The following is a 60,948-nucleotide window of genomic DNA, read 5'->3' as shown; positions in this document are numbered from 1 at the left end:
ACTGTAAATGTGAAGGTTTTTTTTTTTTTTTACTATGTTTGCCGTGAATCTTTTAATATAGTGGCTGCTCCAAATATTACTGTAAACAGTGGATTAGAATTTTTGAAGCTCATATATTTTCACTCTAGAAAGTAACTACCAACTGCAGCTATTATAAACATAGTGCAGTAAGGAAGAGACAGATTCAAAACTGTACTTCATTACAGTATTTGTTGTTTAATAAACTTGAACTATTACAAATGCTGCAGCTTTGCAAGTTGCCAGTGTTGACAGATTTGTGCTTGACCATGTTTGATTATTCATTAATGTAATGTAAACAGGATGTCTAATCACGTGGTTTCAGGGAATTCAAGAGTTAGAGTTGTGTTACTTTCAGTTTTGTTTTTGTTGTACTGATGTGCATAGAGAACCAGGAAACTCAGGCTGCATTTAGAAAAAGTTACTCCACCACTGCTCACATCTTTTGACTGAAATCTCAGCTGAACTGTGCTCTTTTGAGAACAAAACACCTCTTGCTCCTTTTTTTTTTTTTTTGTCTGTCTTTGTTTAATTTTTTTTTCTCACCATTCACGGAATACAAAGAACCACACCAAAGGGTGAAAAACATCTCTGCAGCTACCAAGTCTACAGCTATTATGGAACCATCACAGAAGAACACAGAGTCTACTGATCTTCCCACCTCTGGTTGTGAAGGTACAGCTGAGAACAACAGCAACTACCAGCTCAGACAATTTGTCATCGTGCTGACGGTGAGAGTGATGAAGGACAGCCTGAAGGTCCCCAGCCAGAAGAAAAGCATCGCCCACATCAAATATCTGGTGAACCAGACAATGGAGGGACTCACTGTCCCTGAAGGCTTCTGCCCCAACATGAAGGACACCAAGCGAATCTCCAAGGCCAAGGTGAAAGACCTCAAGAAGAAGTTTGACGGGAGGCCCCTGAAGGACTTGATAATATTACAGCATCCAGCTGTGGACGCTGCCATTGTGGGGTGTTTGCAAGATCATATCAAGAAGCATACAAACAAGACAAAGTCATCCCCAAGTTTGTGGAAGGACACCATCAAGCTCTTGGGTTTTGGTGCAGCTATAATCGCCTCCGTGTTTCTCCTCCTTTTAATCTAAAAACAAGAACTCATCATCACCTGCAGCTACTGACACCTGGCAGGCGAAGGTTTTATGAACTGGTTATATGAACTTCTGGCAGAGAAAAAAAAAACAAAACAAAAAAAAAAAAAAAAAAACTTATCCGGTTTCCTCCCACACTCCAAATTTGGACAATATAAATCAAATTATATTTTTGATGTCTGAAAGGACTTTTTCTTAAATTAGAGGTTTAAGGGCCTCGATATCCAACAAGTGATGAGGGAGCATTGAGAAGAACCTGTAAAGTACTCCCTCTCTATTTATGTGTACATTTAGCAAAACTTCTTTGTTTAATCTTTTTTTGTTTGTTTGGTTTTGGTTTTGGGTTTTTTTTAAATTGATTACAGCAAGATATTTCATACAGCCTGCAGGTATACACTCTGGTAAAAAAAAAATGCTGAAAGCTGGTTTAAAATGCAACTAGTCTGTATAGAATCAAATACAAGATGACTGTGATTCCGAAGCATCCTCTTTAACCTCTTACCACACGTGTGTGATCACTGTTAACTGGGCCTCAGCAGGTGTGGAACATCCTGTTAGAGCTGTAAAGCAGCAGTTGCAGTATGCAAGTTCAGAATCCAGTGTTATCCAATCACCTCTGAGCATTATGTTTTTACCATATATGGAGGATAGCAGGATTTTCTCTTGTAGTCCACTCCTATAAATCGGAGGCACAGAAGGAAGTAGAGTTTCTTCTGCTTGCTTTTTCTCTTTGTTGCATGTTGCTGTTTGACCATTGTTGTTTAGGATTCTTGGTTGAGGGAGGGGGGGTTATTTGAAGAGAGGAAGACTTTTTGGTTGCACACCAGCAAGTGTCAGAAACAGATTGTTCATTCTTCAATCAAATCAAAGTTCCCGAGGTTTGGTCTCTTCTCTGAACACTGTCTGCAACAGCTGTGCTGTTACAAGTAGGAACTTCCTGGAGGACAGACTGACACTAGTGTAAGCATGAGACACTGTTAAATTTAAGTCTGACTGCTCTATTTAACATCTTTATGCTTTTAACAATTTAGTGCTAAAGTGTAAATTGATTTGTCCTGAATTAAATTGCAGTTGTTGCTAAATTGTTGACTTCAGCACATATGGTGTGATCTTGAGCTAGCAAGTAATGTTCACAAATAGTTCCAATATTTTGTAGCTGGAAATTAGCCTTTTTAAAACAGTAAAATAAACATGCAGGAGAAGATTTGCATTAGTTGCATTTGCAACTAATCAGTTTTGCCAAATACAACTTGAAATAAACACTTTTCTTACAATGCCATTAATCAAGTATCTCACCATTGATATTTTTTTACTAGGTTTTCACTGGAAGTGAGAGATGAAGACTGCAGACCCTCCAGCATTTGTTCCAATATTAGTGTGTGGTCACTGGTGATGTTCTAAATAGGTATGCGAACTGTCTGTAAAAATGTTTTATCACTAATTAAAAAGACAAAGTTACAGAGAAACCGATTTCTGTTTTTGACTTGAAGACTTTCTTCACTCACCAAAAACAAAAGCATGAGTTTTGTGGAGTTGAGGGCATTTAAACCTCTGTGGCTCCTTCACACCTTGCTTAATACAGAGTGTGAATTATATCATGAGTAGAATTATATATAAGCTGTAAAGGAGACATGACAGTCATGACAATTTTCAGAGGCACAATGTAAATAGCATCAGTTGTGTCCTCTGTTCGGGGATGTTTTTCCAGTATAAAATGGATAAGCCTCCTTTGTTCCTGTTCAAACCTTCTCCTCTGTGCAGCACGCACACCGTTGTTGTTCCTGTCCATAAAAATGACCTGCTTCCTATAAGGAACCCTAAGTTTGAGAAACCTTTAACTGGTGATCCTCCAGAGTTTCTCTAAAACTTTAAATGAACTGCAGAATTAAATGAATTTAAAATGACTGTGTCATTCTCTCAGCCAGTTGAAAAAAACCAAGAGTAGAGAAGTGTATATACTTTGCACAACAGAAACAAAACTGTCTTTTAAGTTGACAGTGTTCTCTGACGTTTTCCAGGGAACAACAATGTCACAGGAGGATATCTTGAAAATTCTCGACGACTTGACAGAAGAGGAATTTAAGCGCTTCAAATTCTTTCTGCGGGACCGTGGGACTCTCAAAGGGAAACAAAGCATCTCAAGAGTTCAGTTGGAAAAGGCGGACAGGGTGGACACTGCGTCTCTGTTGGTGCAGACCTATCAACATGCTGAAGTTAAGGAGTTAATAACTGAGGTTTTAGTGAAGATCAACAGAAATGATCTGGCGCAGAGCTGCTGCTCCGGACCGAAAGGTCAGTCACAAGAAACACTGTATTAATTAGACCTGCAAGCTGGTATTACCAGGGTCCAAGTGACTCCCCCACAATTCACAGCTGGCAGCCGACTGAAGCAATGCGAGTCAGACCTGCAGGCCCACAGGCGCAATGCAGGTCTCCGATTGAGAACAGCACAGAGACAGAAAAACACTTCACCAAGATGGGATTGTTTCTTAGGGGTATTCCAGTAGGGTATCTGAGCAAATTCTGAGGAAGACCCTACTTAACAATTAAAAGGATATATTTTTGCATATTTCATGAGTGTGCAGCAAAGGCACCACCTAGCGGCCGATTGGTGCCAAATTCTGCACCGAGTCTCAGAGGAGCGTGGAAAAGTACTGAGCTAAGTGTCAGGTTAATAAATGACTGAGGCAATGACATCACTTGGGATACTTTTGTATGTTTATCCTATAAAACGTACAAAAGTTAAAATGTTGATGTGAACATTCTGAAAAAAAATCACAAAATTCTGCATAGTGAGGTCAACTTTTGTCTTTTTGCAATTTTTGAGATGTCAATGAAAGTATTAACAAGACATAACTAACAAGATTAGCTTATCATGAGGTCTGAGCCACAGCTCCAAATGAAAAGAAAAAGTAGTGTACAAGTGTTTTTCCAACCTAAGAAACATCCTTATTAACCTGAATCTTATCCCTGAAAAGATCTAAACTTTCCTCTATATATGCCTAGTGTATAATAGCAATAATCTGAGGTGAAGTACACTTAATAAAATAACAATAAATGCATAAATTATTAAATTGTTCAAAAACAACAGATCAGGATGTAGAATATACGTGCATATTACTGTATATATGTTTGTTATAATATTAGGAAAATAATATTAAGAAAGGTACATGCACATATATGATATATAAAAGATGTAAATATAAATGCAAAAATGTATATTATTATACCACATTTTTTGCTTTCAACCTTATGCATGTGGTTTAGTTTGTGAACTCAGTGTGTGTTTGTCTGTTTTTCAGAGGAGTCAGTTAAAATGGCAAGGAAAAGAAGAGCACACAACCAAGCACCTCGCAGGGCATCAAAGCGCCAAGTAAGCAGAATGACCCCAGTAATTTAAAGGCAATTAATATAATAAATTTATCTATCGAGAGGACACCTTTGGTGTCTGCTTCAGGAATTGCTCTTGAGAAATTTTCCTGTTTATTTTCCCCCACAAAAGTGAAATGAACTACCTTTGCTACTTGCATTTAGTAATACACTCTGTCTGTAATCTTCAACTTTCATATGTATTTTTAGGCAGCTTGCTTGGTTTCAGGATTCTAGTTAAAAACACACTGTAATCTAAGAAAATCTGACCTGGACAACTACATAAAATCACCTGTGTTTTTTAGCGCAAGGAAGTGAATGAGCCTGGTGAAGCTGGACACCCACAGAAGAGTGATGAAAGCACAGTAAAAGATTCTTACCCCATGTCTCATCCATCTGCAACCAATAAGAAAGGTGATATCTTACTCAATAATTAATTATACAGTTTGATTTCACAGATTATATTTTAGTGGGGAGGATTTTTTAAAAACATATTGTCTGCATCCCTTTGACAATGTTGTCAAAGGGATGCAGACAATATGTCGGCAGACAATATATACCGCGGTGCTCTGTGGATAAAGTCCGGTCTGTTGTACTGGATGGTTGTAAATACACTTATCTAATGCATGCAAATCAACCAAAACCTGGGAACAAAGTAATTAAAACATGGGAACCAATTAAATCTTGTGCACACGCAATGTATTTGTGAAAATGCACTGAAAGACTGGGAAGCCAATAGCAAATTTGTTGAAAGAGGATACAGCTGAAGGGATGTGATATAAATAAACTAAATGAAAATCAGTCACTAATGGGAATCAATCACAGTGCCTGTTTGGTGATTAGTCCTGCTGAACAGGATGTGATGTAATTTAGATATGAGGACTTAATACTAAACTATAGGCATCATCATTCACAATGCACATAGCATTCAAGATTACATCTTATAACTACACAACAAACTAACAGTGCAAAACATGTCCAACCTTGATGAAACTGTTAAGATGTTGCTATGTAGCCACTAGTCTGTACCTTCTTCAACCACTGGGAAAAGAAACCCTTCTGACCCACTGGTTCATTGTTGTTCTGCAGGAACCTTGGATGTGGACATGAGTGGAAACAAAGATAAGGTCAGAAAGTCCAAAATTATTTCACAAGATCACAAGGACTATTTGCTTTATAACCATATGATGTTATCATTTATGTACAATAAATTGTTCTTTATTTATTATTGACAGCAGTCAGTGAACATTTCTGAGGCGATCAACACAAAGACGCAATATCAGAGAGAAACTGAAACACTGCTTGGCAGACTTCACCTTCAAAACAAACTTCAGCACAAGTTGTCTCTGGCAGATTTTCTTAAAATAGGTCCACCTGTGAAACAGGACCATGAGACATCTGAGAAAGATGTAGCTTATTGTTTTCTTCAGAGGTTGATGATGTTAGACTACAGAGCCAGATATATTCGTGTAAGACAAGACAACAGTTCAAAGTCTGTTCCAGTGTTTCACAGTGTTGACACAGAAGACTCTGGCTTAGAAGCTCTTTTCGGGAACAATGCAGACAGTGGTCAATCGAAACAGACTCATGTGCATCCAATGGACGTTCAGATGGCTGTATTTCACTGCTCAGACAGCTTCCTCAAGCAGAACATGATGACAAAGCTATCACAATGTCAGTATGCTTTACCTTTGCTAGTCCCTGACCCAGTCACCATGGAAATTGAGTGTCCTCTTTGGACATTCAGGCAAATTAAAAAAACATGGAAGATAACCAATATCAGGAATGTTTCCAACACTCTCATCATGAAGAATATGTCCATCTGCAACGCAGAGACATCAATGGTGTCATTTTTCCGCCTGGGTTCACTATCAGTGTCTAAATCTCAGCTGATGAACACCATGATCAACGAGCGTCACAGCACCTTCTTCCACAGAAACTCAACAGGAAGCACCAAATCTTGCCATCTGATGAATGGTGTGGCAGAGGTTGCCTGGTACTGTCCTGCTGGAAACCCCAACGATGCCTTCACCGACTGCATTGCCTTCTGTAATCTCCATGGTGATGCTCTATCGATTGAAAAACAGCGAGAGATACTGATTGAAAAATCTTCAGTTGTTGTTGTTCTGGTACCAACTTTGGAAAAAAGCCATGAAAGTGCTGCCATCATCTCAGGCCTTTTCAGTTCTCAGAAGCCTCTCATTGTTCTCACCGCTGATAATGATTGTGGTGCAATTCGGATGAAAGATGGAAAATACAAAACAGGTCTAAAACACAGAGGGCTTTCAGATGTTGCTGACGAACTGAAAAGCATCATTGGAGAGATTTTGTCTCGACCACATACATCCTTCCAGCTTGAAACCATGGCTAAGGTCCCTGGAATCAGAGTGGATGAAGATGACACATTCTGCCAAAAAGGGAAACAGGCTGCAATGAAAATAGTGAAGTTGCTTCAGGGGATGAATGTTTCCCAGATAAAAGATAAAGTCCTCCCTTGTCAAGGCAAACTGTGGCATGAGTGGTGCAAACTAAACAAAGACCTGTATCACCTCAAAGGACACATTGAGAGGGAGAAATGTAAAAAGAAAGAGGAAATGATGAAAATACGACAAAAACAATGCGATGCTTCCTGTACAGGACCGATGGCGTTGTTCATTGAAAGCCTCTCGTCCTTGCCATCAACAGACAAAGAGTATTTCATGAAATGGAGTCAGATCTTAATAGATGCCCTCACTGCCGATAATCTCACTTCAATTCTCCAAAGCTATCATGAAAAATGGTCTGAGATCTTGGATCTGAAGAAGAAGGAGAGTGACAATCCTGGTCTTTTAAAAAGCAAACAAACGGAGCTTGAAGAACTATCAAATGATCTGCAGAGATCAACTTTTGGCTTGGAGCACATCTTTAGAGAACTGGGACAGATCTATGAAGCCCATAAATCTCTAGGGCAACAAACAAAGGCGGGACAGATTGACTGGTCCAAATACCCTGAGCTGGCTGCAGAGCTCATGATATTAGGGTACCCCATGGAGCTGATGGACGGTGATGCAGGTCATGTGCCTTTAACATGGATTGCAAGTCTATTAGAGGAAGTAAAGAAAAAAATAGGTGACCAGAGAGTTTTTGTGTTGTCAGTTTTGGGTGTACAAAGCAGTGGAAAATCAACCATGCTGAATGCCATGTTTGGGTTACAGTTTGCAGTGAGTGCTGGCAGATGCACCAGAGGTGCCTTCATGCAGCTGGTCAAAGTGTCAGATGAGATCAGGATTGGCTTTCAGTTTGACTACGTTCTAGTGGTGGACACTGAAGGACTGCGTTCTCCCGAGTTGGCCGGTAACGCCACTCCTCACCATGACAACGAACTGGCAACATTTGTTGTTGGTCTGGGAAACATGACATTGATCAACATCTATGGAGAAAATCCATCTGAGATGCAAGATGTTCTGCAGATTGTTGTCCAGGCTTTCATGAGGATGAAGAAAGTTAATCTTTGTCCAAGTTGTGTGTTTGTTCACCAGAATGTTACTGATACTGCAGCTGAGGAGAGGAACATGCATGCGAAGAGACGCCTGCAAGAAAAACTGGACAAAATGGCCCAAGAAGCTGCCAAAGAGGAGGTGTGCGATGCAGAATGTGTCAGTGGTATCACTGCATTTGATGTGGAAAATGATGTGAAATACTTTGCCCAGCTGTGGGAAGGAAGTCCACCCATGGCTCCTCCAAATCCAGGATATAGTGAGAGCATCCAAGGGCTGAAGAACACCATCCTCTCTAAAGCTTCACAGTCTGCTGGGATTACTCTGTCACAGTTCAAAAGCAAAATTGAGGACCTGTGGAATGCCCTGATGAACGAACACTTTGTTTTCAGCTTCAGAAACACACTTGAAATTAAAGTGTACAGAAAGCTTGAGGTCCAGTACGGGAACTGGACCTGGGACCTGAGGAGCAACATGCTGACCATTGAAAACAAGCTTTACACCAAAATCGAAAATGGAAGATGTAGCAAGGTTGAGCACGACTATCTTTCAAGAGAAATAAATAAAACCTATGAAAAAATCGAAAAAGAAATGACAGCATACTTTAATGATGACAGTGAAAAAGAAATGTTGGTTCAGTGGAAAGGCATATTCGAAAAAAAAATCAAAGAGTTTCTTGACGAACTGGTGAGAGGAGCGAAACGAAAACTGGATGAAGTTATCCAGCAGAAGAACGCTTGTAAAAAGCTTGATAATAGGAAGAAAACGTTTGAGAACAAGCTGCTACAGAAGAGCAAACAGCTTGCTCAAGTGTTAAAAGGCAAAGCACAAGATGAAAAGACACTTAAAGAGCAGTTCGACTCTGTTTGGAGAGGCTTGGTGAGAGAACTAACTGCAGATACAAAACCTATTGAAGACATCAACTTGGAAGAAGATCAGTCGACTATCCTTCAAGAGCTTGGCATTGAATGGAAACTCATAGATGAATCCAAAAGGGGTGGCGAATACAAAATAATCGCAGAGGTTAACGATTATTTCGATTACGTGAGCCTCACCAAGCAACAGGAGAATTGTGAAAGCCAAGAATCTCAAAAGAAAGGAGGGACACGAGGCAAAAAGAAAGGTGTGATTGCCTATGTTATGAAAAAAGCTAATCAAGCTTACAGAAAGATTACAGGATCTTTTCAAGATCAAGACCAAAAAGAGATCAGATCTCTGATTGAGCGTGTTGAAAAAGAGTGTCTTGATGGAATTAAGAGCAAACCTGTTGCTACAAGAGGCTACAGATCAACTTACTTGCAAGAAATGGCCAACAAAGCAAAAAAAGAAGTGACAGAATTTGAGTCAAAGCAAAACTATGCTCTGAAGAAGGAGTTTACAGTTGATCTCTTACTATATGTATTTGACAGAGCAGAGAGTTGGCTTTCAGAGTCCCACAAGAAATTCAAGACCAAAAATGATGCACACATTTATTTAGAAAGCAAGAAGGTACAGTACTACAACATTTTCAGAAGCTTCTACAAAGGAAGCTCATCTGCGTTTGTGCTTGCAGAACTGATCTGCGAAAAACTGAAGGATTCCACTGTTGAGGCTGTCTGTGACCAGTCTGCCATTGATCTGGCTACAGAGATGAGGTGCAATGTCACAGCCTTCAATGGGAACAGGCTGAACTTGGAGAAACATGTGTTGAAGTTTCTCGCGGAGGAGGAGGACTTCAGCGGTTTCATGACCTACATCAAACACCCAAGGACACACGTGGAGAAGTTCATACAAGACAAGGTGCAAAAATACATCTTCACAGACCACAAAGACAACGTACTGAATATACTCAAGAAAAACATTGCAGATAAGAAACAACTTGTGAGTCAGGCTTTATTCACTGCAACAGAGACAGTCAAACACCAGGGAGGAGACATAGACATGTGGCTGGAGGAATTTTCCAGCTTGATAAGCGATGACCTGACATTTGATACCGCTTCTTCTCAAAACTTCAAGGACATAAATAAATTTGACTATCTTAAAGACAAAATACAGAAAGATTTTAATAACATCATTAAGAAGATGACAAAACTCTTACTGGGTAAGATGAAGGAATTAGCCGAGAAGTCTGAGGAAAGCATCACTGATCATCTGTGCAAGTGCTGCTGGGAAAAGTGTCCATTCTGTGGAGCGGTCTGCATCGGCACAGATGAAGATCACAGTCCCAAAGACCACAGTGTCCCGTTTCATCGATCTGCTGGAATCAATGGATGGCACTACAGAAACACAGTGGAAATGGATGTTGATTTCTGCACAACAAATGTTGCAAGTGATGCAAAATTTTACACTCGTGATTCAGAAAAGTCCATTCCCTATAAACTGTACCGAACTGCTGGACCAAGGTATGCTAAATGGAGCATTACCCCCGATCAGTCTAATAAGAAATACTGGGAATGGTTTGTGTGTCGATTTCAGAAGCAACTGGAGGACCACTATAACTACAAATTCCAGGGCAGAGGGGAAATTCCCAGGGAGTGGAAACGCCACACTAAGGAAGAAGCTATTGAAAGTCTGGAAGAAATGTACAATCTGTGAGTGTTTTCATGTGGTTCTTCATGAATCAAAGTCCAATAAAACAACATTCACGGACATTCGTTTCCATGAAGGTGAAGCATATGTTGTAAATATATATTGTATTTTTTTTATTTGTTCCTGAAGAAAGAGGAAGATAACTGATAAACTAGATGCATGTAATGATGATATTGTGAAGTTTTATTGAATTGAAATACATTAAATGTGAAGTTCTGAAATGTGTTCAGAAATTGTTCACTTTTTTTTATACAACAAAGAACATAGGGCATATTTCTTTGATAACCTGTTTAACTATGTGAAAATCCTGTCCAACAGTTGCTGCCAGTCTGTATTTTTGAATGTCGTAAGTCTCTACAGTTTAAGTTGAATCATGCTCAATAACATGTAAAACATAACTGATGAAGCGTGCTTTCTGTTTAAAAAGTACTGTTCGACTGTTTTATGTTAATCTCATTTCAAACATTTTATCTACTTTGGCTTGAGCTTTGTTGTTTTGTTACATTAGAATCTTGTAAGTCACGTGAGGAGAAAATATAAGATTTTTTTTGTTTATTAAACTTATCATGTAGTAACAACATCTCCTGAGTGTAACCTTTCATGTTATTAATGAGCATAATGACTTATAATAAAAATAACTACTTTCTATTACTCAAATGTCGAAGTCACTATGTACTGCCCTCGCCACGCGCACCCTTACGAGGCTAGACAGCCAGATAACATCTGTACTTTTCTTGCTTTTACTTAAGTCACAAACACACTCTCATTCACGTAAAACTGGAGTACAACAGAAAAAACAACACAAATCAGTATCTGCACAATAACTTAAACAACAGTACACTACGCAAAATATAGTGGGGATAGCAAACAAACTCCTAAATAATACGCAAGGTAGCTCGTTCGTATGGCAGCTGCTAACAGAGAAAGCTAACAACACAACACAATAAACATAACGCTTTGAAAACTACACACACACAATACTTACAAACTGTTGAGTTCCCAGGCTGAAGCGTGTGCAACCACATTAACTCAGCAACTTTACGGGCACATCTCTGCGTAACTGATTAAACCTGTTGACTGAAGTAACGGAGCAGAGCGGAGCGGCGAGTTAGATTAACAGAAAGAGCTCTCACTCTGTCGCTGTTTCCACAAACCAAGAAAAGTACAGAACACTCACTCTGATACAATTTCCATGAACTAAAGGAAAATACATCTTTTATACGTTTTTATACTTTTTAACACTTTTAACTTATGAATTTATGAACTAAAATATTATTTTTAACATTTAAAAACAACATTATATATATATATATATATATATATATATATATATATATATATATATATATATATATATATATATATATATATATTTTTTTTTTTTTTTTTTTTTTTTTTTTTTTTTTTTTAAGCCTATATATGTGTGTGTGTGTGTGTGTGTGTATAATTAGAGAGAGCAAAACACTTTATACAACTGTTTCCACAGGTGAGGTGGTGTGGCATAACCAGATGATACACACTGGATCTGAAATTTACTCTTGTTAAAACTTTCCCTTCACAGACAACAAAACAAAAATCATTTCGTTTTAATCATTTTATATTCTTGTGCACAACAGGGCATTATCCATTTAAGATACATTTCCCATGTGCTACTTCCCTTAATGATTAATGCTTCTTACAATAACTGGTCAAGTCTCAAGTCTCATGCATGTGTTAAAGCAGCTGCATTTCTTAGCAGATCTTGAAGGAAGTCAGTTTGAAGTCTCCTCTGACTCTGATGTAGCTGATGACGTCCATGCCAACACGGTTAGGAAACTGGACCTCCTGTCCATCAGGAAGCTCCACCTCAAACACGTCTCCAGTCAGCTTCAGTACAATCTAAGGCAGAAAAGATGGTTTGAGAGTAGAACTTCTTTTATTTTTAGTAAAAGATGAAAATCTCAAAATGTCTCCAAACAAAATTCAAACTATTCACGTGGCCAGGGGTAGGTCAGTAAATATATTGTTTGTGATTTGACCCTTTAAGCCTTTCAAAAAGATCCTTGCCAAATCTTTTCACAGCATTTTTCATCAAGCCACATTCCCTCACCTTGACGTCCGCACCCCTCTGCAAGGGGTTGTGTATCTCCCGTTTCTCATCGCCCCAGAGACCAGCAGTCTTTGAGTTGCACACAAGCACAGCTCCGTCAGTGTCATCATGGAAACGAGGGTTAAAGTGCAGCGCCAGGTCGTCTGCATCACTGCCGAGGTCGATCTGGAATCTGTGTTTATGCGAGAAATGCAGAGCTTAGAACACCACACAGACACATAAGATCACACATGTAATCAACAGACTATTTATCACAGTAGAAGTCCACATTTTTTTATTTACTTCAGCCATCAGCCTTACTACAGCCATCAACCAGAATGAATCTGCATCATATTATTTTTTTCAGTGACAAGGCTAATATAAAATAATATATAATCATTTTGGTTAGCTTACCTCTCTGCGTCATGCAGAATCACTCCCTTTACTTTCAGCTGATCTCCAACTCGCAGATCCACATTCTTCAGTTCAAGTTGCTGAGGAACACAGTTGTGTAGTTAAGGATTTCAGACAATTTAATTAGAAAATTAAATATTATTGTTAGTCACAATGACAGCAGGTTTGAGAACTGTGACGTAAGTAGCAGGGACATAAAAGCAGCAACAAATTTAAACTCACCATGCTCATTTCTGGTGCTGGAAGATGTTGGGAGACGGTCTTGGTACACAGGGACACTCTTGTGTCCTGGGAGCCAAACAGTAAAGGGTGGAACTATAAAGACACTGCATTTATAACACAAAGCACAAAAGATTCAGTGACAGGACTTTTATCAGTTACAACGTGGCCCAGTCGTCATCATCACAGTCAAGTAACCTATGGAATGCAGAGGCACTGCTCTGTTTAATCAATGCTGTATGTAAGTAAGTTTATAAGATTAGCTGCCTCTTTGATCACAGTGGCAAACTAGATTTAGATTGAGAGCCACTGTGTACCCTGAAGATGGTCATCAAGAGACTGTTTACACTGAAGAAAAAAACACACACGAATATGCTGTACCTGTGGTATTCAAGACGTCTATTCTTTGATATTCATATAATTTTAATGAAGTAAAGCAATTGTGAATTTACCTTTAATTTTGCAGTAAATCAATAATTGTTCAGCTATTTCATGAATGACTACAAATTAAATTACACAGCCAGCTGTCTGGAGACTGATAGACTGTCCTGTACCAGTTGGAGGTTGTTACCTGTGAGGAAAGAATGTGTTCAGTGCAGTTCACTAAACAAAGTCAGGGACTTTACTAATGGACTAAATTAGTTGCAGTTCTACACTGTGGCCACTGGATGGCGGTAAATATCACTAAATTCTAATGACTGCCTTGATGCAAGATGGAGATATCTGTTAAATATGCTGTATTTAGAATCTGAAGTTTGTGTTGGTCTGAATGGGATGTAAATAACTTTAGCATAGTTAACACGTTTACCGAAAACACCGGCTGTCTCCATCCAATATGACTCTCGTCAAGCTCGTCGAGAATTGTATCTTTAAAGAAATAAAACTAACCAGTAGTAGGTGAACAGACCAAGGCTTGATGAACTGCTGTTCCCACAATAGTTTCCCGTTCGCACTGACTCTATGTGAGGATGACGGTTGACCACAAGAGAAGTGTTTGATAGCTTCCATTTGGTCACTTTATTGTGAAGGTAATCACCGGATGCAGTAGTGTGACGTATTCCCTGCATGGACTATGGTGTTCATTGTGAGTGATTACCGCCCTCTAGTGCTCTAAGTGTGAAACTGTTACACGTTAAAAAGCAATCAAGCGTCTGTGGTGATGGTCACATCGTGGAGTGGAGATGGAGCATGAGAGTCAGATGGAGTTAACTCGTGGAGCTCGCTGAAAGTCTTGCCAGTCATAATGTAGAGTGCATTTTATTATAAACATTACCGTTCAATGGCCATTTTGTTACTTCCTTCTGATTGCTTATAATTTGAAAGTATTTAACGGAAGTTATGGTCTACACTTACGGTGATTTGACGAATTTAATCCGTTGCTGTTCCTCCCTGTGGCCGCTAGAGGTCTTTTTTTTAATGTATCCATAGAAAGAGCTTTTTGTTGGTTGTTATCAAACTGTACATCAACACAGACATTAAATATGAATGCATTTATTATTCTCACGGAATAACGTAAGATTAGTATTTCTAACTGTGACATCTTGAAAACAGTAAAACTAATTTTAGACTTTCTTCCGCAACTTCCGCTACATTTGGCGGAAGTGACAAAATAAAGTAAACAGAAGAGCTGTCAGTGGAGCAGTGGATCCAGAAATTCAGATGGTCACGATTAAAGGGAAGATATTTTTTTTTTATGCATACTTAAAGGACGTTTGTATGAGAAACTGGTGCGAATTCTAATAAAGGTAAATCCTGATCGGCGTGTTACTGTTCATGAACATGTGAAATCTGCTGTTTGAGTAGCTAGCAGCTAATTAGCCAGCGTTAGCGAGCAAATTTCTTTCTGTTGGCTTCCATCGCTACACAATGACACTTTAAAGTATTTGTTGTCGCCACAGAGGCCGATGCGTTTAGTTTAAGCGCTACAGTTATTTGGACTCGTTTCCCTGGCTAACATCAAGTACTTAGCAAGCGCTGCTCTTTACCAGCTGTTTGCACATCTGGTGTAGCATCGAGCTTTTCCTTAGGCAGTGGGCTCTGGCTGTGAGTCAGTGTCGGTGTCCTGAGGAAGCTCTGCAGGTGAAAAGACCTGCTTTATTTTGAGTACTTTTCCATTTGATGCATGTTTCCGTCTGCATCAAGTCAATCTTCAAGCACAGTCGGTTATGGACTTTGTTATATTCAACTCGCAGGTTTTACAGGGACAGCAGTGACACTGCCCTGCGATGTTCACAGACATGGACTATGAATTGGAGGAGGACAAACTGTGAGTCACAATTATGTTTGCCTTTTTTATGCCTCTTCAAGTCATACATGGGACCACATACAGTGACAAATCCATCATGCTGAGATGTCTCTACATTTTTAACACAGTTGCTAATAGTGTGTATTTAACTCCCAGTATGAAATTTGCACCCATTGCTTACTACTATATGTTCAAAAATAGCATCAACTAAATGCTGCTAGTCTTAGTGTATCATCTTTTCTCTTCAAAAGGGGTATACCAACAGTACCTGGTACTGTATCTCTGAAGAAAGATGCTAATAACCTTATTGGCATCAGCATTGGCGGTGGGGCACAGTACTGTCCTTGCCTCTACATTGTCCAGGTAAACACAGAACAATGGATTCTAAGTATGTTTTTATTCTGTAATGTGTGAAGTTTTAAAATGTTTGATTATTGTTGTACCTTTTCTTTTCTGTTGCCTCACAGGTCTTTGATAACACCCCAGCAGCTCAGGATGGGACGCTGGCAGCAGGTGATGAAATCACAGGTGTAAACGGGAAACCAGTAAAGGGAAAGACTAAAGTGGAAGTGGCCAAGATGATTCAAGCTGTCCAGGTACACAAGCTCTGGGGATGGAATCACAGTCCATATTTATTAACCATCCTAAGCAACAGCAGACGGCTCATTATTTACTCCTTCTACAGTTTTGTGCATACATTCTAGTCTTTGACTCCATACAGTCCTCTCAGTCAGTGATTAAAGTAGTTGATGACCCCAGTCACCTGTCAGATATAATGATTAAGAAGAGAAAAAGAGAAAGAAATGTCCACATGTGGACATGAAGAGAAACGTGTCAAATGAATAAAGCACTACTCACATTTTTGTGTCCCGCTGTGGATTTACCAGCGAAGAGGCAGGAACAGTTTACAGATTATGGGTGCAAACCCACGACCGGACTGTGAAGAAGAGGGACCTGACTGGCTTGCCACGCTATGCTAAAGGGGTCAGGACAATAGCCCGTATTATTTGGCATAACGTCACCAATGTAGAGTGGCTGTGTTTTTTTTGGCATCCATTGTTCACACCCAGAAAAATTCCATGACTTCCTGCAGGGTGGATTAAAGAGAGGGTTCAGTGTGGGAATTAAAGGATTAGATTGTGTTGCTGTTGCCCATTCAGTCCAAATACTGCATGTGAATTTCACCCTTGGTGCAATGAAGCTGGAAAAGTTTGCACTTTATTAATTTTATCTCATATAATGGGATAAAACATCATTTTTAAAAATTGTTAATTAATTTTAAAAAATGCAATGAATGGAAGATATCTGTTTTTTTCAAGGGATATTTTCCTTTAAATATATCCTGTTTATTTCCTGTTGTTGATAACTGTGTATCAGGGAGAAGCAACAATCCACTACAACAAACTGCAGGCAGACCCAAAACAGGGGAAGTCTCTGGATATAGGTATGTCCCCCACTAGACACATACACATACTCACTTTTAGACTCGACCCATTGTTTATATTATTTTCTGTGGATTATTTATTGTAATGTTTCATCACAGTAAGTCTTATTCAGTGCTGTGTGTGTGTGTGTGTATTAAACGCACATGTTGTGTGTTTTAGTGCTGAAAAAAGTCAAACATCGGCTGGTAGAGAATATGAGCTCAGGCACAGCAGATGCTCTTGGACTCAGTAGAGCTATTCTCTGCAATGGTGAGATTATTATTATGATCACAAGTTTATTAGTTTATTCATAGGGATCAGTGTGAAGCTCTACTCATGTAAATTCATTTTACTTCACAGATGGACTGGTCAAAAGACTGGAGGAGCTGGAGAAAACAGCAGAGCTCTACAAAGGTAAAGAATAATCAAATTACAACACTCACGCCTTTCCATGAATAAGCACAGAAATGAGGTAACTTTTAGTCTGACATGCTAATCTCATTCTCTTCAGTGTCCTGAAGGCTCACCTGTTCCTGTTTGTTCAGATCTGTGTTTCATTATTCCTCTGTTTGCCTGCAGGGCTGATGGAGCACACAAAGAGACTGCTCAGAGCTTTTTTTGAGCTCTCCCAGACTCACAGAGGTGAGTTACCCTGATCAGAATCAGAAATTAGAAAACAAAATACCACCGAATTGTTTGGTGCACCTCTTCTTTCTTTTATTTTAATAATGAGACAAAGAAAACACACACCATCTTAATAGAGCTCAATTTATCTCAGCTTTAGTGACTAATATATCTGATTGCTATTTGATAATGTGCCCTTTCAGCATTTGGCGATGTTTTCTCTGTCATCGGGGTTCGAGAGCCCCAGGCTGCAGCCAGCGAGGCATTTGTAAAGTTTGCTGATGCTCACCGCAACATTGAGAAGTATGGCATTCAGCTACTAAAGACCATCAAACCTGTAAGTACAGATTAATATTTGGGTATGTAGTGTTTAGTGCAGTGAAAGCACTCAGACCTCTCAAAGAGGAAAAGGCTTTTTTGTTTTGTAATTGCAGAGGACTAGAAAGACTTGTAAGGTGAGGATACCTTTCACCTCTGGTTTTACATTTAATGCGGTATCATCTTCTGTGCTTTGCATTTTTTGGTTCATGAGTGGAAGTATAAAGCAAATGACAAGTTTCATATCAAACCTCTAACGAGTCGGATCTCATTGTGCAGATGCTGCATGACTTGAACACATACCTTCACAAGGCCATACCAGACACAAAGCTCACCATCCGCAAGTACCTGGATGTGAAGTTTGAGTATCTGGTAAAGCCACAGCTCTCACACAGCACAGTGCCATCACTCGAAAATCTGTTAAACCAGTAAGTCGTGTGACTTACTGGTGTCAGTTGACAATGACAGCATGATTTCCTTGTGTCTTTTAGTCATACTGCCTGAAGGTGAAGGAAATGGATGATGAAGAATACAGCAGCATTGTGAGTAGCCATTTTGAATTCTAGTTTGGGGAAAACAGGATTTGCAGGCTGCCAGACTTGGCTTCAAGCCTCTAAACACTGCTTGTATCTGGTGACACATAGTCACTGTTAACGTATTGAAACATATTCATGTTCAGATGAGTCCAGACATCAGTTGCACAAATCAAACTGGCTTTGTGTGCCATCAGTTTTTTTTATTAACTCAGATCATACAAATGAATGGATAATGAATGAATAATTAGCCTTCTTCCCACAGGCCATGGGAGAACCGCTGTATCGTGTCAGCACTGGTAACTACGAGTACCGTCTGGTGCTACGGTGTCGGCAGGAGGCTCGGGCCCGCTTCGCCAAAATGAGGAAGGATGTTTTGGAGAAGATAGAGCTGCTGGATCAGAAACATGGTCCGTCATTGTTGTGTTTTGTTTTTTTTTTTCCCCAGCTATTTGTGATTGATCAAGGGCACAACATTATATATATACGTCAGTGTACACCATAATCAGCCTGGATGCATTCAGTATAATTAAATTTAGATACTACTCTTTTACTCTCTCCGCTTCATCTACAGTCCAGGACATCGTGTTCCAGCTGCAGCGCTTTGTCTCAGGCATGTCACATTACTATGACGAGTGCTACGCCGTTCTGAAGGAGGCCGATGTCTTTCCCATCGAAGTGGACCTCTCCCGCACCATGATCAACTACAGCAGCCAGTCGCTCTCCTACACCGAAGATGAGGAAGAGGAGGAGCAGGACAGAGGAGGCAAAGTGGAAGGAGGAGGCAGCGCAGGCCGAACAGCAGAGAATGGCGCTGAGAAACTAATTGATGATGAATGAGTGTGTGTGTGTTTGCACGCGCGTGTCTGTGGTGTTCTTGTGGAGATGAAGCCCACCCCTCTGATATAACTGCACACACTAATGTCACCACACTCACAGAGCAGCGACCGTTGGAGTGCAGTGTAGCTGTAAAGGGGAATAGTTCTGAACATTGCTGCTATAGTGCTGTATGCTGGTCCTTTGGCGTTTTCTTTGCTTTGCGGTTATTTTAGCATATCACTGTACCATAACAACTTTCTCCTAACTCTCAGCTTTCTCCTTAGAAAACAAGTTGTTGCTTTTGAATATGACTGAGTCTGTGAGAGACACAAAGAACAGAAGGCAACTTTATTTTAATTCAGATGCTTTGTTTACGGGGTGTTCATGCCCCAGAGCAGGATCTATATGCATATGAGTGGTGCCTTCTTAGCTCGTCTGGGTCTGGGTTGTGTTTTACAGTGCATACTGTTGATTGTAAAAGTTATATCTTGACATTTACATTTTTATTTCAGTTCTTTGCTACCATCTTATTGCAATTTAGCTACCTAAAATATTATTTTATGGTAGATACTAAGTGTCACTACAGAGAGATTTTCTCATCACCATAAAAAACAACTGGGAAATGAAACTGGTGGATAAATATATACCAAACGTGAAGATGTTGTTGACAATAGTGACTGATGCAGACATAATTCTGTTCCTACATTGTTTGTTGCATGAAGCTGTTACACTCCTCTGTCCTGTTTTTTTCCTTCTTCTTCTTCTTAGCACACTTTAGTTGTTTAAAAAGGGAGAGCTGTGAAAAGCTTCAACACCAAAGCCTTTTTCATTCGATCTGTTTTATCTGCTCATACCACATACATTCAGGTTATGATGTGTTATTTTCTTAACACTCAACTACACTGCTCACTTCCCCTCAACAGCATGCTGCTTTTTTTTTTTTTTTTTGCGGCTGTGCCCTGACACACGCAGCCTCACAGAGCTTTACCATGCTGTGGGAATGGACTGAAGAATGCAGACACTACATGTAAATAAGTATCTACAAGAGAAAGGGTATAAAAACTCCAGTGTTGTAATTTTTCTTGTCATTCCAACTTTATTTATTGTTCTTGTCAAAATATATTTGAAAGTTTTAAAAAGAAAGATTGATTCTATATTGTAGTGACTCTAATAATTCAGTTATGTTTTCTGTCATTCATTTTTGTCTTCTGAGGATAAAGATGATTTTTCTCATGGGAACACTTGTTTGAGGCTATCACTTGGGGGCAGCATCACATCAGATCACACTGTTCAGTAATCAGCAACTGAGTGCACATAAGTTCCTGTATTGAAATGAAAAAAAAAAACCATTTTGTTTGTGTGTTGTTTTGTTTTTCTGAATAACTGGAATGTAATTCATCAAAGGGACCTACTGTATTTTATCTTTTGTTGCACATGTTGGCTCAAAAACTACTTATTTCAGTGATTGTTTTGTACCACAAATTAATAATGTTGATAACAATTTTACTCTTTTGACCTATTTTAGCCGGATACCGTTGTTGTCCTTGTTTCAACTGTGTTAACATTTTGTTTGTTTCTTTTAACTGCATTATTTTATTGGTGGATGTAAGGTGAGGTGTCCATGAAAAATGTAAAATGATTGACCAAATAAAGTAAATAAAATCTAACAGAAGTTGGTGCCAATGTAATTAATTAACAAACAAACAAACAAACAAACAAACAAACAAACAAACAAACAAACAAACAAACAAACAAACAAACAAACAAACAAACATAAATGCAGTTTTACAGTTTCCTGGCGTTAGCTGTTTCTGTATAAGATGGTATTTATCAACGCTGGTAAGGCGCAGAGCCCCAGTGGCCTAATGGATAAGGCACTGGCCTCCTAAGCCAGGGATTGTGGGTTCGAGTCCCATCTGGGGTGATAGCTTTTGCTCCTCTTAGTGATACCGAAAGGCAACATGTTTGGCTGAAATGCTTTTAAGTTATTGCTGCCTACGCTGAAATAAACACGACTCTGCTCGCTCTTAAACGCCACATGTACGTTGCGGTGTTCCCTTCTGCTCAGGCCCGCAGCCAATCAGGAAACGCGCCGCTCCGCTGAAACTCCTGCAGCCCCGGACTTTCCCTTCGCCGCAAAACAACTGATTTCCTCTTTGCCTGAGCCACTTTTGGCTGATCCTCGTCTCTGGTCTGCAGTTGTTTTAGCTTTTAGCTGCTTCCACGCAGACATGCTTTTGGTAAAGAGGCTTTGTGTCCTTTTTTTATTCGATGCGGTCGCGACCTTCGCCTCTGCAGACAGTAAGTAGGCCAAGTTTGTGTGGAATCACGTGTGGTTGTATAAGGATCTATTGACTTTATATATATATGTATATATTTTTGCAAGAATTAACAATGTTTGGCTTAAAGCATGCGCGCTGCTTTATATCAGTGATATCTGCTCTCTCTGTCAGCTGCTGTGATTTGAGGTGCGTTGGAGATCTCATCTTGAGCTGAATGTGGTGATTTTACAGCGTAATCCCCACGAAGGCTCCTGTCACAGAAATGATTGTTTTAACTTTCGTTTTCGTTTGTACGCATAAATCCTCTGTAACACAAACCTGTGCAGAATCTTTTACCTAAATAAAAGAAAAAAAAGAAAGAAATCCATACATTCAAGTTTTCAAGTTTGGGAAGGAGAATTTAAGGAAATGAGATACACCTCTTCTTGTCTTGTGACCCTCAAGTAGTAGGTGTCATTTGTCACCGCAGCTAATAAAAAATGCAGGCTATGATAGAGAAGCATAAATTGTATTGTCACTCTATTAGTATGCCAGTAGAAGCTTAACAATGAAATGTCAGCAGTTGCTGATTTTTAAATTTTGATTTTTTATTTTTTTATTTTTTTTGTCTTTTACACATCAGTCTGCATAACTGCTGTATTGCAGAACTTGCATGGCCATCTAGTTTCATATATGTCCTTGTAATGGTGATTTCCTCTCAGAGATGACAGCCGCCACAGTGTACTGGGACGCCCAACATAAGCTGGTCCTGCTAAAGGAGGGGGTTCTGGAGACAGAGGGGGATGCATACGGGTACCTGAACAGTACCCTGAACAGTACAGGCTGGAGTGTCCTAGAGATCCGTGCCGGCTATGGAAAGACCCCTAAGACGGATGATGTCATCTTCTTCCTGGCCGGCTACCTCGAAGGTTTCCTCACAGCCCAGTAAGTATGACAAATGCATTATTCCTGTAGGATCCCTGTCATTTCACAATAAGGTCTGTTTTGGCCCATTCATGCCACTCAAACGTTTGATCATCAAAACAAACCAAATATCAGTGATCAAACTGGTGATTGGTTTGTCAGCATGTTGAACAGTGGCCACTGCAATCAGAAGCTGATAAGCTGTTGTTGACTAAACTGTGGTGAGACACCAGAGAGAGATAAGAAACTTTGGTCTTTGGTACCTTCAGTAACAACTAAGAAAAGATTGACAGCACCCATGAGTGTCACGACTTGACTTGGACCCAAATGCACAAACCCACAGACGAAATCAAAAATAATAGTTTTTAGTCTAACAAAGTTTCAAACAAGGATCACCCATAAAGAGGAAAAAGGCGCAAAAACAAAAATACAAAATGCAAACACAAAATCACTCTTAGCGAGGAGAAAGACAGAACAAGGAGCTAAAACCAAACAAGAAACAAAGTAACAAATAAATACACAGCCTGACTGTGGATACGATGACGAGAGGCAAGACGAGAAACAAAAGACAAGGCAAAAGACGTGAGGTAACAGCAAGAGACAAAAACAAACTGACAAGAGCACAGCCAAATGACAGACTTAAATACACAAGGCAAAGGGCAACAGGTGAAACCAATTAGGGCGGGACAGACAATCACAAAGGTGGGAAACAAGACAAAGACAGGAAGTGAAGCAAGACAAGATACACAAGGGCAATGATTTCAAAATAAAACAGGAACTATGAACAAAACTTAACAAACTAAACAAGACTCTGAAAATGTCCACGAAAGAGCTCTAAACATAACAAAAAGGGTTCAGAAAAAAAAGCCCCCTTAGGGGCTAGTCATGACACTCAGCCTCCAACCTGGTACAGCACATAAATACAAAATCATCCGGTGAAGAGAAAACAATTGACTAACCAAACATTATTAGTTTCTTTGTTTCAAGATTCTAAATGTCGTATTTTTGTTATTCTGAATACATGTATTTAATATTCTTATGCACCCCCCTAGGCAGATGATGGACCACTACACCAACATGTATCCACAGCTGATCCGCGAACCAAAGATCCTCGGCCCGGTTAAGAGTTTCATGGCGTGAGTCAGTTCTCTTTTTGTTTTACACACGAGCTGCACCTCCACACTCAACCAGAGCACACAGCCTGAGTCACACATCACTATCATCTTTCATATCCTCTTCTCAGAGAGGTTCAGCTTAGCTCATGCTGCTCGCAGCCCAGGGTGTGATGTCGCTCTTTGTAATGGCATTCAGCTGCTCTTTACCAGACCACAGCGTGGTTTAGTTTGTCATGATAATGATCACACTGTAAAGGTCAGTAGAAAGAGGAGAACGTAGACAGCATTATTTATTTGAAAATCAGAATTTCTGATTAAATTTAGATTTTTTTTAATACTATATAATATCTGTTACACCACAAGCTAACAGCACCTTTGTTTATGAGGTGTTATACAGTAAATCATTATGATGAATAATAGAAGCAGTAATCAGCAGGTGTCACTCTTATGCTTGTAGGAAGCAGGATTCATGGGTCAGAGAGATGGTGAAACTGAACAAGAGCTCTGATCCTCTGTGGAAACATGCAGGCTTCATCGTGGCCCAGATGGATGGACTACAAGCAGGAGTAGCAGAATGGGCCAAGAAACAAGGGAAAAAGGTATAAAGGCCGTAGAATGTGAATATTATTTAAACAGAGCATTTACATCTTAGCTTATACAGAAAAGTAAGAGCAAAAATTCTCCTTTATGTGCAAAAAAAACCAGTGCATAAACCAAAATAAAATAATAGACATACTGTCAGTAAAATTTAAATGGTAGTTTTGCTTCAAGCGTCACTTTAGGGTTAATAAGACGAAGAGGAACATGAAAGGTCTCCAAATAGCTCATGATTTCAGTGATTTTGAATATTTTTCTTTCTCAGTTCATGAGTTTATCAGTTGTTTTGCGCTGGACTTATTTTTGGATTTGTGGCTGTCACTGTGAAGGCAACAGCACTATTCGTTTTCATTTTCTGACTTACAGCTGTTTATCTCGTGTTCTTCCCACAGCCGCTGTCCCTGTTCGACATCCAGTTCCTGAATGCAGTGGGAGACCTGCTGGATCTGATCCCAGCCTTGGTCCCCAGCTCCAACCCTCCACTCAGAGACTTCAAACTTCCAGGGATGGGACATTGTTCTGCACTCATCAAGGTCAGAGGTCAAAACATGTTCTACTCAGGCTGTAATGCCTGTTATGTACTTCACATAAGAAATGCAGCCAATGGACAATGTTGTGTAAGCTCCTGTCTAAAATAAGCCATGCAGCTCTAACATCAGCTGTAATCACATGTATTCTGATAGCTCAGCTAAATAAAAACAGTGAAGTGTTAACAGATGTAGTGGTGCATTGATTATATACAATACTTATTTCCATTTCCTTATTTTTTTTCACGTTACTTGGATTACAGTTAATTGTGTAGCTGCTCCAACATATTAACTCATTAATTCAAGTCAATAATAGCTTCTTTTTTCCCTTAAGTGGCTTCAGAATGACAGAAAACATATTTGTTACACGGGTGAGCACTGCCACATTAACATTTTGTCGTTTTTTCTTAGATATCACTGCAGCAATATGACCCTTGACAGTGAAATCCAAGATGTCTTTTTTTTTGTGGCTCTGCCATTACATGAAATGGCTTTCCTATCATTTTTCTCACATATTCAGCCTGAAATGTTGGGTATCTCTTGGTGGGAATCACCAAAGAGTGACTGAGGAGTTCATAGATGTGCAATAGGAGGCTTTTTCACCTCTCTGACCTTAAATCGGGGTGAGAGCTCAAGTATTCTGTTCTGCTTTTCTGTTTTCCGCTCTCTTCCTCAGATGCTGCCTGGCTTTGAGAACCTCCTGTTTGCCCACTCCAGCTGGTACACGTACGCTGCCACGATGCGGATCTACAAACACTGGGATTTCCACATCAGTGAGCCCCACACCGCCACTGGGAAACTGTCCTTCAGCAGCTACCCTGGTATGTAGGCCCCAGGAACTCTGCTGAACAGGAACTCTTCAAAGAGAACAAGGATAGCGGTGAAATCAGAGGGAACTTGTCGAAGTTCTTGCCGGTTTCAGACTTTTCATTACATTTAATGGCAACAGGAAAAACCTGTTATTATAAAATCTATTATTATTATTGGCTTACTGCTACTTCCTTTCTGGTGTCACACAGTCATGTTTCATAGTTGTATTCTGCTTCTTTGTTTTATACCTATGAGTTTGAAGGCCTGTTCTCAGATCTTCTTATCTTTCTCCCTCAGGTTTCCTGGTGTCTCTGGATGACTTCTATCTCTTGGGCAGTGGTCTGATGATGACCCAAACCACCAACAATGTTTTCAACTCCTCTCTTTTTCACGTACTCACCCCCAAAAGCTTACTGGCATGGCAGAGGGTCAGGCTGGCTCACAGTCTGGCACATACCGGAGAGGGGTGGGCCAAAATCTTCTCTCAGTATAACTCTGGTCAGTGGAGAACATAGATTATGTATTTGTATAGCACTAAGCTTCCACGTCAGTGCTAAACATGCATTTAAAATGTAAATCAAGGCACTAATGACAGTTAATGCATCACCCACACACAACTCTCATAGGTACCTACAACAACCAGTACATGGTGCTGGACAGGAGCAAAGTAAAGTTAAGCCAAAGTCTTGATGACGGGGCTCTGACTGTGGTGGAGCAGATCCCGGGCCTGGTGGAGTACTCCGACCAGACACAGGCTCTGCGCAGAGGTAACAACAGATCTTTGTTCTGTTTCCTACAGTATTTGTTTCTTGTGGAGAGCTCATCTTTCTTTACTGCCTCTGCTTACCACAGGATACTGGCCGTCTTACAACATTCCTTTCCATCGGAAGATCTACATGCTGAGCGGTTATGGAGAAATGTTGAAGGAGTACGGAGAGGACTTCTCTTATGATCTCTGTCCCAGAGCAAAGATCTTCCGGCGTGACCAGGCCAACGTCAAGGACCTGGACTCCTTGAAGCACATCATGAGGTTCAATGGTGCGTGGTTTATGTGACATTCACACATTCACCTGGCTCTCTGTATCAGCCGGAGCCTGCATGTCTTATGTTTCTATAAGCTTGGGTTTTCCCTTTAGTTCCTCCTACAGTGAAAGTAGCACCAATCACAATGCTGCATTTAGTCTCACACTGATGGCTCAGTTTAAAAGACAGTAATATCTTGCCGTACCTAACCCTGATAGCAGCAGGTCAATCATGAATCTTTGCTGTTCAGGATACTAAACAGAAGATCTCAAATAAAGTTGGTCCCACATTTTAAATAAAGATCTACTTCTTAGCCCCAGAAGTGTGTCACTGTCATTTTCCCATTTTCAGACTACAAGAAGGATCCATACTCCAAAGATGACCCCTGCAAGTCCATCTGCTGCCGTAACGACTTGAGGTCAGAGAGGCCTTCACCAGGAGGTTGCTATGACACAAAGGTAAAGTCCTGTCACTGCAGTCATCTTACATTAATAAGAGGTCACGTAGGTTTTGTAGCATCGAATGCTCTGTAACTCAGCTCAGATTTTCTCACATTTGTGTGCTGTTCTCGGTCCAGGTGACAGATTTCCAAATGGCTGGGGACTTCCGTGCGGAGGCGGTGAACGGGCCAACCACACAGGACGGACTCCCGCCGTTCTTCTGGGATAAATTCAGCAGCATCAGCCACCAAGGTTTGCCACGGTACTACAACTTCACCTTCATCGAGATGCAGCCTCTTCTCTTCAAGCCGTGAGGTGTGTGTTTGTGTGTGTGTGGGGGGGGGAGGGGTGAGACAGAGAGAGAGATGCTTTCGGGTCAAACATTTACAGACAAATGAATGTCCAGGGTAGAAGGTACAATCTGTTTCTTTTGCAATTTATATATCTGTTTACACAGTGATCATTTTACTTTAACTGGTGCTTGGAGATCAGAATTGCGTCCCACCAATATGTGCTTTTTTTTTAAAATTCAGTGCTTCCCTGCAAACTGCCAATCAGATTTTAAATCTGTGTTTTTACGCACATTCTACTCAGGGTATAATGATTTACATTGGAATGCAGTAGAAATCAGAAGTGTTTTTTATACCTGCAGCCAATCGTGCCTTAAACTGACAGTTAACTTGGTAATTTTATAAAATGCAAAACCAATGCATTAAATCTCAGTGGCTATGCTGTCTTTAATCCTTTTGTTTGAAGCTTGAATGTGTCCATATAGGACAACACTATCACTTTAATGGTAAACGAAACAATCAGTGCAATGTTATACTCAGGGCAGGTGATCTTCTCTGCTGATGTGATTTGGGAGCATTTATTTTTGTATTGTGCACAATGAAATCGTCTTAGGTTTGTATTTTTCTATAAGCCTGTGCTTCTTTGTGTAATACTGCACATTTTCTATCTTGCTGTCATCTCATGTATTGGTTGTATATTAAAATATTACCATTGTACAAGTTCTGTTCCGTCTTGAATTGAATGCTTTGCATTCAGTCAATAATTCCAGTTATTTCCCTCTTTAAATATTTCATAGCTTGCTTCACTGTGGAACTTTTGGAACAGTTCACAACCATCAATTCCAAAAAGCTCTGGAGAAGTCATTATCAGAAAATGCTAGATACAATGGGAAAGTATTCAAACCCCCTTAAAATTTTGTGTTATATTGCAGCCATTTGCTAAAATCATTTAAGTTAATTTTTTCCCTCAATGTACACACAGCACCCCATATTGACAGAGAAAATTTTGCAGATTTATTAAAAAAGAAAAACTGAAATATCACATGGCCATAAGTATTCAGACTCTTTGCTCAGTATTTAGTAGAAGCAGCCTTTTGAGCTAATACAGCCATGAGTGATGCAACAAGTTGTTCACACCTGGATTTGGGGATCCTCTGCCATTCGTCCCTGCAGATCCTCTCCAGTTCTGTCAGGTTGGATGGTGAACGTTGGTGGACAGCCACTTTCAGGTCTCTCCAGAGATGCTCAATTGGGTTTAAGTCAGGGCTCTGGCTAGAACTTTCTCTCATCTCCCGACTTTGGAGCTCAGCCACAGTGATGTTTGGGTTCTTCTTTACCTCTCTCACCAAGGCTCTTCTCCCCCGATTGCTCAGTTTGGCTGGACAGCCAGAAGGGTTCTGGTCGTCCCAAACGTCTTCCATTTAAGGATTATGGAGGACACTGTGCTCTTAGGAACCTTAAGTGCAGCAGAAAATTTTTTGTAACCTTGGCCAGATCTGTGCCTTGCCACAATTCTGTCTCTGAGCTCTTCAGGCAGTTCCTTTGACTTCATGATTCTCATTTGCTCTGACATGCACTGTGAGCTGTAAGGTCTATACAGACAGGTGTGTGGCCTTCCTAATCAAGTCCAATCAGTAGAATCAAACACAGCTGGACTCCAATGAAGGTGTAGAACCATCTCAAGGATGATCAGAGGAAATGGACAGCACCTGAGTTAAATATATGAGGGTCACAGCAAAGGGTCTGAATACTTATGGCCATGTGATATTTCAGTTTTTCTTTTTTAATAAATCTGCAAAAATTTCAGCAATTTCGTGTTTCTCTGTCAATATGGGGTGCTGTGTGTACATTAATGAGGAAAAAAATGAGCTTAAATGATTTTAGCAAATGGCTGCAATATAACAGAGTGAAAAATTTAAGGGGGTCTGAATACTTTCCGTACCCACTGTAGCAAAGCTGCCTCATTGCATGAGTTAGTATGACAAATAATAAAGTGTTATTTCTGAACACGCCACAAATTTATGATTTAGAAGCCTGTGATCTTATTCATGAATTAGAGATAACTGGGAACTAAATCTGATCAGCAGTCATCATGGTAATCTATTAAACAACCAATGAACCATTGTAGTGGCTTCAATATTATTTCTGTCTAAATTTATGCAGTCAGCCTCCCTTACCCCGACTGACCATGCTGATGAACAGTTCAACAGCCACAATTTTACAAATTACAGTAGTGATCCCTGCCTCAGTCCAGTGTATTTTGTCCATTGTGCATTCACTTCCCCCAGGCCCCTGCATTTCTTTGGAACTCTCCAGTCCTTGCCATGCTCCACCTAGCCACTAGGTGCCCCCAGACTTCCCCACAAGTCCCACCCACTTCACCTGTTCCCCATTCCCCAGTCAAAGCCTCCATGATTAAACCAGCTATTTCCATCTGCCAGATTGTTCTGTTGTCAGTGTTGCAGTGGGATCACATTTTGGTAATATGGTATGTAAGTATTTTCATTTTGCACCATATTCAGTGTTAAATAGTTTCTGTCTGTTGCAACAGCTGGAGCACATTATTTGGATGTTTCTTCATGTCTGGGCTCACCCTGAGTGAACCCTGTTCCACATCTGTTTTGATGAATTATCTATGCTTGTTTTTATTTTTGCTCACTAAAATTACAGAACTGCCCACCCTGTTGTTTCCAGCGGCATTTCAGTGAAGGATTTAATCCTAAGGAGATTGAAAGTCAGGACCTTTTTTGTTTATCAAACAGATAACACAGCGTCTGCCCCCAGAGACACGTAGTGATTCACTCTTTCCTACGAAATGGAGGAACTGAAACTGTTTGACACCCTGCATTCATTTCATAAATCCTCTCATTACGTCCCTCCTCCGTGTCTCACAGTTCTATCTTCAACTCCTTTTTTTTTTTTTGTATTGAGTCACAAACACAAGTTTAGCAAAGGGTAACACTGTAGCAGGTCTCCTCATTGCTCACCCCGTTTCAGCCATGGCCAAGAAGGACTGTTCAGCTGGCCAGAAGTGGGACTACCTCGTCAACACCTGTGTCCCCAGTCAGACTGAAACCAGAACTGAGCCAGTACCAACAGGTGAGAACCAACATGGCAGAACTGCTGTCCCAATGTTTTAAGTCTCAAAACATCTTTGTATTTGTCTTGGTTTTAGAGCTAGATTGACTTGACGCTGTTATGTTGACATGTATTCTTCCTGGCTGTCTAAAACATCAGAGATGTGTTGTTTTCCAGCTGATCGACTTGTATTTATTTTCTCCTCTTTGGTGCAAACCATTTAAGAGATTACACTTGTGTACAGCTGCTTATGGTCTTTAAATTATTTTAACTGCCTGTGGTGGGGGCACTTCTCATCTTGAGATGAGAAGCTTATGTCTGCTCCCTTTGCATCAAATCAATGCTTGTAAACTTCCAGTTTATGCTCACAACCTAAATGATAACTTGGTCTTTACAGCTATTGAAAATATAAACTTTTCTATTGTTGAGGTTGCTAATCTGTCTGTTCTCCTCAGAGCCAACTATGGCTGTTGTGAACTGGGTGAAAGACAAGATTTCCACAACCCAGGCCGACCCACCGGTCGTGCTGAGTCAAGCTCTGTGGATCTTCGTGGTGCTGGCCACAGTGGGGTCCATCGTGGCTCTTGCTCTCTGGTTCATCATATGCAGACGACAGACCAGACTCAATAGCCCTGCAGGTAAGGACAACTAGTGTTAATGATTCATATGATAAGATTCTCTTTAATTTTTAGTCTCTTCTTTTCTTTAGAGAGTGGGTGTCACATAATGATTTAAATGCTGTTTCAGAGGCTACATAAATTTATTTTATTTATATATCAAGTTTCTGTGACTTTATTCTGAAAATATCAGTGTCAGTAATTGACCTTTCAACACGTATAATGTAAACGTATGTAACTTTTCTTGTAAAATAAAATATTATAATGTGACAGGTAAAGGAACGGATCCTTTAAGTCCTGTGATCCTCCATGCCTGGATGGATGGATTAAATATTTCCTCAGTGAAGTTCATTATATTAGGACAGCACGCAGTTTTTCAAGCATTCATCCAGTGGATGGTCATGTCATAACATCATCTGCCACTTATCTGGGTCCAGGCCCAGGTCGCGGGGGCGACTGCCGCCCAGTCCACAATGCACCGAAGTCCTACGGCACCTCCCATGGGTGGTGGGCCCCAGTGGGTGGTGTATTTATTTATTTCTTTTTTTGTTCCTGCAAGTGGGGCTTCTGACATGCAGAGCAGGCATCTGAGAGTCGTGTGGAGGAAGTGGGGTTGCAGGCAGGCAGGTGATGAAGTGTGACGTTCATCACAGTAGAAACTCCACAGTTTCTGTTCTCTTCTTCTCACTCGTCCCATGGGTCAACCCCGTTCTCTTACCAGCTATTCTGGTTCCAACACACATCCGTTGGTTAGGCCGGACGAACTAGGTCTCCGCGTGACCTTGAAAACACACAAACTGACAAAAAGACATCTAGAGAGGCACTAAAATCAGAACAGCTTCCACTCAGTCTTTTAACAGCCTTATGTGGGGGTGTGACCTGGTGGATAGAGAGCTCATGTTGTATACATAAAGCTGTGAAAGCTTCTCACATCTGTGTTTATCTCTGTGAAACATGCTGATTAAAACCAGTGTATCTAAAACGACCCTGGAAGTCATGTGACCAGTCTGTCTTTTTGTACAGCAGCTCATTCAGTGACTCTTGCGGTGATGAAGGTCTAGATAAAGCACAACAGCTCGAGCTTTTGTGCTTTATTTAACAATTATGCCAACATGACCATAATTTTAACCTTCTAGAATGCAACTCCTGTGCAGTCTTAACCCAATTACATGTATAACACAAGAACAAATCTCAGGGCTGAGGAGAAGCTACATTCTTTGCTTTTTTACTGACTCAATACAACTGTTTGTAAATAGACCTTTATCCACAGGACAACCAGGAATGTAAAATCCAGATTAGCAGGGTGAAGGTATTCAGCTTCTCCCACTTGTTGTAAAACACATCATTGTTTTACTTATGATATAATGCAGAAAACAACATGCTGTTGATCCTCACACAGATCAATATTTTCATTCTTAGCTGATCACATGTTTCTGATGACTCAAATGAGGAGCTGAAGTGAATAACGTTGCCTTTTGGATAGAAACACCCTTTCAGAAAACAGAGCCACATGGGACACTGTGCCAGAAAAGAGTAAGAGAAATCTGACTATTTAATATATTTGACCCACTTTAAATCAAGGTACCTTAAAATGTTTTGATTTATACAATATCAAAAGATCCACAACTTTCAGTGGTGGGTTAATATGTAGGTATACTGGATATGTGCGGTTGCATGGCATTTGATGGCATTTGATGGTCATGTCCTGTGGTGTTTGCATGGAACCGTGATGTCCCCTTTTCTCTTTTGTCCACTGTATATTACATGGTTTTCTTGACTGGAAACCTTAGTGGCTAAAAACAAATGGTGTCTCTAATTTATATTAGAGTGTGAGATAAGTTTCCCAGTTCAGATCCACAAGTGTGTTGATGGGATCAATGAGATCCTGTCACACAATATGTTATATTCAGTGTGAATATTTAGAGACTCTCGTGTTTGTGTTTCTGTCACAGAAGATGCAGAACCAGGACATGAACTTCTCCAGAAAACAGAGACACCTGCCAAGAAACTGCATTCAGAAAGAAATGGTCAGGCAGATATGTTTCAGAGAGCAGCAGAGGCCCCGTCACTCTGTCCTCACCTGCACCTGGGGGCCCCAAACGGCTCAAAGTGGGAGGAGGGCCTCATCACTTGCAGGGGCCCTGCCAAGCATGTTGAGACAGATGGAGGCAGAGGGCTGCCTGAATGCAGCACAGTGATCAAGCACAGGATCCCACTTCCTGCCACAGAGCTTGGTGGAACTGCCTTAGTTACAACTAAAACTGTATAAAGCTGCGTGAGTGTGTGTGTGTGCGCGTATGTGTGTGTTCTTGGTGAGATTCGTTTCTACCATGTTATCATGGTTTTTATATGATATTAGACTTTTTTTTTTTACAGCTGCTGTTTTATTTTTCTCCACTGCTTGAAAAAAAAAAAAATACACCTGTTGTGATGTGTACATTGGTGTCCAGTTATACCATGTAAGACTGTGTATAGTTTTAATGTATTTTACTGCAAAGTTTTGCCAAAAGACAAAACAAAGAAACTGCTCTGAACCTTGTGCTATATTTCAAACATTTAATAAAACACAAAACAAAAAAGAATCATCACAGAAATATGTTCTGAAAACAAGTTAGCATTGTTATGGTGCAAAAGAGAAATATTCTTGACAGGTATTGTTTGGATATAGTTTCACTGTCTTTGCAGCAGAAAAGGCTATTTACATGGTAAATAATTTTGTCAAACTTTCTCAATCAGTGAGCTTCCAGCAGGGACCATCTGACTATAAACAGAGAACTGTTCAAAGTAAAGGCAAGAAAAGTATATTTGATATCTTCCCTCAGTATCTGGATTCATTTTCTGACCATATGATTTGTTAATAGCTGTCAAAGGAGGACTCTCACTCTCAAATCCATGGAGTTGTGACAATTACTTTGCTTGTAAAATTAAAAGTAAAATTTGTAGCCAGTTTTGAAAAATGTGTGACTTTAGCGCCCCCAAGTGATAATGTCAAAATCAACAAACACAAAGTGAGCCTCAAAAGAAAATGCTGTTTTCTGCACAGTTAAAAAAAGTTATATTTTGCAGATGTTTGCTACTCTTTCTGTCACTTTTACTGTTTGGTTCCTTCCTTATTCCCATGAATAACAGGTCAAATGTAATGATGTAAAGTTTGTGTCAGTGCCACACAACAAAAGAGGAAGGCCTTATTTCCAGCACTACTACTACTTCTTCTATTTGCCACAGCAAATGATATACAAATATATGCATAAACGGATTTTCCCTTTTAATGAACGATGACACAAAGTTAATGTCAAGAAACAGTTTGAAATGTGAAGTGTGTATGTCTGGGAAAAATCAAGAGAACTGAAGCCTTCGGCAGGCATGTTTCTCACCTCTGACATGCCTGCTTGTTCCATAGCTGTCCACCAGTCACTCCAGCCCCTGGATGGACAGAGCTGCCCAAAGAAACCCAACAGTGCTGATTCAGACAGGTACAGATTATGGTGCAACCCCTGCTTTTTCTCATGAACGTTCTTTGTGGAATCACAAGTAGGTACTGGGGTTGTCAGTAACAGCCAGGTGGAAGTACTCAGGCGGGCTGTCACTTTGCAGGCTGCTGTTGGTCTCCCTCCGACGGACTTTGGTGGACAGGGTCTTCCTCTTTTCGAAGCCCTCGCTCCCATCTCCACGCTTCTCCAGACTGGACACTATCATCTCCGCCAGATCCTGCTGGAGCCGCTGGAAGTTCTCACTGAGACAGTATTTAGTAAGTAATAATTTTGGATCATGAAATGTTTGGAAGATGCAAAATGCCCAAAATTATCTACAGATTCTGTTTAGCTTCAAAAATAACACATACATTACAGTGAGTACTGATCACATGACCACAAGGAGTGTATCTTTCAGCATTAGAAGACGTGTGTCTTATAAAGTGTCAGTGTAAATATGAATGGGAGTGTGTTTTACTCACGCTGTTGGAGGTGTGGGCAGGTTGTATTTTCCCCCAGTCACACCTGTTAACCAGTATGTCATTTCTTTGCCTTTACCCTGTGAGTTATTGACACACGGACGGACACACACAGACAGAAGAAATGGTCATTAGTCACTACTATCTGTACAGTTTACTCTAGTTGTAAATGACGGGATAGCTGAGTATGTGAAAAGTTAAAGCAAACCCAGCTCACCTTCAGGTATGTCTCTCCTCTCTTTTCATACTCAAACTGGCAGTCTGTCCTCTGCAGGATGTTGATGGTGGACTGGCTGACGTGAATTCTCAGAGCTGGAATGACAAAGGTAGAAAGAAACATCTGAGTCATTCAACCTTCAGCTCTCTTTAACTCTGTGAACATGAAGATCAGAAGCTGTGTGTAGACTGCCACCATTGTGACTGTGTTAAAGTGTGTGCGCATGTGCTGTCTCTTACGCAGGCCTGTGGACTCCATGCGTGAGGCGGTGTTGACCGTATCCCCGAAAAGACAGTAACGAGGCATTTTGTTCCCCACCACTCCTGCTGCACACGGTCCTACACACAAATGCACACAAACATTACTATCGTTGCTTTTTTTTTTTTTTTTTTTTTACTCTGCCTTAATCTTTGTCTTTGGTGTTGTAAGGGTGAAACATTACCATCATTACCTACCTATATTTTAGCGGAAGGTTATGGACAAGAACAAGGATTTCAGTGAGTAAGACCAAACCATGAATTTCTGTTACCTGAATGTACGCCAATGCGGATCCACAGAGGGATGCCAGGCAGGTGCTGCAACTCAAAAGTCCCTACAAATGCCAGGATGTCCAGGGCCATGTGGGCGATGTCCACTGCATGCCTGTTGCCGTTGCGTTTGGGTAAACCTGACGCAACCATGTACGCATCTCCTATTGTCTCAACCTGAGAGACAATGGATGAATATCAGTCAGAATCTAAAATCTAAGTCACAAAACAGTTCTTATAAATACAAAAAGAATTACATTCAGAAAAACAGCAGGGCCATGCTGCCTCTTAACCTCAGCTTAACTTCCACCGCTGCACTGCCAACCCTTTAACTGACTGTTAAAAAGTAGATCATAAAAGACCCAACGAGCAAAGCACCTTATAGACATCATGGTGGTCAAGGATGCTGTCAAAGTTCTTGTAGATGTCGTTGAGCATGTCGACCACCTCCATGGGGGTGCTGTAGTGGCAGAGGGTGGTGAACCCCACGATGTCGCTGAAATAAATGGTCACCTCCTCAAACAGCTCTGGCTCCACTCGGCCTGTCTCCTTCAGTGAACGCACCACTGGGCTTAGGAGACGAAGGGAGGGAGGGGTAAATATACAATTATAGGCAATTGATAAAAGGAGGGAGAAAGGCAGAGAAAATAAAAAACAGTTCCTGATTTCAACATCCAGCTGTAAAGGAGCAACATTGGTATTTGTTTAGAGTTGTGTTTCAAGGAAACCTACCAAATAGAAGACAAAAAGTCACCCTTCTTCTAGCTCTGTCTCGACCAATAGATAAACATCGGTCTCTTTTGCTCCTAAACTGCAGAGGTGGCTGATAATTCCCTGTGGGGTTGTCAGTACAAACACGTCTACTTTAAACACACCCCTGTTTTCAGCCATCCAATGTAACAGATATGGCACAAACCTACCCGGGAAGTAGCATGAAGTTGAGACGATCAGCTCTGTCCCTCTCAGCTTTGTACAAAGAGGTCCTCTCCTCCACCAGACGCTCCAGAGTCCTTGAGTAATTCTGCAGGCGACGGATCAGGTTGTCCATGTACGTCTCAGTGGCTTGGTTATGTAGGTTACTGCATAAGAAGACAACCATGTATCATTACAAGCAGTTATATCATTTAAAGCTTTACTCATCATGCAGTAGAATAGTGTGGCATTAATTATCTCATAGCAATAAAGAGCTTCATATGTACTAATGGCCAAAAATATGTGGACCCTGTGGAAAGTCTGTCATACTGCATATTAATCCCCAGGGTTTTGGACTGAGATGTTTAACAATCACATATGTAGGCCTATATGATGGTCTGGTGTCCACATATATCTGGCCATGTGCTAAGTCACCCTTAATGAATGTGTGGTGTTGACGTACCTGAAAATCTTCCCCAGAGTTACCTCTATTCTTTTAAAATCTGGCCTCCGTTCTGGGTCTTCCTCCCAGCAGGTCTTTATTAGCATATACAGCTGTATACACACATAAGCACACACATACATGCAGACAAAAAATAAAAGCAGAGAGAGCTGAGTATTTCCCTGATTACATTTAACACTGATGGATCCACCTTTATGCTCAGAGCGTGTTACTGTAACAGTAAATGTGCTCCTCTGTGTTCGGTGGCTGTCTTACCTCGATCTCCCTCTCTGATGCATTGTCAAAACTGAGGTCAGGTCTAAACACTCCCATCTCAGTGGGATACTGCACTCTGTGGATTTTCTCTGAGGGATCACACAACCATCAGGTAAACAAGGTGAGCAGGACTTAAGAGCTGAGGATGATTACTGTGTTGTCCATCAACAGCCCATCTTCCACATGCAGTATGATGGTGCACCAAATGATCCAGGCCTACCTGCATTATTAGAGCAGTGCTGTGTAAAGAACGGGGATCGCCTCAAAAGGATCTCGTGGGCGATGATGGCATAGCTGTAGACGTCGCCTTTTTGAGACACCCCGTCTTTCCGAAGATGCTCCGGGGCCGTCCACACATCTGAGAGGAGAGGAGACGAGAAGCTGAGCTGCTGGCACTCGCACTGTTTAGATCAATAATCAAACTCAATAATGATGTAAAACTGGGTCTCACCTCTGCCTGGACTCAGGATGGTGTGGCAGCCAAAGTCAGTGATCTTGACCACCATGCGGTTGTCAACCACACAATTGGTGGACTTGAGGCGGCCGTGGACTTCAATATTACTGGAGTGGAGATATGACATGCCCTGTAGGGGACACCAAGCAGGAGGACACTCTTTAATCCAGGACATTTGTCTAGAGTTGCTATTTCTTGTGTCATTACAATCTCTCTGGGGTGTTTACACTTCAATTAGGAAAATCATGCTAAATTTAAATAACTATTACTGAGGGGAAAATAAATCCCCATTCATTGTGTAATGCACAATGAGTAATGTGACAAAGTAGTTCGTTTTCCTAATTTGTCCAATGAAACAGGAAAGTGTGTGAATAAATGACCCACAAAAAAATCATACAGTACCTTTGCTATGTCATACATGACTGATATCTTAAACTCCATGTCCATGAAGGTTTCATCAGGGTAAGAGATTCTGTCATTCAGAATGTACTGGGAAAGGAAACAGATAAAGATCACTTTGACTACTGTGCTCGCACACTGTATTCAGTTTATGGAACAGTGTGTGTGCATGCGTGTGTGTGAGAGAGAGAGAGAGATGTCAGATGTCTTCCTCTGTACTAAAAACCTACAGACAGAAAATTAACTCATAGATAAATGACACTGGCAACTGCAGGATCTGACATGCAGGGAAATTTTAAGACAGTGGGTCTGAGTAAATGAAACATGCTCTTACCCGGAGGGAGCCCCTCTGACACAGCTCAAACACCCCAAACACACCGTACTCAAACTTCACCGTGCCATAGAACTTGGTCAGGTTGTAGTAGTCGATGCGGAGAAGCTGAAACATGAAGACAGGAAGAAGTGAAGGGGAGAATCTGAAAGTCCAAGTGCTCGAATGCTTTAAAAACAGAGTTTTGTGTATAACAGAGGTGTCTCACAGTGTTAAGCTCAATCCTCTGGTCCTCGTTGAAATCCCCTTCAGTGTGTTTCAGCTCTTTCAAAATCACAGGCTGAAGAAGACAGAGAAAGAAAACACACTCATACACCGAGATAAAAGGTTCAACATGATCATCTCTTTCTCTTTATTCTTTTTGTTCGACTAATAAATATTGATTTTTGGAAAGGTGGAATGCTCGTACCTTCTTGTCATAGCGCCCGCGATGAGAAAAGTACGTGCTGTCCTTCCTCTTATCGTCATCAATCTGTTACATAAATACACAGGAGAAAAATGGTAGTTGCAAGCCCACCACACAGCACCTTACACAGTACCTCCTTTATGGTTACACTCATTACACTCAAATGCTTGTCAAATTATATTGTTTAATAATACCTACCTTCCCCTAACCTCTGGTGAAAAGTACATTTACTCATGTACTGGCCTTAAGTGCAATTTTGAGTTACTTGTATTTCAACAGGTGTTTTCATTTTATGCTTCTTTATTCTTCTAGGGGCGAATATTAAACTTTTCACACCACTACAGATTAAACCACTGATTCTCAAACTTTTTGGAATACAAAAACATAGCGTCTCCTGTATATTACGTGCATTATGATCTAACGTGCAGGTGATGAACGAGGGTGTTTACCTTCAGTGAGACCTCCTTCTCATCCAGTGGACCAATCAGTTGAGGGTCAATGTGAGACCACTTCTTCTGCATAAGACGTTCTTTCCTGTTCTGCCTAACATTATTCACACACACACACACACATAACAGCTTTATAAAAGCTTCATACAGCTTTATCTGGTCTTTAAATTTTCAGCTCTTCAACTAAAACCACATTTTGTTGCAAATGGCATTAAAAACATTTTATCGCCAATAATTTTACATCCTAGCCAGAACTGCTGCACCATCTTCATGTTCTCTGAAAGCAGAGAATTTGTACGTTGTCTTGTGAAAATGGTACATGTGGCACCTGCAATACAGCTGTAAAATGTGTCTTCCGTCTACCTGTAGAAGATGAGAGCGATGGCTGTCACCACGATGACACTAAGACTCAGAACAATCACAATCACATCCTGCGTATCTAAGTCTGGAAGGGAATTAACAACAAAGCATTTACAGTGTTACTTGGAATAAAGACCATGAAATCACACCATATTTCTAAATGACATCCTCAGGTATTGATGAGTTTGTTGCCTGTAACAAACATTGTATGTCGTTAACAGTTTCCAGGTCACACTACCTCAACACCATGAGTGTGCTTGTTGTGTCTTACCATTTGGATTTTCTGGAATGTCAGGAGGCAGGTGGCCCCGTTTCCACGGCAGCGCGGGGTTTTTGTCTCGCACTATGGTTTCGTTTCGCGATGAATCAAACACTAACAGGGTTTCGTACTGGAGGGAGACAAAATACAGAAACAGATGTTCATCTTTACACTGACCCTTTAAAGCAAAGCAGAGATTTTGGCTGAAAAACAAAAAAGATAAAGTTTGACTCAAAATCTGTCCGTGCAAACTGCTGAATGGACATTAGTCTAACCTTGCCAGTGAGGGCTGATGTGTAAATCATAGTGAAGTTAACATCTCTGTCACCGTATTCGTCGATCTTGTAGTGTCCTCCCTCACCTGCTTGAAGCAAGCACACACATGCACACACAATAAAGAAAGCATTTTTAATTTAATTACAATCTAAGTGCATTGGATGAGCTGCAAAATGTTCATTATAGAGTAGGTAAAAAAAGAAGTAAGATGAATAAAATTTTATTTAGTCAGAAAATTTTGGCACAAATCTAAATAGTAAGGACGAATTTGGCTGCAATTATCAATTATCTTCATTATTTATTAATTCGCCAACAATTTTCTTGAGTAACCGATTAATTGTTGGGTGCATTTAAGAGAGTCGAAGGTAACTTTTACAAGGCACAAGACAAGAGCAGCAAATCCTGGAGATGTCACTGATCATACGCACCGTTAAAGGAGACGTTTCCAAACGGGTTGTCACTTAGAGGCACGTCATGTAATCCCTTGTTGTGTCGCTGGCTAAGCATCCTCGCTCTGAGCACTTTGCCAAACAGCAGAACACCATCATGATACCCAGCCACATAGTCATTCATCTGCCAATTAGATTGAAAGACAGAGAAAAACAGTCATGCAGTTGTACCATAGCTGTTTTCCTGCACTGTCGTCGTCTGTGAGTTGCAGCTCACCGTGTTGTTGTGCAGTGAGTTTGATCCATGGCTGTAGTTCCTCGGTGGCAGAGTGATCACCAGGACATTCTCCATTCCCTTACTGGATGTTGTGTTGACATAGTAATCAGGGCTGGAGGAAGGTAAAAGGTGTCACTGTGAAAAACATTACTTCTACACTACCAGTCAAAAGTTTGGACTCACCTTCTCATTCAGTTGTTTTTCTTTTTTTTTTTTTTTATTACTTTCTACATTGTAGATTCATACTGAAGACATAAAAACTATGAAGGAACACATAAGGAATTATGTAGCTAACAAAAGTGTTAAACCAACCAGAAAATGTTTTATGTTATAGATTCTTCAAAGTAGCCTTTTGCTTTGATGATAGCCTTGCACACTCTTGGCATTCTCTCAGTCAGTTTCAGGAGGTAGTCACCTGGAATGGTTTTCAGACCACAGGTGTGCCTCGTCAAGAGTTAATTAGTTGAATTTCTTGCCTTCTTAATGTGCTTGAGACCATCAGCTGTGTTTTGCAGAGGTAGGGTTTGTACACAGTTAACAGCCCTGTTTGACTAAAGAAAAGCTACTGAATGAGAAGGTGTGTCCAGACTTTTGACTGGTACAATGTACAACTCTAAAGGTTTCACATTACGCTCTAATTTCCCAACTGACATTGAAAAGAATGAAGCTCCTTGTTTACATTGTATGGGCAAAATGGTAAAATCACAGCCAGGCTTACTTGTAAATATCAAGGAGGATGAACATGATGTCCTCATGTATCTGGCCCACCCCCGCTTTTATTGAAACAATGTCTTCGGTGGTCCCACATAAGATGAAAACTGAAATGAATGAATCAGTTTCACTATAACAGGAAGAAAAAACATTTCTGCTGCACTGTACATTCAACACAATTCTTTTCCAGCTGCTGTACATGCTGTACAAAATCTCAATAGACAAACTGACAGAAAAAAACGAGAATACAGCCAAATAACAAAGAAACAAGACTAGGTTGATATAGTTAGTATTTTACATTCTGATATTTTCCCTCTTCACAACATACGTTTTAACTGTTGTGTTAAATAGCTGACTCATCGATTGTGTAGACATAATATGATGTTTTGTTTTTCAGGTCAACACTTGCTTGGTCAGGGTTTCTTGGAGGAATGACGCATCTCAAGCCTAACCCTAACCCTAAGTGTGATGTATTTCAGACTAACTCAAAAAATACCCACTGTTGCTGTGTCTTTTCTTAGCATTTAGGGCGTCCCTCAGCTCGCCCTCCCCACGCAGCATCTCTCTGTTTATGTCTGAGGCAAAGTTGGCGGAGGGTGCTTCCAATGCATTGATGTACCTGAGGCAAAAAAAAAAACAAGACAAAAAAAAATGGCACATGCTGGAGAGCCAAATGAAGCAACGGAGGTCACGTAAGTGACCTGCATCCTGTGTTGTCTCACCAGAAGCAGTCTTCAGTTACATTGCTGGACTTCTTGTAGACATAGACCTGCTTCCAAGAAATCTTAAATGGCAAAGTTGTCTTCATGAAGTTGATGAATAAGTCTGTGATCTTGCGTGCCGGAGGCAGAATTCGGGTCAGTTTGGGCTTATAGTCACATGAGAGACCAAAACTCCCGGCTGAGATGATGGGAATGCTCAGGCTCAGGCCAATTTCATCACTAAGGCAAACAACAGGGGTGAAAAGCCAAAAATTAGTCAGTTGCTAATTGGCATATACATAATGTAAAGACAAAAAGAAAATAAAAAGTCACACTCACTCCACTAACTGGAATGTGGCATAAGTGCAGGAAGGCCCCAGCATGATGCATCCGACTTCACCATTATTCTGCAGAGGCATACAGTACATGCAGCGATTGTCATAACAAAGGCATTATAAGTCTCACAAAAACAGTTTTGTATGAAAATATGAATCACAGGTCTGTGATTTCAGTGCCTTCATGGAGTTATTTCATGATTTACCTTTGTCCTTGACTTCTTGTCTAGTTCTACATCAGTTTGTTATTCCCTCGATTTCCCAGAATCCCTGAACTGCTATCCCATAACTTTGTCTGAAGAGCAGGAGTAATAGCAGAATGACACCTACATTATATTGTGGTCAATTTAGGCTGTTAGTTGTGGATATTTGCAACGTTGGACTAAATGGCTCATTTATAACTTCAGATTTAAGTGTGCCATGATAACCATCATGTCATGGAGCAATAGCTCAAGGGTGACCAAAGGATGATAAACTCAATCAAATATCAAACCACAACAGGAGAACTTGTTATTGGTGTCCACCTAGCTGCAGAAAAGTTTAATCCCTTGGATCTTATCAGCATTTACAGTAGCTGAAAAATGAGGTTTTAGAAATGACAGAGGACAAAGAGGTAAACACAGCACCGGAAATTCTGGTTCTGGTGTCTCTCTCTCTTATGTTGCACCGTTAAGTAAGTGGTCTGAGATTGTCTCAGTACATCTTCACCAATTGATAAATTTGACCTTAATATACACAATGAAAGAAACACTTTAAACATTTTAATCTCATCTTTTGTCCACACTCACATGCAGCATCTTGAGAATTGCCACTCCCTCACAGGTACTGCTCCCACAGCCCTGTCGGTTGTACACGGTGGTGTTGAACCCGTTGAAGCTAGCCGTCAAAGTGAAGTTTAAATCTTGAGTCATGGAAAGAAGATAAGAGTTATCAATATCAAAAAACACCTCATCAATCTCTTTAATCTAATCTATGTTAAGATTAGATTTGACTGATTTATTACCTACTGGTGTAAAATTTGCCTTTGTTTTCTGCTGCAGAGAATTTCAACAAGTTTATTTTTAGCAGCTGCAGGAAAATAGTGAACATTGAAAAGAGTCTGGTCTGATAATAAGAAGACCACCCTCTGACAAAATGATGGCAGTAAGAGTAAAGCTATAATGGATTGTTACTGAAAATGACAAGTTATCTAAACTAATACACGAAACAATCCCATATATATATCTTGATATATCTTGATTTTAAATTACATTTTAATTCTCTTTATCATCCTTGGCAGTCTTTCATCATTTACACAACAATGATGACCTCTTCTTACTCAACAGGATGTAGAGAAACTAGTTCATACATTCATGAGCCATCTTGACTTTGTAGTTCTCTGTTTTGTTTTCTAGGAGCTGCTAGAACTTTACTTCCAGTTGTTTAAAACATTGGTGCTGAAGTCCTACCTTTGAAATAAAAAGCCATCACAGCTGTCCCGCTGACAGACAGGACTGATTATATTTCTATTATATTTCTTTGCAACAAAATTTTCTTTGTTTCAAGCCTTTGTCACATTTTTCCTTGAATTATTTATTTTTTTATTGGCTGTTGTAAAAACATGTGTTTGTAGATTGCATGAAATTGATGGTATTTCAGTCATACCATCAGTCCATACCATGTTTAATGTTCTCTCGATTCTCCTCTTCAATGGCTTGTTCCACAGCTTCCTGCACAAATGATCGACTCCACCCGTAAGTGGTGTCCTCCAGCAGTACAACATTCATGGTGTATTTGCGGTTCCCTGATATACAGTTGTCCAGCATCTTGTTGGCGGCCACCGCCATTATCAGCACTCCCAGGTAAGGTAAAGAGTGTGAGCTGCACATCTTGATCCTTAAGATTTTCCCTTTCCTCTCAGAACTCTGCTTCTTCTCCACAGTCTCTACATGTCAAAAACAAATAATTCTGCTCAGATAAACAGGCAGGCTGAAAGCAGGTCTTTACATTTGCCCACCTGAACAGGTCCTTTCCACAACAGAAGTCCAAGAACAGAAGTGAACAGGGCTCCTCTGTGACTAACCAGAAGTTACCGTGTCTCTTGATTCACTGTCTAGCGTCCGCGTAAGAGTAGAAAATAAAGATAAAGATATTGACCTTAGCCACTTTTAGTAAATGCAAAAGAAAATGGGGATTGAAAACAAGAAAAGCAGTCCTCACACCAGTTGTTCCTCTGGTACAAGCCTGAATTCAATAATCCTCCACCTTGGTACAGGCTGGTCTACCTGTGCTCCATGGGTTAATGAACAACTGTCAAGTGACAGTCGATGCACCAGACTGAAGGAGGGTAGGGCAGGAATGACTCCCACACTCCATCTGAATTGACGTCTCACTTAGAAACGTACTGAGAGTATAATTCATTCTGTTTGTAAACATGAAGTTGAGGCCTGCCTCCACATCGCATCTCCAGTCTGAATAACAACAGAGATTATCCCCAGATTTCCATTTCTGACCAGTTTGTCAGTGTCTGGGAGATAGAGTGAAAATAAAATACCAGTACCTGCCAGTACCTTTGCACTGACAATATCAGATTAATTCTAGTCTCATGACCTGTAGATTGGTAACAAAAAACATATATGCAGACAGTGGAATTAGTCTTTACACTTTTTTTTTACTCAGTCTGGTTTGTTCTGAAGACAGGCAAAGGTGGGGGAAAGCTTGCACAGTGAGAGGAGCAAAGGTCAAAGGAGGCCATAAAAGTGAAGGCTTGTGTGGCGCTGATAAATATTGTCTGCTATAAAAGCAGGGTGGATTAAGCCTGTAAAAGTATTGCCTAAACTGCTAAACCAGTGTCACTTCATTTTTAGAAAGCTGGCTTGCAACACCAAAACCAAATCAAAGGTGCGGGTATTGTGTGGGTAATTGTTTGGGTAAAGGAGGCCACTGAAGTTGCAGAATGGTAGATCTTCATAGTTTCGATGGATTTTGAATAAGACATTCCACTGGATGAACTGTAACCACTTTGGCCATCCCAGATTTTTCACCTGTTTCTTTTGTATTAGTCAATTAATCATTTGGCCTATGTGTCACCAGAAAACTGAGGGGGGAAAAAATATCTGTTGCAAGAACCTGAGGTGATGTTGTCAGATTTCTTGTACAATCCTTAGTGTTTTTATTTTTTCTGTTGTTTCATTAACAATCCATCTTCCATGAACAGAATGTAATCCTATTGCCAGTCCTAAATCTTTCCTGTGTCAGACTCTTCTTTTATTACTCCGTGACTGTTTTTCTCACACTGTTTTGTGCTCTGTGCTTCCCTGCTGAGAAGAAGAATTTAAAGAATTATCATTCCGATAGAGACCGTATTTACATCACATTTGTGTAAGCCAAGTTAATTGAGCTTGCTCTCTGTAGAATGTCAGATATTAATCAGAAAAAAAAAATTGTCGTTCCTGGAAGATCACAAACACGTGTCATGTTTTCCTATAATAAACTCGCAACTAACACCAAAACCCTGTCCATTATTATGCTATGTGATTCTACCATGGTATATGCATGGTAGATGGGCGGATGACAATGGGCTAGAGTACAAAATTTCCAACTAAATCTCCTGTCTTTCCAGTACAGTACATCATCACTCAGTTTCCTGTCTGGCCACCACTGCACAGGGTCGTAAAAACGTCTTAAACAAACACACACATATATGACGTTGTAATAGCACGGTTGGCTTGGGCCACACAGCCATTTATTCCCATTACAGTTTAATGTGAAGAGCTTTTCCATCTCAACACACCCTGGCACATTATCAGACAGAGCAAATAGTAATGTGTTAAAAGGGACAAGCCTTTTTGCTTTATTGTCTCACCCTGACTGTTTAATAGCAACTGGACGCTGTTAACAGTGATTGTTATTGTCAGTCTGAGAAAATGGGTCCAACTGACCACTTTCCCCTCAGCTTGAGCATAGATAAGAAGGTTGATGGAGACCTTAGTTCAACTCGCAGAACACCCAAGGAAGTGGGTTAGCACACGCGCACACACACACACACACACACACACACACACACACACACACACACACACACACACACACACACACACACACACACACACACACACACACACACACACACACACACACACACACAGAGTCCAAGACTATTAGAAAAGCAAAGCCAATTCCTTTGTTTTTGTTATATACTGTTCAAGATCAAAAGATGAAAATGAGGCAAAAGTTCAGAATTTCAGCTTTTATTTCCTGGTATTTAAATCTAGATGTGTGAAAAAAATTGGAACATGTCCACATAAATGAAAGATGATGGTTGAAGTGAAAATAATGCTTTTTTTTTAAGCATAACCACAAGTGATCCCTTCAGGATATCTTGTAGCTTTTTTTTTGTGAATCAAGAGTATCACCTCCTCGACTCCATTACAAACTCAAACAATTATCAATCCGCAAGCTACAATGCCCAGCCATTTTAGGAAATAGGATAGGCCTTTTTAAAAATGAAATATACTTGTAAATATTTACATCCTCAGTAAGAACAAATAGACAAAAGAACAGGGATCGTACACACAGTAGTAAAGTCAAAAAGTGTTGAGAGACAGACAAGTTGTTGATTTTGATCATTTCATGGGATTTGTTAACAGTCAACAGAAAAGGGGCCTTGTGCCTTGAATAAAGTTTAAAGCTATGAGGCTGTCTGTGGGGACTGGAACGTGTATTGAGGTCAAAGTCAGACAAAGAGGCATGTTCACAATTTCAGAAGCTAATGATTAGTCTGTTTATGATAAGTCAGTAATCATCCTCTGCTGCCTGTTTCCTCATACCATATAAATTGACAGCTTACTAACAAATCAGGCACATAAATGAAAGACAGAACTTGGTGACTCAAAATTTCTTTGGCTTGAAACTAAATGCCACAAGGTCTGCCTGTGTGGTCAAAACTAACAAACATAGATACCCTACATATGCCAAAATACAAAATCTATGTGTGTCATGTTCTGGATCAAAAAGGGTCATGCTGCTTTCTGCTCTGAAAGTATTACTTATTGTGAACCTTAGGGCCATGCAGTGTTGATTTATGATGGCTGTGAAATGCAGGAAAGATAAAACATACAAGTGATTTATGGTGCCAGTATTAGGCCGGTCACCTGTTGCAAAACTGGCCCAGACAAGAATTTGTACCAACAATCAGCCAAGATGCAAGAGTCCAGGTGACTGAGTGACAAAAATCTACCAGCAATCCAACACACTGAATACCTATATTGTATCAGTAAAATCAATCCAAGTCAACCATCCATTAAATTATAAAAATAACACAAACAACGTTTTAAAAACTACGATGGTCAGTCAGCTTACTGTTTCACGTTTCCCACAAGTCAAGTTTGCTTTGTTTGAAAAGCTAAAGAAAACAAAAGTTCTCTTTTGTTGTCTTGCAAAGCAAATATTTTTGGACACACACACAAAAAATTTAAATGTTTCTCATTTACACGTTTAAAACAAATATTGTCATGTGTAATGGAAAAGGCTGTGGGGCTATTTGTTGTATGAGGGCCCTGTCCTCCTCTGGCAAACACAACCAATTCATCACTACAGTCAACACAGTGTGACGGAAGCTGGACTTCATGAGCATTTATTTACAGATGGTGAGAAATGTAGAGACAGTATTTGACCGGGGGTTCTGGATTGGGGCAACGGCCTGTTTGACTTTAATTCTCTGTGTCTTGTAATACTTGTTGTCTTTTGAATAGATTGTGACTATGTTAAAACTTAAAGCTATTAACAAGTCTAAAATGTCAGTGAGCACTGTGCCGTCCCTGTCTCGCCCACTCTGCCCTCTTGTGGATGTGTTGTCACAGTGGAGATGAGACACTGCAGACAAAATGTTCTTAAAACTTAATAATATGTAGTTTGACCAAAGATTGAAATTTTGAGTGTTGCTGAAAGCATTAAGACCATGAGGTTTGCTTTGGTTTTAAGTCCAAACATGATTTTCATGTTCCTCTGTTGTGAATGAAACTATGAATGAACTGATGTTTTAGTTAATTGACACCAAAAAGGTACCAATATCCCATGGACACTACCACTATTCCACAGTCTGTTATTTGGAAAGTTAACTGACCTGTTTCAAAGTGGCACCGTGTTTGCCCCTACGCCTCACCTCACAGGCTCCCAGCTCCCAGCCATCACCTCCGGAGAAGGGCACATACTGTTGCTGTGCAGTGAAACGTGTCGCTGCACATTGGTTTACGGTCGACATCTGCGCACATTGGACACTGACCTGCACACAGACAAGTGACATGCGCTGCAGCTGTCTGAGATGTATGGTGTTATTTCGGAAGGTGTTCATGTATATTTACAGACTTTTTCTGAAACAGTGCTTTGTCTTGCGGGTGCACAACAAATTTCACATAAATCTGACACACAATGCAGTAAAATAAAATAAAAAATCTAATTTTAGCTCATGTACAATAGTCTAATCTAACTGAATCTTATCTAATACACTCTAATCTAATCTGATCTAATTTTACATGATGTAATCCAGTGTTAAGTAATCTAATCTTATTTTATATCATAATATAATTGAATCTCATCTAATTTAATTTTCCCTAATCTTATAAAATTTAAGAAGAAGCCAGTATTGATTAGAGCAGACTACTAACACACAGATGTTCTTAACCAAAGGTTTTTTCCAAAAGTTAGGAGACCATCTGAAGTAGGGCTAATAACCCTAACCCAGGCTATGACCTCATGATTTACAGGTTAATTTCCTACTGTGCATCAACTGCATCGTTGTTGCACAGTAGAGCATTTTCTTTGAAAAGTTACAAAATGTCTTGAGTAAATATGTCTTCACAATCACTCACAAAATCAAGGGTTAAAATGTGCTTCTCTTCATTTGTAAACATCCTAAGGCAGACAGAACAGGAAGGACAGGGGATCGGTTTACTGAACCAGTTTACACTTTAATGAAATATCTCTACCTTTGTAAATGTAATCTCACAGACACTGTGATGAAGAGAAGCCTCCACCTGCTAGAAGACTGCAAACTTTGAATTTGTATCCAGCAAAAAAAAAAAGGATGGAGGAGCACCAGAACTGTTGAGAGTGGTTTGATTAATTAGTTTCTGTGGAGTAATTAGAGTAATGGTAACACACTCAAACTGTGTGTGTTTGAGTGTGTAGAGTAATAAGTTATTACTCTACACACTACTACACACAGTTTACACTACACATCCTCTGCTGTTTCCTGTGTGTCTGTGCTGCATCCACCACTCTCCCCTCCTGCCCTTCACTTCTGGGTAAAAGGTTAGCTAGATGTTGACTGAACCGCCACGCCCCTTTGACGGCGTCACGCTCGTACCCCGGTCGTGATTGGCTGTCGCGTGAGGTACAGTGTTGCAAAAGAAACCGGACACGTTCCGCACGTTGTTGTTGTCGAAGTGTGAGCTCGAGCGTTTCGCTGAGCCGAGCTGAACCGGACCGAGCCGAGACAGCTGGACTGTAGAGACGGGGAGGGAAAAGGAGGAGGAGGAGAAGAAGAAGAAGTGACTGAGCTCGCATAAGAAGAGTTGATTCAAAGCATTTAAAGCCTTGAAATCTATTTTATTTATGTTGATGTTTCAGCTGGCTGCTGAAGACTCCGATTCATTTGTTTCTTTTTATTTTTTTTTGCATGTGAGGTTTTTTTTTTTAATTTTATTTTATTGCATTTGTTTGCACGAGAGTGGACCTGTTAACACTTGCGATCAGAAGTGCAATCTGCAAACAGGAGAAACTCAAAGAGAAGAGGGCATGGAGAAATCGAACCGAAACATCCTGTGCCTGTTTGACGTGGACGGCACCCTGACACCACCCAGAGAGGTGAGCTCGCACCCTGTCAGTGTTTCATGGTTAATGTGGTCATTACGAGCTTTCGTAAGAGACCCCCCCCCTCCCTGCAGCTCCTGCTCCTCTGCTTTCATCATCCTCATCTGATTTATGCTCGGGGTTGGAGACGCACAATAACTGAAAGCACACTCTGTCCTCTTAACCTCACAGGATCCCTCATACAGTATTTTTATGTCTTTTAAAGCTCGCAGTGTCACCCCATTACTGTTTGCCTCACATGTGATTGCTGGGAGTAATGGAGCGTTTTTGTTGAATGTGACTTGGTCACGTTTAGGTGTGTTGGTATCTGGTGACCACATTTTCGTCTCGCCTAAATACTGAAACAGAAACTGGAAAAACTGAAAAAGCAGAAAACTGTCCTGACCCTATCCTGGTACCTCACGTGGGGTTGAATTTTTTTTTTTTTTTTAAACATACTCTGTAAATTGTCTGAAGATAAAAACAATTCCAAATCCACTCTTCTGGACCTCATTTAGAAAGTTGTGAAGAATTTGTGTAAGGTTTAGGAACAAAAATCCATCCTTTTTTTTTAAACTATCCATTCAAAGTTGTTATGTTATTGTTTATGTGTCTTCCTTTGTCATGGACTTAGAATACTTTGGTTCATTTAAGGTAAGTGGTTTGTGTGTGTGTGTGTGTGTGCAACACAGGCCAGCGCCCAGATATTACATAATGCTGTCTCCCTTGTGTGCAGCTCAGGCTCCTTTCTTCTATATGTTAAAAACTTGTAGCTCTGTTCCAAATTACAACTCTGCAAAGGCAAATTCTGTGGTCATGTCCATTGCTCTCTGTTATTTCTATGCTAGAATGCCTCAGTAACTCAGCGTCGTTAATATGAACTTATTAACGACACTACATATCTGTGCATGTTCAGAGGTGTGTGGACAGGTGAGAGGGAGCTCTATGAATTAACACAAAGGGAGAGCGTAAAGTGCATCTTCCTGTATTCTGCAGAAAATTGATCCCCAGCTGGACGAGTTCTTCCAGGCTCTGAGGAGGAAAGTGAAGATTGGCATTGTGGGAGGGTCGGACTACTCCAAGATAGCAGAGCAGCTCGGGGAGGGAGATGATGGTGAGCAGTCTGCTTCCTGACTATAAACCACAGGTGGTTTGTACACTTTATATCACTGACCTGACACTGTATTAACATCTGCTTAATTAGATACTGGTCTGCAGAGAGGTTGGGTCCTGGGAATAATTTAGGATTCAGGCCACAAGTTAGACTTTAACTTCTTGCTGCAAGCAGCTTAAAATAGAGAGAAACACAGCATCCTTCTAACTGCATTAGAGGTGCACTATAAAAGGATGATAACACAAGACTATGACTTAGTTTTGCCTTATCATTCTTCTCTTCCTTTATCTATGTAGCATAAGGCTGGGCCAGTTGTTGTCATGTAATGACTAACTGTTGCATTTTGATGATTTCACAACAGCACATTGGGAGCACAGTTCATCAACCACGTTAAACTTAGACTCCTGCGTCATTGCTGACATCTGATCTGGCATGAGAACTCCAGCGGTTTAGTTTAGTTTTATTAACCTGTGGCTCCCAAAGCTGCTGCCAAAAACACACTGGCACACTGACCCTTACACTGCCGTGGCAGCAACATCCCAGCTGAGTTAACACACATCTGCATGGACTGGCTGAAAACCTGTTTATCCGTCAATATTTGGTTACACCTGGAATGCAGATGTATTGTGCCAAGAAAGAGCCGTGTGGTTTCATAACCAGGCCAGGTGTGCTAAAGGTGAATCTTTTCATATTTTGTTACGCACACAGTCACAGCTGATGTTGCTGCAGCAGCTGCACAGCATGTTATAACTTATGGTAACAGTTCATTCCTATGACAGGGTTTGTTAAATTTGTCATCACACTCTTCAGCAGTTATTACACCGTCAGCTTCTACATTTTTGCAGCCTGCTGGATCAAGTTAAAGATAAAGCAGCTTTTCAATCAGGCAATGTTAGACTCTCTGTGCTGAGTGAGAAGTGGGAAGGTCAGACGGATTAAACTTGACTTTTCCAGGCAGTGTTACATACACTGTAATCTGCTACCAAGTAAATATAGCGTGTTGTTCTGTTCTTCTGTATTAATAGCTAAGTGGAAGAGCCACTAATTTAGATGAGGATGCAGGTTTTAGAGAGCCAGATGAGCACATTTAGCCACATTTCACCTGTCTCCTGTCTTGCAGTGATACACAAATTTGACTATGTGTTTGCTGAGAACGGGACAGTGCAATACAAGGATGGGAAACTCGTTTCAAAACATGTAAGTGAACAGCTACAGTGTCAGCTCACCCTATGGAGCTGATGATTATGACCGAGTTAACCTCTTTTCCATGTTCAAACGCAGGGAAAGGAGGTTTCCTCGTAATCATTTTAATCAGCTTTGTTTAACTGTGATTAAAAATCACAAACAATGGTGGCAGAGCACAGCCTGTCGTTTTGTTTATTAATGAAGTACATTTTCATCCCGGCAGGCTATTCAGAACCAGATTGGGGAGGAGCTTCTGCAGGACCTGATCAACTTCTGCCTCAGCTACATGGGGCTCATCAAGCTGCCAAAGAAGAGGTGAGACCTGACTGAACTCGCAGGACGATTAGGCCACTAGTTACTTATACCCCCAGGTAGACACACACACACACCTTTTGACCTGCATTCATGGTATGCAAGAATGCTAAATCCCTCTTATTAGCACTGATCTGCTGAAGCAGAGGCAAGGTGCCTCTAGTGTTTACATGTTGTCTTCACATGAGGGGATAAAACTCTGTTTGCAGACTTGGTATTATGTCAAACCCAAAAGCAGGTCTCTGCCACAGTTAAGTCTTTTTTAATGTCATTTAACCATGCGCCCCTGTTAACCCCCTCTGCAGGGGGACGTTCATTGAGTTCAGGAATGGAATGCTCAACATTTCTCCTATTGGTCGGAGCTGCACACCTGAGGAGCGAATCGAATTCTCTGAAATCGACAAGGTAAAATACTTTGTATAATAATTAGTAATAATTAATAATTGACCATTTACCATGCATTGTGTAAATGGGAAATTTTATTTGTTATGTCCATTTGTCACTATACCTGGAGGGGGTTATAAAGGCTGAATTCAGTAAAACATCTGCAGTGTTTTACAAAACAAACGTTGAGCCCTCATGATCAGGTGGCGAGAGCCTGATGTGGTCTGTAGTCACTGTTCATGGGTTAGCATGTCAGTCATATATCAGCAGCTAATCTAAACAAATTGTGGGTTTTTACACATCAGTCACAGAAAGGCATTCTCTGTTGCTGCGTCTCTGTCTCTCTGTTTCATGAAATGTGCTCAATTAAGCAGACAGAGAGAGGTCAAACAATGTTGCGCTCTCAGGACAGCTTAACAGGCTGTCCATTGATGGCTCACAGAGCCGGGGCGATAAGGAGGAAGCAGATAGCCGCAGCAGGTTTAACCCTTCAAATACCTGCTAAGATTAACACAGCTGGATCCTCTGGTGCACTCACACAGAAGATACTGTGGACAAGGTTAGGGAGTTATGGTTAGGTGGACATGGCATGTACATGATAAGTGGAGCAAATTTAATCTTTTGAGGATCAGAGCAGACAAAAGCTATAAAGAAAGGAAGTCACAGCCACAGTGTTAAATGAATAGACAGATCTTGTGCTCTCAGTAACAGGGTTTTAAGCTGAAATCAGACTGTTTTTTCCTTTTCCCTGCAGAGAGAGAAGATCAGGGAGAAATTTGTTGCTGCCCTGAAAGAGGAGTTTGCTGGAAAGGGACTACGGTTTACTAAAGGTGAGAGTCAAAAACTGAAAGCCCGTTAAGTTACATGATGATTTTTGTACAAGCATGTGCACTCATAAACAAGCTGCATTCTGTAATATTCTGCCCACTAATGTTAACTCAGACTGGTCTCAAGGTGTAAATTACATTCAGGAATTTTGACATGTCAGATGAATCGTCCCCTAACCTCCAGGAGGCATGACGCCGCAGAGCCAGCTGGCATAAATATGGTGCAAATGAAGAAAAAGCCTGTGTCTATTTGTCATTAAGCAACCCTGCTGCCTCAAATACAGTGACGCTTTATTGGCAGAATAATAAATGAGTCTTATCACACACTTCTGACTCACTGTCTGCTGCTAAATTTTAGAACAGTTTTACTATCATGAACCCAACAAAACAGGTTCTGTGTCTGGATATTGTTATGTCTTCCTGGTTACAGCGATGTAGTTTAATGACAAACCAGTGTTACAACATACCTGTTTGTCTGTTGTCTCTTATCTTTGTTTAAAAAAGAAGACCCCTGTGTCTCACACTTAATGATAAGTGCAGAGGACCTTGTGCTGGACACTGGAGCCCTCAGTTAACTATTATACACACACTGTTCCCTCTGGCAACACACCAGAAGTAAAGTGAAACGGGTACTTGATGTTTGCTTACGTGCTCTGAGAGGTGTGAGCCTCCGCTGATGACGCGTGAAGGCTGTTCACGGGTCAGACAAACAAGCGAGACGTGAGGGCTTGCTTTTCCTCCTTGCTGGATGCCTGGCAGGTGGCAGAAAGAGAAGTGTGACATTACTTCATATCTAATCAGGCTGAGTTCAGAGAGGTCTGCTATTCTTAATGCTGCTACATACTGTATATCTAATTATCCATTTTTTTCCGAACTGAGGGTCACCCACTAAAAAAAAAAAAAAAAAAACACTCTCAGGTGTGTGTTTTTGTGACACTGGTGCTATTTGCAGCGGAGGATGTGCACAGTTGTTGTGACAGTGTATTTGTTTGCCTTCCTCAGTGTTTATCTCCTCCTGCACAATGTGTCTGGTTAGCTGATACAGCTGACCTCGTCAGTGGGTCTTATATAAACCTGACACACTATCTGATCTGCAGTGAGCGTATTAGAATGTAAAGGACATTGGGACTGATGATCTGAGGTAAAAAGCTGTTATCCTATATAAATTTCTTTCCTTATTAAACAACATGTAGTTGAAGAGAAGACCTGTGCGTTCATGTCCTCTATCTATATCAGCCAAATGACCCAGCTATGCCTTCTCTGACTTGTAGTTATTAAGGTCTCATCAGATTTTTCTCTGGAACTTTTCACCTATTGTTCACATTAACAAACATGCTTAATAATCCTTATTTATTAAGGCAGGTTGTGTAATTGTAGTTGAGTAATGGTTGAGTGAGATTACATTGCATTGTCAGCACCTTAGCAACTGTTGTCTCTGCTCAGGAGAGAAAAAAGCAGGATGGGGGATGGGCTGCTACACATGTGCTTAAAGGGTGTTTATAGTCCTGGGCTGAAGGTGTTTGGAATGGGGGTGTGTAGAGGGTGTGTGAGGGATACATCCCTCTGATTGGCTGGATGCTTCTCAACTGTTGGCTTTGTCACTGGCACTTTAAAGTCAGCTGGGAAAAGAATTTGAGGTGGAAAGGATGGGGGGAAGGGGTGAGAGAGAGAGAAAAAACAAAGGGAAGAGCTCTGCAGGGGATTTTTAAGCCTCATTTTCACAGTTCAAAGGTCACTGCAGTCATTTAACTCACAGCTGAACTACAACAGAGATTCTGTGACTTTTAAAGTGAAGGACCAACCAGAGCTGGTCTGCACACATTGCATCTTTTCTCCAAGTTGCAGCCATAGTCACACATACCACAGTTACATCCTTTTTCCAACTACAGGGTATATTTGTTCAAGAAATACACCGTGTATATAATTAAGACGATGATTCTAACAGCGTCTGATGTTTGTCATCATCTTGCTTCAGGTGGTCTCATCAGCTTTGACATTTTTCCAGAGGGCTGGGACAAGAGACTGTGTCTAGAGCTGCTGGAGAGCGAAGGCCTGGACACCATCTACTTCTTTGGCAACGAGACCTCAGATGTAAGTTCATCTTGGGAAATGTTTTCAGTAAAGCTTGATTCAGTCCGGTGAGAGAAACACTGTTGTGTAAATAGATCCCTCAGTCTAAGTAGATTCCTACTTTTGTGACTGTAAAGTAGAAACACTGCACTGCATAGTTTTCTCTGCAAATGTCAGTAACACAGCGATAAAACGGGGGCCTTCCACTGCTTGTTCACACTGAGGGGCTAAAGTTGAAATGACACGATTGTGGAATGTCAATCTCTGTCACTTTTTCTCTGAGAAACAGCAGAAGCCAAATCAATCTGCTCTGTTTACACGGTTTATAATGTCAATGATTTTCTCTGTAGGGAGGGAACGACTATGAAATTTTCAACGACCCACGGACCATTGGCTTCACAGTCTACTGTCCGGAGGACACGGCCAGACTCTGTCGGGAGCTTTTCTTTGATGCTCCACCGCACGAGTTCTGATGTACTGAACTACCCCCCACCCTGTCTCCCAGTCCCCTTTACCCACAAGACCCTCTGAACTCCTGCCTGTGGGTCTCTCCTGGTACAACACCCAGGCTTTTTTATGAACTGCTAAAAGGTACCACTACTGATTTTCTCCATGTTGTTAGTGGGTTGATTTGATTAGATTTGTTCAATAACTCAATCCCACTATTTTTTTTAAAGGGACAGTGACTAAGTGTTAAATGTTGATGTGTGTTCAAGTGAGATAATGTAATACTGTGCCAGAAGGTGTGTTTGACTGTCGAGTCACACCACTGCGATGTGTAGCATATAACCTAAAGTTAACCAAAATGCTTAAAGAGATTACGAAACGAAAGTTAATACTCCAGATTACTTTATATCTATATGTATCTATAGAATGACATTTTGCACTAATGTTGGGATAATTTTATACCAGTATTTGATTTAGTCTTGTTAAATACTGCTGAAGGAGGCGGTAAGAATGTGACAGAGTGATATTAAAACAGGTGACTTTTACTTGTAGGTTTCTGAGTCCATTCTGAAAATGAAATATAAATGAAGCATTAAACAAGATGTGGACCTTTCCGCCTGTAAGGTGGAGGCTATATGAATCATTCCAGGTATTTTAAATGTCTCCACAGCGCTCTGAACTGGATGTAATTTATTGATGGTTTATTGTGTGATCCCCTCAATTGAAAAAAAAAGGATTTTAACCTTACGAAGCTGCTGGAAATGAAAGAAGATTGCTAGTGTCACTCGTTTTGATTCTCTATGTTCTTTAAAGTGAGGATTTATCAGATATTTAAACCTGAGCGTCACTGACTCAATGAATTCACTTTAACCAGTGAATTAAGCTACTGTGACCAAGTCACTCTATAAACCTTTGTCATGCAGCATCACAAGTTTTTATGTAAAATATTTTTACAAGCTTTATCATGACCTGCACACTGTATACTTGGTGACTAGATGTATTGATGCTTATTGCTTGATTCCTTGTTTCAAACAGTGTTTCTGTTTTCAACAGAAAAAAGTTTTTTTTTTAAGGTTTGCTCGAAGGGTTTTAAAAATGTGAAAACTACTTGTTTAATTTCCCCATAACAAGTTATTGTTCTTTCTGTCATGGTTCAGCAAAATAATGCCTCCTTAATGGATCCTTATTGTGAATATAAGTCAGATATATCAGCTGCAGTCCTGTGTGCGACTGCAGACAAAGGATTGTGTAGACGTACATGCACAGCAGAGAATTGGCTTCTAATGTGTCACTCATGCTAAGTGTAAGACTGATCATGTTGTTTTTCAATCATTTATGGAAAGAAATGTATTTTATGTCAGTTCATTGTAATAAATCTCTTTTGATATCATTTCACCAGCCTCAGTTCTCCAGTGTTTCTCTTAGCAAAGTTGAACCAAACTGGGTTTTGACCTCAGAAATGCATTTTTCTCAGTGAGCAGGCTGCAGATCGTCCACAGGACCTTTTCATTTGACCACTGGAGGTCGCCAGAAATCTTTGTATCTTATCTACCCAGGTACTAGCAGTGCTCACGCTGTTCGTACTCACACAAAGGAGCAGATACTGGTCCTGCTGATGGGTTAAGAACCTTCTGCGGCCCTGTCCAGCTCTCCTAGAGTAACTGCCTGTGTCCTGGAATCTCCTCAATGCTCTTGAGACTGTGCTGGGAGACACAGCAAACCTTCTGGCAATGGCAGGTATTGATGTGCCATCCTGGAGGAGTTGGACTGCCTGTGCAACCTCTGTAGGGTCCAGGTATTGCTTCATGCTACCAGTCAGTGACACTGACCGTAGCCAAATGCAAAGCTAGTGAAAAACAGTCAGAAAAGATGAGGAGGGAAAAAATGTCAGTGGCCTCCACCTGTAAACCCATTCCTGTTTTGGGGGTTGTCTCATTGTTGCCCCTTTGGTGCACCTGTTTTTCATTTCGTTAACACCAAAGCAGCTGAAACTGATTAACAACCCCCTCTGCTGCTTACCTGACCAGATCAATATCCCAGAAGTTTAACTGACTTGATGCTATACTCTGATTAAAAAGTGTTCCTTTAATTTTAGCAGTGTATATATGATGGAGAAGTTGAATTTCTCTTGTATATGGGAAAACTGGACTGAATAACTATCACCAATTTTTATATGATAGAAAGTACAAATAGGGAAACCTCTTAATCCATCTGTACAGATTTTGAAATGTTCTCTACTCTGATAGAAGTGAAAAATGTACTGAATGAGGTGTGGTAAATATAGACACCTCCTCCCTCTGTTTCATCTCCTCATGCAACCTAAACAACAGCTTCCATCAAACCTTTGAATCTTAAAATGCTTTAATGTTTTGATTTTTTGTTTTTTTTCAAGGCTCAGCAGAAGTAATCATGAGGATCACCACCACAGTGGCTCACCCACAAAAGAAAGTGCCCTTTGATGTGACAGAAATAAACAAAGGTTCATGTTGAACTAATCCAGGCAGTGACACTGAGAGATAAGACGAGATGCATAGAGACTCTATGGGACAGATATGACAAAAAAACTGACATACAGTACAGTAGATAACCTGAATAACTACAAACAACATCTCTGTGACAATTATCTCTATTGGCACCAACTATAAAGTCATGTAGTTCACCATCACGATGACTACACTCAATAAATCACACACAGATATATGTTTTTCTAATAATAGAAAAAGAGATTTAGAAATTGGTTTGTGTTTCAACAAATCATGGCTCCAGACCAATTCAAAACAGGAATTTTCACACACAACAACAAATGGACCAAAACCTGACTGTGACGTCTGGAGCACTGTGGCAGTTTTTTTTTTTTTCAAAGTGGACGTTCAAATTTCTTCAGTGCAAGTTTTGACAGAGTTATAATCTGAAGACACACACAAATCTCAACAAATCATCAAATAAATACTTAAATAACCACAAACAAGACAATACAACCAAGGATATGCGTTTTTCAGGGGAAAAGACTTGGAATCAATTTCCATTCACAGTAAAATATGTGTTTTATGTGGTTGAAATGTCCGTATTTGGTTTAAGATGGTCTTTCCGCTTCGGTCCACATCTCCCTTTATGCTTTTTCTATGTCAGATAAACTGAATTCCCAACTTCTGATTTACTCTGCATCCAACTTTCAGTACATTCCCCTCTCAATTTTAAAATAATACTTCCTCTTTTCCATCCTGAGATCCTGTTTCTACTGGTGATCTGAAACTCAAAAGGAGGTCATGAGATGTCCTGTCAAGGGTGCAAACTTAGAACGATTTATATTTAGGGCTTTGGTTTGTCAACCTGCCATTTCATCTTTCTTTCACTCAGCAACACGCTCATCCAAATCTTTCGAAACTACTTTCTTTTACATCCATTATCTCTGTTGTTGAAAGTTTAAGCTCATCTTTCCAAAGTCTGCACTCGATTTAAAAAGCAGTGTAGGTTGCAATAACAAGTCATCTGACCCATGCTTGCACCTAACATGTGATCCTGGAAAGTTTGGTGAAGTAAACAAGTGCATAACAGCTGCAAAGAAAGGAAATAAAACTCAATTCAGCCTTTTGTCCTGTGTCGCTCTCCTCCCTCCACATGGACTCAGCTGCTTCAGTTTAAAGTTATGTTTCCCCACTGTTTCATATTTTACACAGATGATCGATAAAGCAGAATAACTTCATGCTCCCAGCTGAAATCTGACTTTGGATCAAAAAAATATAAATCAATTAAGCACGTGACTTTCCAAACAATGAGTAAATGCTCAGTTTCACACGCACAGCAAAAATCACCAGTGTAGTAAACAGACAGTTCATCAGCTCTGTAAGTGGACAAACATCTGTCATCGCCAGCTACAACTGAAACACTGGACACTATGCTGTGAAGGTAAAACATTAAAAAAAAGTTTTAAGCACAGAACGTGAGTTACCAGTCCCCGAGCAACCTCTGCTACCTCCTATCCAGCCCCGCTCAGCATGACCCACCAGGCCCAGAGCTCAGGCCCTATGAGCTGATGATCTGCCCAGACCAGGTCTCGTGTTTCGTCCCTGGATTGAGATGTGTGATCTTCACCTCCACCGCCTGCACCTTCAGGTTCTTGGGTGGGACCCGGCACACTTTGTACGTGACCTCGTCGCCCTCAACTGGGACATACTCCCCCTCGATGCTGAAACAGAGAAGAATTTAGGACGATGAGTAAAAAT

General features: G+C 40.5%; 7 protein-coding genes, 1 long non-coding RNA gene and 1 other non-coding gene across 12 annotated transcripts in view; 5 read left to right on the top strand and 4 right to left on the bottom strand.

Annotated features, from left to right (window-relative positions):
- Window positions 1-1,460: 1,460 nt before the first annotated feature.
- LOC121198055 (interferon-induced very large GTPase 1-like) lies at window positions 1,461-11,185 on the top strand. 4 transcript variants are annotated; one of them, XM_041061884.1, is made up of 7 exons: window positions 1,461-2,087; window positions 2,444-2,532; window positions 3,146-3,419; window positions 4,430-4,500; window positions 4,802-4,910; window positions 5,586-5,623; window positions 5,735-11,185. In XM_041061884.1, the coding sequence occupies exons 3-7, from the start codon at window positions 3,155-3,157 to the stop codon at window positions 10,544-10,546; spliced, it is 5,295 nt and encodes a 1,764-aa protein (XP_040917818.1). In that variant the 5' UTR covers window positions 1,461-2,087; window positions 2,444-2,532; window positions 3,146-3,154; the 3' UTR covers window positions 10,547-11,185. The 4 variants fall into 4 exon arrangements, with proteins under 4 accessions (XP_040917818.1, XP_040917815.1, XP_040917816.1 ...); XM_041061881.1 differs by having other exon boundaries at window positions 5,732-11,185; XM_041061882.1 differs by having other exon boundaries at window positions 3,119-3,419; window positions 5,732-11,185.
- LOC121198058 lies at window positions 9,562-11,658 on the bottom strand. Its single transcript, XR_005896316.1, has 3 exons — window positions 11,526-11,658; window positions 10,050-10,227; window positions 9,562-9,702 (listed from the first exon to the last, which is right to left on the bottom strand). It is a non-coding gene; the product is annotated as an uncharacterized LOC121198058 (long non-coding RNA).
- Window positions 11,659-12,271: 613 nt separating this feature from the next.
- LOC121198835 (galectin-2-like) lies at window positions 12,272-14,177 on the bottom strand. Its single transcript, XM_041063170.1, has 5 exons — window positions 14,130-14,177; window positions 13,245-13,348; window positions 13,023-13,102; window positions 12,630-12,801; window positions 12,272-12,418 (listed from the first exon to the last, which is right to left on the bottom strand). The coding sequence occupies exons 2-5, from the start codon at window positions 13,251-13,253 to the stop codon at window positions 12,272-12,274; spliced, it is 408 nt and encodes a 135-aa protein (XP_040919104.1). The 5' UTR covers window positions 13,254-13,348; window positions 14,130-14,177.
- Window positions 14,178-14,857: 680 nt separating this feature from the next.
- pick1 (protein interacting with prkca 1) lies at window positions 14,858-20,871 on the top strand. The gene is made up of 13 exons (XM_041063531.1): window positions 14,858-14,986; window positions 15,434-15,507; window positions 15,738-15,849; window positions 15,954-16,082; window positions 16,864-16,930; window positions 17,091-17,180; window positions 17,271-17,324; window positions 17,490-17,552; window positions 17,738-17,871; window positions 18,132-18,224; window positions 18,344-18,394; window positions 18,651-18,795; window positions 18,960-20,871. The coding sequence occupies exons 2-13, from the start codon at window positions 15,467-15,469 to the stop codon at window positions 19,223-19,225; spliced, it is 1,245 nt and encodes a 414-aa protein (XP_040919465.1). The 5' UTR covers window positions 14,858-14,986; window positions 15,434-15,466; the 3' UTR covers window positions 19,226-20,871.
- A 184-nt stretch (window positions 20,872-21,055) lies between these two features.
- On the top strand, window positions 21,056-21,128 carry trnar-ccu. Its single transcript has one exon. It is a non-coding gene; the product is annotated as a tRNA-Arg (tRNA).
- Window positions 21,129-21,304: 176 nt separating this feature from the next.
- On the top strand, window positions 21,305-27,911 carry plbd1a (phospholipase B domain containing 1a). Its single transcript, XM_041063513.1, has 11 exons — window positions 21,305-21,505; window positions 22,188-22,410; window positions 23,442-23,525; window positions 23,962-24,103; window positions 24,494-24,634; window positions 25,305-25,449; window positions 25,736-25,936; window positions 26,065-26,205; window positions 26,291-26,476; window positions 26,813-26,919; window positions 27,039-27,911. Exons 1-11 carry the CDS (start codon window positions 21,436-21,438, stop codon window positions 27,213-27,215), a joined length of 1,617 nt encoding a protein of 538 aa, XP_040919447.1. The 5' UTR covers window positions 21,305-21,435; the 3' UTR covers window positions 27,216-27,911.
- Window positions 27,912-34,411: 6,500 nt separating this feature from the next.
- gucy2ca (guanylate cyclase 2Ca) lies at window positions 34,412-44,424 on the bottom strand. The gene is made up of 27 exons (XM_041062820.1): window positions 44,214-44,424; window positions 43,345-43,457; window positions 42,561-42,628; window positions 42,243-42,461; window positions 42,021-42,139; window positions 41,528-41,627; window positions 40,810-40,921; window positions 40,572-40,716; window positions 40,143-40,228; window positions 39,880-39,997; window positions 39,612-39,693; window positions 39,249-39,342; window positions 38,803-38,865; window positions 38,602-38,673; window positions 38,397-38,501; window positions 38,066-38,152; window positions 37,661-37,793; window positions 37,430-37,567; window positions 37,210-37,298; window positions 36,955-37,046; window positions 36,500-36,658; window positions 35,958-36,150; window positions 35,582-35,756; window positions 35,292-35,390; window positions 35,053-35,147; window positions 34,839-34,915; window positions 34,412-34,619 (listed from the first exon to the last, which is right to left on the bottom strand). The coding sequence occupies exons 1-27, from the start codon at window positions 44,422-44,424 to the stop codon at window positions 34,412-34,414; spliced, it is 3,252 nt and encodes a 1,083-aa protein (XP_040918754.1).
- A 5,556-nt stretch (window positions 44,425-49,980) lies between these two features.
- LOC121198811 (phosphomannomutase 1) lies at window positions 49,981-58,123 on the top strand. Its single transcript, XM_041063138.1, has 8 exons — window positions 49,981-50,401; window positions 51,383-51,500; window positions 52,621-52,697; window positions 52,909-53,000; window positions 53,303-53,402; window positions 54,136-54,211; window positions 56,184-56,299; window positions 56,629-58,123. The coding sequence occupies exons 1-8, from the start codon at window positions 50,150-50,152 to the stop codon at window positions 56,749-56,751; spliced, it is 954 nt and encodes a 317-aa protein (XP_040919072.1). The 5' UTR covers window positions 49,981-50,149; the 3' UTR covers window positions 56,752-58,123.
- A 987-nt stretch (window positions 58,124-59,110) lies between these two features.
- csdc2b (cold shock domain containing C2, RNA binding b) overlaps window positions 59,111-60,948 on the bottom strand; it is a 3,260-nt gene continuing 1,422 nt past the window's right edge. Inside the window, exon 3 of the mRNA XM_041063437.1 lies at window positions 59,111-60,911. Coding sequence (XP_040919371.1) covers window positions 60,749-60,911 — 163 coding nt within the window. The 3' untranslated portion in view covers window positions 59,111-60,748. The remainder of the gene's footprint in view (window positions 60,912-60,948) is intronic.

Source organism: Toxotes jaculatrix, chromosome 18, assembly GCF_017976425.1.
Source record: "Toxotes jaculatrix isolate fToxJac2 chromosome 18, fToxJac2.pri, whole genome shotgun sequence".
In the NCBI taxonomy this organism is placed as follows: Eukaryota; Metazoa; Chordata; class Actinopteri; family Toxotidae; genus Toxotes; species Toxotes jaculatrix.
This window is presented reverse-complemented; position numbering and strand designations above follow the sequence as displayed.

Coding starts and splice junctions, on each gene's coding strand:
- LOC121198055 (XM_041061881.1), top strand. CDS start 3,155: ATGTCACAGGAGGATATCTTGAAAATTCTCGACGACTTGACAGAAGAG. Junction 4,501..4,801: donor GCAGGGCATCAAAGCGCCAA/GTAAGCAGAATG, acceptor TGTGTTTTTTAG/CGCAAGGAAGTGAATGAGCC. Junction 5,624..5,731: donor TGAGTGGAAACAAAGATAAG/GTCAGAAAGTCC, acceptor TATTATTGACAG/CAGTCAGTGAACATTTCTGA.
- LOC121198835 (XM_041063170.1), bottom strand. Junction 12,802..13,022: donor ATTCTGCATGACGCAGAGAG/GTAAGCTAACCA, acceptor GCATAAACACAG/ATTCCAGATCGACCTCGGCA. Junction 12,419..12,629: donor AGAGGGGTGCGGACGTCAAG/GTGAGGGAATGT, acceptor TTTCTGCCTTAG/ATTGTACTGAAGCTGACTGG.
- pick1 (XM_041063531.1), top strand. CDS start 15,467: ATGTTCACAGACATGGACTATGAATTGGAGGAGGACAAACT. Junction 17,181..17,270: donor TAGAGCTATTCTCTGCAATG/GTGAGATTATTA, acceptor TTTACTTCACAG/ATGGACTGGTCAAAAGACTG. Junction 18,225..18,343: donor ATGTGAAGTTTGAGTATCTG/GTAAAGCCACAG, acceptor TGTGTCTTTTAG/TCATACTGCCTGAAGGTGAA.
- plbd1a (XM_041063513.1), top strand. CDS start 21,436: ATGCTTTTGGTAAAGAGGCTTTGTGTCCTTTTTTTATTCGATGCGGTC. Junction 24,104..24,493: donor CCAAGAAACAAGGGAAAAAG/GTATAAAGGCCG, acceptor TTCTTCCCACAG/CCGCTGTCCCTGTTCGACAT. Junction 24,635..25,304: donor ATTGTTCTGCACTCATCAAG/GTCAGAGGTCAA, acceptor TCTCTTCCTCAG/ATGCTGCCTGGCTTTGAGAA.
- gucy2ca (XM_041062820.1), bottom strand. CDS start 44,424: ATGTGCAGCTCACACTCTTTACCTTACCTGGGAGTGCTGATAATGGCG. Junction 43,458..44,213: donor TCGAGAGAACATTAAACATG/GTATGGACTGAT, acceptor CCATGACTCAAG/ATTTAAACTTCACTTTGACG. Junction 40,717..40,809: donor ACTCACTGCACAACAACACG/GTGAGCTGCAAC, acceptor TCTAATTGGCAG/ATGAATGACTATGTGGCTGG.
- LOC121198811 (XM_041063138.1), top strand. CDS start 50,150: ATGTTGATGTTTCAGCTGGCTGCTGAAGACTCCGATTCATTTGTTTCT. Junction 50,402..51,382: donor CCCTGACACCACCCAGAGAG/GTGAGCTCGCAC, acceptor TGTATTCTGCAG/AAAATTGATCCCCAGCTGGA. Junction 54,212..56,183: donor GGGACTACGGTTTACTAAAG/GTGAGAGTCAAA, acceptor ATCTTGCTTCAG/GTGGTCTCATCAGCTTTGAC.